This window comes from Myxocyprinus asiaticus, chromosome 25 (genome assembly GCF_019703515.2).
Source record: "Myxocyprinus asiaticus isolate MX2 ecotype Aquarium Trade chromosome 25, UBuf_Myxa_2, whole genome shotgun sequence".
Classification (NCBI taxonomy): Eukaryota; Metazoa; Chordata; class Actinopteri; order Cypriniformes; family Catostomidae; genus Myxocyprinus; species Myxocyprinus asiaticus.
In genome coordinates, this window is record NC_059368.1 from 34,788,479 (window position 1) to 34,860,567 (window position 72,089).

At 40.4% G+C, this 72,089-nt stretch overlaps 1 protein-coding gene and 1 long non-coding RNA gene across 2 annotated transcripts; both read left to right on the top strand.

The window, feature by feature from the left end:
* The first annotated feature begins 3,835 nt into the window (after window positions 1–3,835).
* Window positions 3,836–57,545, top strand: LOC127416265 (uncharacterized protein C14orf132-like). The gene is made up of 2 exons (XM_051655516.1): window positions 3,836–4,084; window positions 56,749–57,545. The coding sequence occupies exons 1-2, from the start codon at window positions 4,058–4,060 to the stop codon at window positions 56,977–56,979; spliced, it is 258 nt and encodes an 85-aa protein (XP_051511476.1). The 5' UTR covers window positions 3,836–4,057; the 3' UTR covers window positions 56,980–57,545.
* Window positions 46,956–49,340, top strand: LOC127416270 (uncharacterized). Its single transcript, XR_007893083.1, has 3 exons — window positions 46,956–47,053; window positions 47,436–47,532; window positions 49,139–49,340. It is a non-coding gene; the product is annotated as an uncharacterized LOC127416270 (long non-coding RNA).
* Window positions 57,546–72,089: the final 14,544 nt, after the last annotated feature.

A 72,089-nucleotide genomic window follows, 5' to 3' on the forward strand; every position in this document is an offset into this window, starting at 1 on the left:
GCTGGGAGCAGGGTTGGGAGCATGCTGACAAAGCCCACGCTGAGATTGATTGTGAGTGCATGAAAACTTCAAACGCTTCACTTTCGTTTTCAATTTGAATAAACAACTACACTCCGCTGCATCCATAGTAACAGCTCACTCATCTGCCATCACCTCGATACATGTCCTCTATGCTATGGTGGTTTGTTAGAGCACATGCTCATTAGCTGACACAGCAACACACATAAAAGTACCAATATAGGAATGTAATACATTTTAAAATGCATTCTACTTAATTAATATTATTGTTTTAGCAATAAAACTGTAATCCAAGTCAATTTAATTTTATTCATGTCAGTAACTGTAATCAGATTACTTAATTTTGTTAAGTAAGGCATTACATTACTGCGTTACCACAAAATGTAATCAGATTAGGTCTGTACCAGTCCTTTGTGAGACTTGAGAGAGAATGTCTGTGAGAGGTGAGTATTTGTAGCATCCTTGATTAACTGTGTGATTGTGTGCAGGTGTTCGTGATCAGAAGTCCAGAGAGCCCGGCGTGGGCGTGACAGAAGGCCCTGAGCCCCCAATGCCGTGAACGACCTCATCCACGCTGCGCTGGACAATCGGGATGTTCCGCATGGAAGTTGGTAAGCAGGGCTGGGTCCAGGATCCCTCCAGCGCCGGGAGTCCAGGATGTCCCATATAGAGTACACATGACCGTCCTCCAGGAGCAGTGGCAGAGGGGGATCACAACCCTCACCAGACTCTGGGGGAAGAGAGGGAGAAGGATGGTAAGGTTTTAGAAGAGAAATATGAAATGAGGGTACAATACGGTAATGAGGGGGTAGTTGTAGACGATATTTGACAGCATTTATCTGTTCTAAGATGGTGAAGGGACCAGTGTAGCAGGGACTTAACTTGCAGCATGGCAGCCGGAGTTCAGTGTCTCGGGCGGAGAGCCAGACATTCTGCCCGTGCTGGTACTGGGGTGTTGCTGAGCGCTGAGCATCAGCCTGGCTCTTCTGTTGATGGACGGCCCGTTGAAGATGGATGTCACCACTGTCCCAGACCCTCTCACTCTCCCTGAACCAATGGTCTACTGCTGGGACGTCCGAAGGTTCACCCGACCAAGGGAAGAGAGGTGGTTGGAAACCGAGTATGCACTGGAATGGAGTGATGCTGGAGGCTGGTTGGCGAAGGGAATTCTGAGTGTATTCATCCCAAGGAAGGTAGCGACTCCATTGGTACAGATGGCAATGGCTGTAAGTTCGTAGGGAACGGCCTATTTCTTGAATCTTCCTCTCTGTTTGCCCATTTGACTGCCGGTGGTAGCCGGAGGAGAGGCTGATGGACATGAAGCGTGCCTTCCAAACCTTTGAGATGAATTGAGGACCACGGACAGACACTATGTCTTCGGGGAAGCCATAATTTCGGAAGACATGATAGAACAGTGTTTCCGTGGTCTCGAGGGCAGTGGGCAGGCCCTTTAATGGAACCACCCGACAGACATTGGAGAAGCGATCTACTATGAGCAGCACGCAAATGTAACCATTGTAGGAAGGTAAGTCTGTAATGAAGTCCACTCCTAGGTGTGACCAGGGTCGGCGAGGAACGGGCAACGGGAAGAGATGCTGGTTGGTAGGTGATGAGGAACTTTAGATATGGCACAGTCTGGGCAAGCTTTGATGAAGTGCTGGATGTCGCTGGACATACTGGCCACCAAAAGCGGTTCTGAAGGAACGAGAAGGTCTGTGCTGTGGCAGGATGTCCAGAGCCCAAAGATGAATGAAGGGTGTTGACCAGTTGGTTTCTCAGCCCCGCTGGAATGTAGGTGCGATTAGGTGGACATCCAGTGGGAGCTGGGTCGGTGTTACTAGCTTAAGTGATGTGCTCATCCAGGGTCTATTGGATGGGGTTGATGATGATGGTTGGAGGGAGAATAGGTTCAGGAGTTGAGATGACTGGCTCGGAGGAGTGAATTCAAGAGAGAGCATCGGCTTATCTTGGACCCTGGATGACAGGTGACAGTGAAGGTATTCCTGGTTCTGATGATCTGTGATGACCTGGAACGGGTGACGGTAACCCTCAAGCCAGTGGCACCACTCCTCAAGCGCCAGCTTGATGGCCAGTAGCTCCCGGTTGCCAATCTGCTGCTGAGGGTTTTCGGGAGAAGAAAGCACATGGGAATAGTTTGGGAGGAGTACCTTGCCACAGAGAAAGCACCGCCCCTTCGCCAGTGGTTGAGGCGTCAACTTCTACCATGAAGAAGAGCTCGGGATTTGGATGGCGGAGAATGGGTGCCGAGGTGAACATTTCCTTAAAGGTTTGGAATGCCATGGAAGCTTTCAGAGACCATGGAAGAGTTCTAGGTTTATGTCGGAGGAGGGAAGTTAACGGAGCAACGAAGGAGATTAAATTTCTGATAAAGTGCCTATAGAAATTTGCAAATCCCAGGAAGCATTGGAGCTTCTTCATTGTGGTGGGTTGTGACTAAGAGAGAATGGCTTGCACCTTCCATGGATCCATCTGCACACCAGTGGGGCTGATGGTGTAATCCAAGAACTGTATGGAGGACTGATGGAAGGAACACTTCTCCACTATGAGCAACAACGGATGGTTACGGAGACGTTGAAGAACAAGTTTTACGTGTTGACTGTGAGTTGCCAGACTGGTGGAGTAGATGAGTATATCATCAGTGTAGATGATGACAAACTGGTGGAGATACTCTCGGAAGATCTCATTCATGAAGCCATAGAAGACTGAACGGGCGTTGGCCAGCCCATACGGTAATGTACTCCTCCATGGCTTTCTGCTTTGGAAGAGTATGACTATGTGCAGGTGTTAATGATCAGAAGTCTGGAGAGAGAGAGAGAGAGAGAGAGAGAGAGAGAGAGAGCGGAAAGTGTAAGGAGAGAGAGAGCCCGGTGTTAAAAAAAGTTAAAAAAATAAATAAACTAATAATAAATTATATATATACTGTATATATACATAAATATATATATACAGCTCTGGAAAAAATTAAGAGACCACTACAAATTTATCAGTTTCTCTGGATTTACTGTTTATAGGTATGTGTTTGAGTAATATTTTATTTTATTCTATAAAGTGCTGATAACATTTCTCCCAAATTCCAAACAACAATATTGTCATTTAGAGCATTTATTTGCAGAAAATTACAACTGGTCAAAATAACAAAAAAGATGCAGTGTTTTCAGACCTCGAATAATGCAAAGAAAACAAGTTCATATCTATTTTTAAACAACACAATACTAATGTTTTAACTTATTAAGAGTTCAGAAATCAATATTTGGTGGAATTAATTTGAGTGTGAAAAACTGCAGCCTAAAAATGCCACAGAGTTGAAGAGGTTAATGCTACAAATTGGTAACTCATAACAGCCACACAGCATCTCACCCTTGCTGATTATTTCAGACCCTTCTGCATGCATTAAGACATTTTCTTTTTATAGTGTTGTTAATCATAACACAGCAATGGATCCACATACATTAAATATTTGACACGCTCCTCCAACCTCATTTATCATAAAGTATTTAGTTGCATTTGGCTTCATATTGCATTCTCTTTTTTTATACACTGCATATCGCGACCACTATTTTGACCTCATAATCTCACGTGCAGCCTTGACAAAGCTTTTTCTAAAAGTAAATCTCTCTTAGACGGTTCTGTCACGATTATTAAACAAAAAAAAAAAAAAAAAAAAAAAAAAAATATATATATATATATATATATATATATATATATATATATATATATATATATATATATATATATAAGAAATGTCTCAATTGCCCACCCTCTCTCTCTCTCCCGCCCCCTTTCTTCTTGTTTTCCTCTCCTCCGGTTTGTCTCACAACTCCCGTCTCGCTGTTGATCCTTCTGTAAAATGACCGCGCGCGCACATATGATCGTAAGGATGCATGTGGAGGATGGAGCTGAACTCGACGATATCATTCGGATGTAAATAGGTTAACCTCGTGGACAGATCAGATACAGAAATTTAGCATCCTGACCTTTCTGACGCTTTACTTATTGTTATTCTAAAAAGCAAACCATCATGGATCTGTCATTTATGGCTGCGCAGGTAGGATTTTTCACTCTTTTGTCTTGCTAGCAAAAAAAAAAAAAAAAAAAAAACAGTCGTAGGCTACATTAAACTTGGAACTTCAAATGGAACTCATAGTTGTGGGTTGGGGTTAGCATTTCGAAACTTGATGTTACATATCAGGATCTTGTATGGTTGGCAGCAAACGTAATTTCTTTGCAAAAATAATGTACTGTAGCCTATGCATATTTAATTTATAGACTGAGACCAGATTGCACATCTGAGATTTAAAATGCCATTTATACCTGGAAATAATTTAAAAACAAGACAAGTTATGATGTAAAATGAAGAAGAAACATGCAAGACTCTGTTCTACTCTATCTACTAATTAAACTCTACTTCTAGGTCACTGCATGTTAACTCCTTTGAACAAAAAGTCAGATTTGTTTTTTGTTTTTGTTTTTTTGCTTCCATTAAAACACACAAGATGCATTTTATGTCATTAACAAATCGTGCTGGATAATATGATCATCAGGTTTCGCGCAAACCTGTGGAGTATATGCCAGCCTTAGTGCATACGCATGTCATTAATGCAATACAGGGACATACGCAGTACTAAGAAATTCATCATTCCATTTTTCAACTCAACTTTTCAATCACACTGTTATGCTGATAATAACATATGAAAAGGATTTGCTACAAAAAAAAAAAAAAAAAAAAAAAAAACTATTACTGTAAATTAGAAAATAATAGCAAATACAATACATTTTCACTAGTGGCCTTATGTACAGACTACATAGGCTACAGACCATACTGTACATAAAAAAAGTAAAGCATTAAACCTCTTGCTCATTTTGTTTTTAATCTTCTTTCAGATGCCATAAAAAAAAAAAAAAAAAAAAAAAATACTGTATTACTTTAATAGTCATATGCCAACTTCTACAATATTATAGCCTACTACTTTAAGAACCACAGTGTCAGGCTATTGTCAATGTAGCTGTCAATCAATCGGCAAGCAAACTGTTTGTGTTCCCATTATTGTTAGGATTTTTATTCCAAAAGGAAAAACAGGTTGCAAGGCCAAGCAATACACTAAACTTGAACTGCAGTCGTTGTGTTCTTACCGTTCCACAGAGACCTGACAGAAGAAAGATAAATAAATAGAAAAGACAGACAGACGGACATATAGACAGACAGACAGATAGATAGACAGATAGATAGATAGATAGATAGATAGATAGATTTCCTCACGTTTCATTAACTTCTCAAGGCAATAGAATGACAGGTTTTCACACTACTGTAGTATCATTAGAGTTAGATAATACATATAATGTGTGTGTGTGTATATAAATATATATATGCACACAGTTGAAATCAGAAGTTTACATACACCTTAGCTACATACATTTAAACTCAGTTTTTCACAGTTCTTGACATTTAATCGTACAAAACATTCCGTCTTAGGTCAGTAAGGAACACTACTTTATTTTAAGAATGTGAAATGTCAGATTAATAGTAGAGAGAATGATTTATTTCAGCTTTTATTTCTTTGATCACATTCCCAGTGGGTTAGAAGTTTACATACACTTTGTTAGTATTTGGTAGCATTGCCTTTAAATTGTTTAACTTGGGTCAAACATTTTGTGTAGCCTTCCACAAGCTTCTCACAATAAGTTGCTGAAATTTTGGCCCATTCCTCCAGACAGAACAGGTGTAACTCAGTCAGGTGTGTAGGCCTCCTTGCTCGCACACACTTTTTCAGTTCTGCCCACAAATTTTCTATCGGATTGAGGTCAGGGCTTTATGATGGCCACTCCAATACCTTGAGTTTGTTGTCCTTAAGCCATTTTTCCACAACTTTGGAGGTACGCTTGGGGTCATTGTCCATTTGGAAGATCCATTTGTGACTGAGCTTTAACTTCCTGGCTGATGTCTTGAGGTGTTTCTTCATGATGTGAAGTGTACCAGTCCCTCCTGCAGCAAAGCACCCAAACAACATGATGCTGCCATCCCCATGCTTCACAGTTGGGATGGTGTTCTTCGGCTTGCAAGCCTCACCCTTTTTCCTCCAAACATAATGTTCATGATATTCATTATGGCCAAACAGTTCAATTTTTGTTTCATCAGATCAGAGGATATTTCTCCTAAAAGTAAGATCTTTGTCCCCATGTGCACTTGCAAACTGTCAGAATCCTTGCTGAGCAGCCTTTCAGGTTATGTCGATATAGGACTCGTTTTACTATAGATACTTGTCTACCTGTTTCCTCCAGCATCTTCACAAGGTCCTTTGCTGTTGTTCTGGGATTGATTTGCACTTTTTGCACCAAACTACATTCATCCCTTGGAGACAGAGTGCGTCTCCTTCCTGAGCAGTATGATGGCTGCGTGGTCCCATGGTGTTTATACTTGCGTACTGTTGTTTGTACAGATGAACGTTGTACCTTCAGGTATTTGGAAATTGCTCCCAAGGATGAACCAGATTTGTGGAGGTCCACAATTATTTTTCTGAGGTCTTGGCTGAGTTTGAAGGTAGGACTTAAAATACATCCACAGGTACAGGTCCAATTCAGTACACCTCCTATCAGAAGCTAATTGGCTAATTGTCTAGAGGCTTGTGTAACCAGTCCTACTCAACCCACTCCGAGCGGGAATTGAACCGGTGTCTCTGGCATGAGAGGCGGGCGCGCTACAAGGAGGCTAAAGGCTGCAGCCTCTAGCATCAGTCACTAGTGCGCCTCTTGAGGCCAGGGGAGTGAGGTTTACACACTGCACAGCTACCTACCAGCTGGCTACCGTTACACTTGACATAATTTTCTGGAATTTTCCAAGCTGCATAAAGGCAAAGTTAACTTAGTGTATGTAAACTTCTGACCCACTGGAATTGTGATATAGTCAATTAAAAGTGAAACAGTCTGTCTGTATACAGTTGTTGGAAAAATTACTTTTGTAATGCACAAAGTAGTTGTCCTAAACGACTTGCAGAGTAGTTTTGCTTAAAATTACATCAGAAAATTGCACTCACACCGTCATTGCAATTTTTGCAAAAGTAGGCAGCTAAGTGAAGTGAACAGCATCATTGAAACATCAGCCAGTGATAGAATTGAAAACCCTTTTCCCCCTCAGTTGTAATGCTGAATAAGCTATAGAAATGACTTTTAGGTGTGTATCACAGACTAGACCATGCTGTGTCTGCGGATTTGATCTGGGGCCAGACAGAAATAGGTTAAAGGGCATCAGGGAGAGATCTCACCATTTGTTTGTGTCTTCTCTCACTGTAATTTCCCTTGACAGCCAAGAGGCAGTCGCTGTATTATTAATGCCCGAGATTAACTTCAAGCCCTGCCAGTGCCCAAATTAGCCTGGCAGAACAGTGTTATTCCCTAAGAATAGACAATACCCTCATAAAGTCACTTCTGATAGGTAAAATGTTGGTTTGAATGATTTCCGATGCCAAATCTGATCTGTTTCAGCAAGGACCTCTCCAGTAACTGTACAGAGTGGATTGAGGTCTCAGTTTCAATGGGCTTGTGGCTCTAAATGGAGAGTATTTAGACTGGGACAAATCTAAGGCTAAATGATTTTACAGTTCAGTTTCATCCCTCATTTGTGCCTTTGAAGCAAATTAATCTTTGGCTTTATGTGTTTCGACAGGTGTTGAAAATGGCCACTGTTGGTGCAGTCTTTCACAATGGCCCTGATTGCCGGCTAAATTTCCGTTATTGCTCCAACTTCCCTAATTTATCTCGTGGCTCAGATAGTGTTGTGTCCTCTCGCTACCTTTAATTGAATTGCTCCATTTTGCTAAAATGGTGCAGAAAGGTGAATTTAATTTTTTTGTCAACAAGCTAACTTATGTTAATAGGAAGGCGGGAATGATTTTTTTCTCTGCATTATTTGTACAGTATTGGAATTAATAGGTGCACATCTTTAATAAGGAGTTAGGCACCTTTTTAATTCCAATTCTGTAAGAGAAAAAAAAAAATCATTCTTGCCTTCCTATTATGTAAACATTCATTAAGGTTCTCACAAATGGTTTACATTCATCTTTTGGGTCATTCTGTGTCAACTCAAGTAGAGGTTTGTTTTTATGTGACTAAATAAAGGTACAGTTCTGGTTTTAATGGTAACACTTTACAATAAGGTTCCATTTGTGAACTAACAATGAACAATACTTTTGCAGCATTTACTAATCTTAGTTATTGTTAATTTCAACATATAATACATTTTTAAAATCAAAAGTTAAATTTTTTGTCATTAGTTAATATACTATGAACTAACAATGAACAGTTGCATTTTTATTATCTAGCATTAACAAAAAATACACACACATTATATATATATATATATATATATATATATATATATATATATATATATATATATATATATATATATATATATATATAATTGTAGGGCCTTATAATGGAGTCTAAAATGATATTAATATATCTTTAATTTAAAGGGTTAGTTCATCCCAAAATCTAAATTCTCTCATGATTTACTTACCTTTAAGCCATCCCAGATGTGTATGACTTTCCTTCTTCAGCAGAAACAAATTGAAGATTTTTATGAGCCCATTTCAGCTCTGTAGGTCCTTATAATGCAAGTAAACAGGTGCCATCTAAGGCTGGGCGATATGTCTAAACAATTATATTTATATATTTTTCAGCCTATTGACAATATTCGATATATATCTTGATAATTATGTATTTGCTCTAAAATGGCTCAAAAGGTTGTTTTGTTTTTTATAAGAGGAACCATCATTTCATCCAAACAGCCATTGTAGCCAAGTAGATTAAATATTTTAAAGGCATTAAATAAAAATCTAATAATTAATTTTTCATTAAATAAACACAAGGGAGAATGAAATTCAATAATGTTCATTGATATGCACTTTATATTTATATTTCATATACAATGAAACATAGCAGCTTAATAAAAAAGCGTTATTTACCTTCAAATGTTTTTACTAATACATTTTGGTGAATGAACAAGGTGTGCAAAGCTACTTCACTGACTTATTTTGTAAACCCCAGTTAAACATTGCATAATACTAAATTATTACTTTAGGACACATCAGGTTTATTATTATAATAAAATGCTGAATTAGCATTATTATTCTGATTATTAGATTTGCGTTATACAAAAGTAATTTATTTCTGTCCTGTTTACTTCACCTGGGGCTTCTATTTTGACACTGAAAGTGCTGTCGTATTTACTTCAACTTCACAAGGAGCTTTAATTTCGACACAGAAAAGGTAATGTGTATTTGACAGTTTACAATGTTCCTCATTTCCTGAAATGCTGTAATCTTCTCTTTTTTTTATTATGTGCTGCGTTTGTAGATAATAACTTGTAACTAGGGCTGGGAATTTTTAACTAATTAATCGCACAGTTTTCTGTGTCACAGTCTGTCTCCCTCATTCTCTTCAAGGACTCTTATTTTGAAGTTTTACCCCGGACTTCATTTCCCAGAATTCTCTGCCTGATCACTTCCACCTGTTCCTTATTTTCCTCACCTGTATTCCATTCCTTCATTTAGTGCTTTGAGTATAAATACTCTCTAGTTTTGTTAATTCATTTGTCAGTCCTTGAAGTGTTACGTTGAGTTAGTGAAGTGTTATGTTGAGTTAGTGAAGTGTTATGTTAAGATTTAGTATTTGTTCTACTCCAACGATTGCTATTAAAGGATTTAAAGATTCCGCTCCTGCGTCTCCCCTCTTCCACTCCTAGACACCCAATGTTACATTCTGTAATTAATTGTGATTAATCACAATTAAATTATGGTACATGATACATTACAAAAAAATAAAAATAAATGAATCATCCTAAATATTTAATTTATACTTTGTCTTTAAAGAACTTGCAAGAAATTGGTTATTCATCTATTTTAAATAAAAATTTGTATGTTCAAATGTTCAGGTTTTTTTCTTTTTTGTGGATAGGTAATAAGACACAATTTTACAGGTATTAATCTTTGATACAAGTATACGTATACATGCCATAAAATCAATGGACATGCTGACAGCTTTTGGTTATTGTATTACAGTGAGATTGCTCCTCACTGTTAGGAAAGCATAATGCTGTTATTAAAAGTTGAGCAAAATCCTCTGGCATTTTGTGGAATTTGTTTAATAATAGGATCAAATGGGCAGCTTCAATTCATGTCGAGCTTTATTGGCAAGAGAAATGTAAGTGTACTGTGCACTGACAATGCATTATTCTTCATTCTCCGTACAGTTAATCTGCTCCCCTGTTTATTATGCCCGGGACAAGTGTAACTAAACATGCACTGCTCCACACAATTAGTTTTTGTGCTAGGATGTGCAGTTGTGTCGAGTGTGTACCTCCTAAAAATTTATATATGCCAATTAGCCACAGAAAGTGGGGAAAAACATTAGTAAAGTTTCACCCATTGTACAAAGGTGCCGCTGTTTGTTCCAGGCAGGCAGCATGACCCCACCCCCACCCTGTTCCAAACCATATGGAGCCAGTAAGGCTGAGTAGCCTGCCAGGAATAACCTGAGGCACCTGTCTGCCTTCTCGCAAGGGCTCAGGAAGGGGAAAAAACAGATACTGCATTAATTGCGTTAATTTTTTACGCATTGAACAAAAAATATTAATCGCAGAAAGTAACGTGTTAAATTTCCCAACACTACTTGTAACTGTTACTAATGTTTGGAATTGCACGAATGCTTGAACCTGCATTAATTTGATTTCACAATGCACGTGAACTGATCTGAGAGAGCTGCCATGCACATGCACACAGATCAGCGCATCATTGGTTTGTTCTGAATCACACACAGACCATGTTTATCTGTCTTTAAATCACAGCCTTTTGTGGATTAATAATCACATATGACCATTTTGTTTAATTGTGCAGCCCTGAAGGATCGTGAAATTAGTCTACTTTTGCGCTCTTTATAAAAACTTAATGGCCAAATGAAAGCACATTAAAATCATCACGATTTTCACGATATTGGTCAATTTTACATTACAAAATTATTTCGATTATATTGTTAATATTCAATATATCACCCAGCCCTAGTGCCATCAGGCTGCCTGCTGTTTGACAGTCCAAAAGGCATATTTAGGCAGCATAAAAGTAACTCACACGACTCCAGTCGACAAATGAATGTCTTCTGAACCAAATCGATACGTTTGTGTAAAAAATAAATAGATAATTAAAACTTTATTAACTTTTAAAAATCGCTTCCTGCCAACAGTTGACGCATCTTGTTACTGTCATGTGACGTAAGCACAATGGCGCGTTCACGTGAGAAGTCGGAAATGCACGCTTTGTTTACAACAGAGGAATGAACGTCATGTTAGAGTTAGGTCATTTCAAACAGCAATGCCGTGCAGGCTGGAAGCAACGATTTAAAGTTAAACACTTTTTAATTATCGATTTATTTTTTACACAAACCTGTCGATTTGCTTCGGAAGACATTAATTGATTGATTGGAGTCATGTGGATTACTTTTATGATGCCTAAATATGCCTTTTGGACTGTCAAACAGCCAGCAGCCTGATGGCACCCATTTACTTGCATGGTATGGACAAAGAGCTGAAATGGGCTTTTACAATTATTAATTTCGGTTCTGCTGAAGAAGGAAAGTCATACACATCTGGGATGGTTTAAAGGTAAGTAAATCATGAGAGAATTTTCTTTTTTGGGTAAACTAACCCTTAAAAGCAATTATAACTTTGGAAAAACAACACACACACAAAAGTGGGGTTTTTTTCCCCTCATTTTTGGACTCACCCCATTGGCATATAATGCAACAAGTGAAGCTGTAGCCAGTTGAATTTAGTAACAGACCTAACTATTGATGCCACCTTTCTAAGGTTATTTTTTAACTGTAGTTTTGCTCCAAAATCATACGTACAAATTGTAATTTTGTATGTAACAACATACTGGAGCTGCATTGGCAAAAACACTAAGACCATGACTCAGTGGTACACGTTCTAATACCATATTCTTGGTGGGAAATGTTTTCTGTATTCTGTATCATTGCAACGAAACAACATTCCTTTACCCAAGTTGTGCTCAACACTCTCTTTGTGTACAATCAGGAAGCTATACACCTTTTTGGCTGCTTGCAGATTTCAGATTTCTTTTCAAATTTCCAGGTATAGCCAGCTCTGGTTTAAATGTGATACTGTGGTCCTCTTGATGTTTGAGGGATGACTCTTAGATATATGTCTCCTGATGCTGCAATTTGGCACTGTTATGTTGTAGGATCTGCATAAGACAATACTTTTCCAAACCTTCTGTCTAGTCTCAAGTTCTGCTCTGCAACATTGTCTGTTTGTCCTTGAGATGTTAAAGTCATGGGGGTTTGAGGGTGGATGGACTGGAAGAAAGGGGGTGGGTGGTGGGGGGGGGGGGGTGTTAGAGGAGATTGGTTATCCAGCGGCCTTGAGCCTTGAAGATTGATGGTCGATTGAACTTGGTGAATTTAAAGTTTTCACAGGCCCAATAGAGCTCCTTTTTAATACATGTACTTGTATATGTAATATTACGCAATATGAAGGTCTCCACTTCAGAGCTCATCAGGGCTGGACCTGAGATAATGCACCCAAATCCATCAGAAGAGGCACCATCAGACAAACTAGTCTGTCTGTCTGAGCGATACTGTTTAAACTTCATGAAGGTTTTCTGTTTTTCGGCTCAGCGATTAATCAAAATAGAATCGAAAGTGTGATATGAACTAGTGCGATATCAAACTGCAAGGGCTGCAATTTAATTACATAAATAAATAACCTGCACAAACTGCTCGCTGCGCTTACTGTATGAGCACAGCTCGGTTCTCTGTAATGTTTTACACATACTCAATGCATGTGTGAGGCTCACCACACAATGTTTTCAGTGGTTTCAGAGCGGTCTGAGCATGCATGAGGCTCTTGATACTGTTTTCAGAGAAGTTTTGTGCTTGATAAATAAAACTTTCCTTTTGTGCTCAGAGTTAAAAGATGTGCGCTGAATTTGGTTTGGTGTACTGTTGTGCACTTATTAACTTATTATTGGGTTCTAAACATATAATGTTTAAAAGTGGGCTGAAACCCTATCACAAAGTGGACAAAAACACGTACACTTTGGATAGGTACAATAAAGGGCTGGGCGATATATCAAATATTCAAGATATAATCGTAATAATTTGCTGACTGATATTAAGAAATATTGTGAATATCGCAATGACTTTAATGTCCTTTTTATTTGGCCATTAAGTTTGATTAAGAATGCATCAGTAGACTAATTTCATGATCCTTCAGGGCTGCACAATTAATAAAAAAAAAAAAAAAATGGCAATGTGGTCATATGCAATGATAAAACTGCAAAAGACAGCGATAGATTAAAGACAGATAAACTGGGTCTGTGGGCACTTCTGAATAAACCGATTATGCGCTGTTCTATGCATGTTCGGTGCTCATGGGCTCGTGTTTTTAGTGGGTTTAGAGCAGTTCACATGCATTGTGAAAGGAAAGTACAGCATGTTCAAGTATATGCACAATTCCAAACATTAGTAACCACTACAAGTTATTATAGAAACCTACAAAGGCGGCACAGTATAACAGAAAAGGAGGAGATGACAGCGCTTCACCAGATACGGAACAATGTAAACTACACGCTTCAATTTCAGAGTCAAAATAAAAGCTCCAGGTGAAGGTGCAGTAAATAGGTCAGAAATATATTACTTTTAGATCAAATAAAGTGAATCCTCAAAATAATAATGATAATTAGGTATAATATTACAGTTATAAACTTGACTGGGTCCAACAGTAATAATTTAGTATTATGCAATATTCAACTGGCTTCCAAAATATAAATAGTTTTTGCACACCTTGTTCATTCACAAAAAAATAAATGCTTTAAAATGCTTTAATATACTATATATATCATTGTATATGGAATATAAATATAAAAGTGCATATCAAAGAAATGGTTAGATCTCATTATCCCTTGTGTTCATTAAGAGAAAAACAGTGGGGAAACATGCCTTTTTTATTTTTAAATAGATTTTTATTCAGTGCCTTTAAAATATTGAATCTAATTGTCCACAATGGCTGTTTGGATGAAATTATTGTTGCTCCGATAAAAAATAAATACAAAATAAAATAAAAAAAACACTTTTGAGCCATTTTAGATATAAATAGAAATATTGAATATCGTCATTAGGCTGACAAATATCAAGATATAATTGTTGTAGCCATATCACCCAGCCATAGTAGAATATGAATGCAAAATGAATCCCTCTGTGTTTTACTGTATTTTTTAGTTTTTATCTTTTTAATAGGACCTAAGTGTGAGCACAATCTCTTGAACAGTATTTCTGTTGGCAGTAGAGTATATTTTCCCATGACTTTTTGGACAAAATGAATCACTGAATTTTTATTATTTTCAATAAACATTTTGTGCAAATCATTCAGCTCTATGCAGGACCATTCGTTTTCTACCTTGAAAAAGTCTCTGGTTCTGTCAGCTCTGCAATGTTAGGAAGGAATTTTGTGTTGTAATTTACAATGCCCAAGAATCACTTGACCATCACCAACTATCTCGTAAAGTAATGCATGTATTATTTATAAATATTTCTAGCTTTTATTTTATTATATTTTAAAAGCAAATTCTGGCATTTTGATTGTCTTTGGATCTACGTCTTCTATGGTGACATGCCATCCATTCTTTGCAGCACCTCTTTTACTCTTTCATCATGGGCAAAGCAAGATTTAAGAGGTGGCTCATTCTTTTAGCTTAACAATTAATTCTATGTCCTGATAACTTTGTCTGTAAAGTTCTGTGCAGTTTGGCATTGGTGTGGCCATTTGATAAAAATAAAAAAAAAGAATAGTCAAACACAAACACTAGGTGCTGTACTCTTTCACATCATGTGATGTGCCCCATGATTGCATTTTCTCTTGCTCTAATATGTTGCTTTGTTTGGTTTCTTAATACAATTATGGATGCCATGACCAGAATTCTTAACACACTCTACCATGTCACTTTGACATGTTACATCCTGCGGCAAAGTGTGCACTTCTGTGGGATTTTCTACCCTCAGCATTGAGAGAGTGTGCTTGTTGCTTTGCCCACCATCAGCATCCTTTGTTTCCATCATTGTGAGTTGGGAAAATGCATCCGTTTGCTTGTGCACCCTTCATCTGCTTTTTAACCTCACCACATCCATACTGGCCTCTTTTATTTCCCCGCTGGCTGTCTAAACATAGATGGTTGCTTTTTTATTCTTTCACTCAATTTTTTTTTTGTGTGATGGCTTTGCCGAGAGTTAGTGTTGGGTCTAACTGTGGTGTCTCTGACAGTAGTGATGGCTAATGCATGCTTATAGTTTTGAGTAGTTTTTCTTTGGGACAACCTCAAGCAATACTCCATTCCCTATCTGTCACTCACTCAACGTTGTGTCGATGTAGTGACACTAGGGGTCACTCTTGGGAGCCTGAGACACCTCTGGTCTTTGTAAAAGGCCAATGAAAATTGGCGAGTGGTATTTGCATGCCACTCCCCCGGACATACGGGTATAAAAGGAGCTGGTATGCAACCACTCATTCAGATTTTCTCTTCGGAGCCGAACGGTCATGCTCACTGAGCTGAATTCCCATGACTGTTCATTCACCTCTGCTGGATCTGATGGCGCATTTCAGCGGCTTCTCCCTCCTCTGCACTGGTGCACTGCAGAGAATGCCCCTGGGCGCTTCGGCAGAAATAAGAGTATATTTCTCTAAAAGAGCGGCACACATGGAACGTCTTTTTAAAGACGTGTCTTTTTAAAGATGCCTTTGTGTGTTATTCCTGGTTGCGCTCATTATCTCTCACCTTCTGACGGTCACGATCACTGTCTTTCATGTCTGGGCACTGCTCACGTGGAGATAGCGTTCGTGGATGGGTCATGTACTCATTGCAAGAACATGTCCATGGCAACGATGCGGTCGCGGCTTACCTTCATATGAAAGCAAGTCACCCCAGAGGCTCCCCGCCTCGGTCCTTCTACCTACGGGTATGAGGCCAGCGCAGCTAGCACTGGGGGCGATTTGGGGACCCCAATGGGACCGCCTCCGCCGGGTATCCCCCCGCAGACCTCCCATTCTCCAGCACACTCGTCTGCCCTGATCGGGCTTCCGGATGAGTCCCCCGGCTAGTCTCATGGCGAGTTTGACCTCTTATTCGGAGCCTGTGAAAGTGATGAGCTCTTGAGAGCAGCATCGGAGAGCGGGCTCATCCAGTTGGACGCGGTAGCCTCAGCTGGGCTCCTCCCTTCGGGTGCAGTCGCCCAGTCACAGGCTGACGCAGAGATGACAACATGCTTTCCCAGGCAGCCACGAGCATCGGGCTAGAGTGAAACCCTCCACTCTCCCCTGAACCCTCGCGGCTCGATGATTGGTTCCTGGGCTCACGGCACTGCTCAAGCCACGCCCCCCCCCGTTCCTTTCTTCCCGGAAGTGCATGAAGAGCTGACAAGGTCGTGGGAGGCACTTTTTACTACCGGGTCCCGATCTTTCAGCTTCCCTGCCCTCACTACCCTCGATGGTGGGGCGGCCAAGGGCTATTCGGCAATCCCCCCGGTGGATAAAGGCGCTCGCGGTGCACCTATGCCCGCAGAGTGCTGCCACCTGGCATGAGTGCCCAAAGCTCCCATCCAAGGTCTGTAGGTTTACGTCGTCTCTGATGGCCAAGGCCTACGGTGCTGCTGGACAAGCCGCCTCCACCCTGCACGCCATGGCTCTCCTGCAAGTCTGCCAAGGCGCTAAAGGAACTGCACGAGGGTAGTTCCGCCCCAGGCTTTCTCTGTCTGCGGCAAGGAGTTCAGAGTGATCAGTCACATGGAATTTTCGGATCAGGTGATTAGCTCGAAAACATCCTGGTTACTTTCGTAACCTCCGTTCCCTGATGGAGGGAACGAGACGTTGTGTTGATGTAGTGACACTAGGGGTCACTCTTGGGAGCCCCAAACACCTCTGATCTTTGCAAAAAGGCCAATGGGAATTGGTGAGTGGAATTTGCATGCCACTCCCCCAGACATACGGGTATAAAAGGAGCTGGTATGCAACCACTCATTCAGGTTTTGTGCTGAGGAGCCGAGACAAGGTCCCGGCCATTTCAGCAGGTAGTTCAGTGTTGTGGCAAGAGGGACACAACATCTCGTTCCCTCCATCAGGGAACGGAGGTTATGAAAGTAACCAGGACGTTTCCTATCTGTCACTCACTCGACGTTGTGTCGATGTAGTGACACTAGGGGTCCCTATACAAAATGCCACAACTAGCCGAACTGTTATGTGGACTGGCAGTGCGAGACGGGCAGACCGCTGTGTGCCTTGTAGCCAGGGCAACAGGCCATCACGTAATCACCCCCAACGTTCTTATGGGCATCGAACGGTCCTTCAGGAACAAGTCGACTGCCCAAAAAATAGGGACAGGCTAGCCCAGCCATGGCCTCTTTTCCTCTCTTTTCTCCCCAAAAAAAGAGTGGAATTTGTTAACCGACTGGGGGCCCATAAATGTCTACGTCGGGGGAGTGTCACTCCCAAGGGGAAGACACCACGGAGACCACACCCTGCCCGGGGGGGGGGGGGATATTTTGAGTGGAATTACATCACATGGTCTTACCGAGTCTTGTCGGAAGTATGTCATGTGGAGAAGTCCCATGGTAGGTCCTACCTAGAGGGGAGGAACTCTACAAACATGGTGGGGAGGAACCTCTGCCAAAGGAAGACGCGGTTTACCAACAGGGAAATGATTTAGTGGCAAATGTAAATCACATGGGGTCACCTATGGGGAACCAGCATATGTGGAGCACCTACCCCAGTACAGGGCTTAGTTAGCACATGTACTGGGCCGGCAGTGTGCCGGCAGTCTCCGCAAACTCGTCTGTCACAGGGCTAAGGAGGAAAGTCATCAAGGGATCACAACTTGTGAACACTACTGGGAGTCAACAGCATACGTCTTCACCTCAAGGGAGGGAAAGGCGTTATGAGCAAGTGGTACACCTGGCCAGCTGTCCCGGAACTTACCTGTTCATACCTGACAAAACACGGGATGAAACCGGCTCAACCCGGAGATTGTAGAACCTCGCAAAGTTGTTGGGTGTTGCCCAGCCCGCTGCTCTGCAGATGTCTGCTAGAGAGGTGCCATTGGTCAGGGCCCAGGAGGCCGCCACACCCCTGGTAGAATGGGCTCGTAGCCCCACGGGGGACGGCACATGCTGAGTGTGATATGCCATCACGATGGCATCGATGACCCAATGGGTGATACTCTGTTTGGAGACAGTGCTTCCTTTCCGCTGTCCGCCAAAGCAGACAAAGAGCTGCTCGGAGTTTCTAAAGCTCTGCGTGCGATCCAAATAGATGCGTAAAGCGCACACCAGACACAGCAACACAATGGCTGGGTCTGCCTCCTCCTGGGGCAGCGCTTACAGGTTCACCACCTGATCCCTAAATGGGGTCATGGGAACCTTGGGCACATAGCCCGGTCGGGGTCTTAGGATCACGTGAGAGTAGCCCGGGCTGAACTCCAGGCACGTTTTGGTGACAGAGAACACCTGCAGGTCCCCTACCCTCTTGATGGAAGTGAGCGCAGTCATGAGGGCAGTCTTCAGAGAGAGTGCCTTTAGCTCAGATGACACCAACAGCTCGAAGGGAGCTCCCCGTAGTCCCCGAAGGACTACAGAGAGATCCCATGAGGGAATGAGGCACGGTCTGGGGGGGTTCAACCTCCTAGCGCCTCTCAAGAACCTGATGATCAAGTCGTGCTTCCCCAAATACTTACCATCCACTGCATAGTGATGTGCCAAAATGGTGGCTACATACACCTTTAACGGATGCCTGGTGAACTGAATCGCACAGCGGTTCTTCTCGTTCCTGGGTCGCCCGTCTCAGGGACGCTTCGAAGCCATTCTTGGGTTCTTGGTGGCCGGCCGTGAGACGGGTGGCATCTGCTTCCTGCGGTAGGCTCCACGCCGGGGCCGGGCCGTGGGGGCGGGCTGCGGCAGAGCCGGTACTGTTGCTGCAGGAGGTCGCCCTTTGCAACGAGCAGACGGGGTGCGGGGTCTTGAGCCGCGCTGATGCAGGATATGTTGAATGGCCTCCATCTGCTGCTTCACCGCCGAGAACTGCTGGGCAAAGTCCTCGAAGGTGTCGCTGAACAGGCCAATCTGGGAGATGGGGGCATCAAGGAACCGTGCCTTTTCAGCCGCTCTCATCTTGACCAGGTTGATACAAAGGTGGTCCTGGACCACCAGGGTGGACATCGCCTGCCCGAGAGACTGCGCCGTGACCTTCGTCGCCCGGAGAGTAAGGTTGGTCGCCGAGCGCATTTCCTGTATCAATCCCCGGTCAGAACTACCCTCATGCAGTTCTTTCAGTGCCTTGGCTTGGTGTACCTGCAGGAGAGCCATGGCATGCAGGGCGGAGACGGCTTGTCCAGTGGCGCCATAGGCCTTAGCCGTCAGAGATGAAGTGAACCTACAAGCCCTGGACGGGAGCTTCGGGCGCCCGCGCCAGGTGGTAGAACTCTGGTGGTAGCGAGTGTCTTATCCACATGGGGGATCCTCGAATAGCCCCTGGCCGCCCCACCATCGAGGGTAGTGAGGGCGGGGGAGCTGAGAGATCGGAATCGGGTCGTGAAAGGTGCCCTCCACAATCTTGTCAGCATCACGTGCACCTCCGGGAAGAAAGGAACTGGGGCTGGGCACAGCCGTGAGCGGCGCTCCGAGCTGAGGAACCAATCGTCGAGCCGCGAGGGTTCAGGGGAGAGTGGAGGGTTCCACTCTAACCTGACACTCGCGGCTGCCTGGGCAAGCATGTCAGCCAGCTCCACGTCGGTCTGCGACTGGGCGACCATACCCAAGGGAGGAAGCCTAGCCGAAGCCTCCGCGTCAGACTGAACGAGCCCACTCTCCGATGCTGCGCTTGAGAGCTCATCATCTTCCCGGGCTCCGAATAAGAGGTTGAACTCGCCCTGAGATGAGCCGGCGGTCTCATCTGAGAGCCCGACCGGGGTAAGCGAGCGTGCTGAGGAATGGGAGGTCCGTGGGGGGATACCCGTTGGAGGTGCTCCATTGAGGTCCCCAAATCGCCCCCAGTGCTGACCGCCACGGCCTCATACCTCTAGGTAGAAGGACCGAGGTGGGGAGCCGCTGGGGTGGCTTACTTTCTCATGAAGGCAAGCCGCGACCGCAATGTTGCCATGGTCATGTTCTCGCAGTGAGGACAAGACCCATCTACGAACACAGCAATCGTGGACGTCAGAAGACAAGAGATAACATCCGCAACCAGGAATAACACACAAACAGAAAGGCATCTTTAAAAAGATGTTCCGTGTGTGCCGCTCTTTTAGAAGAAAATATACTCTTTTAGAATATACTCTTTTTGTTTTAGTTATTTCTGCTGAAGCGCCCAGGGGCGTTCTCTGCACTGCACCAGTGCAGAGGGGGAGAAGCCGCTGAAATGCGCCATAGAATCCAGCAGAGGAGGTGAATGAGAATCATGGAGAATTCAGCTCAATGAATAGAACTGCTTGGCTCCGAAGAGAAAATCTGAATGAGTGGTTGCATACCAGCTCCTTTTATACCCGTATGTCCAGGGGAGTGGCATGCAAATTCCACTCGCCAATTCCCATTGGCCTTTTTTCAAAGATCAGAGGTGTTTGGGGCTCCCAAGAGTGACCCCTAGTGTCACTACCTCGACACAACGTCGAGTGAGTGACAGTTAGGGAACAAATAGTTTCCATTAGGGATGTGCCTGAAGCCGAATACCTTATTCGGAAAGGAATGTATAATGACTTCAAAACAAATAAGGAATTCATCCGAATAAAATAAAAAATATTTGTTTGACTGATTATCCATGAAGTACAAGGATAAAGTGACATTTTAAATAAATATATCCAAAATTACAACAAATGTATGAGTGTGTGAAGCCAATATTACTAAGGTGTAAACCTTATGAAAGAAAATGTGCACAGTGTGATTTTAAATTGGATTGCCACGGTCTCAACTCCGCTTGCGATCTCCGAATATTGTGCGTGTCTGGAGCTTGTCAAGAGTAACATCAACTTAAGATACTACATAATTAATATTTTCCACTTCTAGAAATGTCTATGTTAATGTATCACACAAATACTACATCATTTACATTTTCCACTTCCTGAAATGTCTATGTTAATGTATCACACGATTCACACATAATGATTGCCATGTATTCATTTATAAACCAACCACATGTTAAATTCCTAACCGAAGTGATGATTTCACAGTGGAGCTCGTCTGTCCTTCTCTTAAAGTTCACCACATTTATATCCACATTGGTGATTAAGGTTAACTGGTTAAGCCTTTTTTTTAAGTCAAATTGCTCCATTAAGGTTTAAATGCTCAACAAAGTGTACATCTATTCAGAATATTCCTGCTGAAGTGATACAAAGAAATTGAAACATGCTTGTTTTTTGTTTTGTTTTTAAACTGTACTACATTGGAGAATGCTAAGTGTCCTTGAGCTCTGGAAAGGCCCTATATAAATGTATTATTATTATTATTATTATTATTACTATTATTATTATTATTATTATTATCCCACTATTCTCTTCTAGAAATACTGTATATAGAGACTCGCTCTTGCCATTTCTCTAATTCTGCACATGTAATTTAACTAAATGATGATGTCCTTCACATTATGTTAAAATACGTGTGCACAAATCAGCCTCGAGTATATAGTAAAAATTCCTGATAGACTTACAAGACTTTCACCTGTTTGTTGGGTATATTGATTTATTTTCATTAATTTATTTTATGTTTGTATTTGTATTAAATATTCACTGCAAAATGTGTGCTTGACATTTAACAATTACTTGACACCTCGTGCCTCCAGAATTATGTTGTTACACATGCACCTACATAAACTTAAATTCTGTTTCAGCAGGAGAAACCACAGTTAGCAGCATATTACACAGTTAATGAAGCGTACATATTCAGCTTCATCTGGTAAAAAACAAAAGAATAATATAATTTAAAAAATAGCATATTATTATTGTTAATAATAATAATAATAATTATTATTATTATTATAGGCCATAATTTTGAATAGGCTTATGCAAGGCATAGTTTATTTATAGAACCTATAAATTTAAAAGAGCAACATCAGAAGCAGTAGGTTGACTTTTCTTTCACTAAAATCTGTCTGCACTTAAAGGGAAAGTAAATTGAAGCCGATGCAAACATGTCTGATAGTAGATGCCGCTTCTTAGTGAGTCTGCATAATGTGGCCAATTCTAGGGAAACGGAAGTATTAGAAACAACATGCCGACCTCCTGTATGATCATGCTGCACATGCATCTGGGGCTGCATGTGCCAGCCAAGCAACTGTCATTGAGATGAATGGGATTTCTAACAGCTTTCTCCAGATATATTATATCTCCTTGGTAGCTGCCATAGAAACAGTCGTAGAAGTAATCAGTGTTGTGTTGGGTTAATATAATTGGGTTGATTAACAATTATTGATTAATCAAATTTTAATAATCACAGTAATCACATTAAGTTACTTTCTAAAACACATTTCACAGAAAATCTTGTGTTTTTGTGCTCAACAAATTCAGAATAATGTCTATATTTCTCCTTGTTCATTGACTTGTTAGGGGGCATACACCCTTCAGTTGTCCCAGAAATGCAAACAGATGTACATATTAGTGTAATTCATGTTTCAAATGTATTCTACATAAATAATATTATTTTGGAAATATGTGTACCCGAGAACTGTACTTAAAAGTAATTAACTTAAAGAAAAGTCAGAAACTGTAATCTGATTACAAGAATTAGAAATGTAGTGTCCCACACTAGATTAGATTACATTACATTAGACTACATTAGATTATAGTAATTAATTTCTTTGGAATTAGATTACACCCAACACTCGTAGTAATCCCTTAATTAAGGTTAATTCAGGTTATTACACAAATTCAGCAGTGACACTAAAAAAAACATATATTGTGAGTCAAAACAAGTTCACAAACAGATTGCTGACAGGGTAGTTCACGTCCCATTTTAGACATCTGAACAAATGCCACATCACCGATCTCAAACCTCCTCCGAGACCCCTGTGTCATTCCATGCTTCCGCCTGCTTGCTGAGGACAGGAATGCCTGGATGGGTAAATGTGTGCCCATAAGGACAGTGCTTGCAGTGGGGAGGGGGGGACTGGAAGCTTGTTCAGCACTGCTGTGAATGTAAATGGCACTTCAGTGTGGATAATGTCGTGGAGTTCACTGCACACTGATTCACTGGCTTTAGCCAGAGGATTCCTTCTCTCAGAGGCACAAGCTGATGGCTCACATAAGGTACTTTTCTCTCAGCTGCCTCTCTTGTGTTTCATAAGCAGTTTTCTGACATGGGATGATACTCTTATGTAAGCCTTCACGCTTATGAATGCATTTCATAGAAGCTCAGATGGAGAAATCTGATGTATGTAACAGGATGTCTGCTGGATGCACAATAATGTATGGAGGTCAAAAAGTAAAAATTTTAACTAAAAATTGGTTATACTGTTACATTTACCATGCTTCTTTTTGTGAATCAGAAACTGAACAAGTTTTTTTTCATGTGTCATACAGGAATGGTTTCATTGTGACATCTGTGCAAGGAACTTTGTTGATGAAAGCTTCTAGCAGGACAGTATCACAAAGTACGGAGGTATTAAAGGGATAGTTCAGCCAAAAATGAAAATTCTGGTAACACTTTACAATAAAGTGCCACTTGTTAACATTAAGTTAACATGAACAAACAATGAACAACACTTTTACAGCATTTATTAATGTTTGTTAATGTTAATTACGACATTAACTAATACATTTTTAAAATCTAAAGTTGTATTTGTTAACATTAGTTAATGCAATATGAACTAACATTAACTAAAAATGAACAATTGTAATTTTATTAGCTAACAGTAACAAAGCCTAATAAATGCTGCAATACATATGTTGTTCATTGTTAGTTAATGATACATAATGCATTAACTAATGTTAACAAATGGCACTTTATTATAAAGTGTTGCCAAAATTCTGTCATTATTTACTCACCGTCATATTGTTCCAAACCCAGATGGCTTTATTTCTTCTGTGGAACACAAAAGGAGATGTTAGGCAAATTGTCCGAGCTCATCTCTTCTGTTCATTGATTGCAGATGGGGACCAAGGGCTGTCAAGCTCCTAAATGGACAAAAAATTATAAAATCCCATAGGGTTCGTACACTGTATTCCAAGTCTTTTGAGGCCGTATTTTGTAATAGCTTTGTGTGAGATGTAAAAGCATTTGTCACTGAAAATCTTACCTTGAAAATTTTAGTTGACTTTATTGGTCACTATTTGTCCCAGGACACCAGGTCCTGCTCCCGACTACTGTATGCATCTGCAATATCAAAACATGACCATGACTATTATATTATGGAACATGACTGTGATAACAGTCTGTCAGTTCATTGGAAAGTGAAAATAAGCTGTTGTTCTTTTTCATATGCACATTGCTTGCACAAATGTTTTGCACAGTGTTTGGCAGCCAATTTTGGAACAACGTTTTACACAATGATGTTCATTAAAAACAACAATTTCTGTATTAGACTGGCAGTGTGATGTATGCAGTGATTCGCTCTGTTCATTATCTGTTACTCATTGATGTATTTTGTTCAGTATTGATAATTTGCAAATCTGTTCCACACAGCCCTTGTTAGTTTGTAAATTCCAAATAACTAAAGCATTTTTCAAAGAGAAAATGAATTCAGTTACATTTAAAACAGCCTTAACATGGTCAAACTTGAAATCAATTGGGAATATTTAAATGAATAAATGTGTGACATTCATCGATGTGTTTTATTAACTTTTATTCTGTTCAATTTTCCACTGATATAAATACATTTATTCATATTTTTTAGTAAATATAAAATATTTTCCACCACCCTGACAGCATATCACAGTGAACTAATAAACAATGACTAATTAAATGTTATTTTGTGAGCCTCACCATTATAAGACAAAAAAAAAAAAAAAAAAAAAAATATATATATATATATATATATATATATATATATATATATATATATATATATATAAATAAAGTTAAAACAAATATGATAATCAAAATAGTGTAGATCACAACCTCTGTAACACTGTAAATAACTGTTACCTAAGGAGCTATTTCTAACTGATCTAACCCATAACATTAGTTTCGCTTAGGGGTGCACTGATAAAAATAATTCTCTACTGATCCGATTCCAATACCTGAAATCTCAGTATCGGCCTATACCGATCCGACAGAGTGTTTCTTAATTAGTGTAGAAAATCTTTACCTTACTGTGTAAAACTGATTGGGGGACTCTTTTATATGAAAAGAAACACAAACCTCTAACTACACATCATTTCAGTATAAAATGTGAAGCCTATTAAGATAAACTTAACTGTTAACTACTCTACTGGACAATGCAGCAGCTAAATTAAGTAATTTATGTGAAAGTATTCAGTAGAAAAGAAGCCAGTTCTCTTTGCACTCTTTCTAACATGTATCTGGACTTAAAAGGATTCAAATGTATTTTTTTCTTCACTTTAGTTGTAATAGGAAATAAGTCAAATTTTCATTAACATTATTATTTTTTTTTTTTTTTTTAACCCAGGAAACTTAAATATTCTTGTTGTTTGTTTTTTTTTTTTTAACTTATAATAAATATAATTTATGCACACAATGCACTAATAAAAAAGAAATATTTACCTACACACACACACACACACACACACACACACATATATATATATATATATATATATATATATATATATATATATATATATATATATATAAAATAAAATAAAATAAAAATTGTAAATGAATAGGGCAAAAACTACATCTTATATTCACCCACATGAATATTATCTATTATTTTCCAGTCAAATGTATTATTATAACATGATACTGAATTCTTCTTATTATTATTTTGAGTATTTGTTTTATACAAAAGTAAAATATTTCTGTCAAATTTCCTTCACCATTACCTGGAGCTTTTATTTTGATGGAGCAATGACAGTGCACTGCAGTGTCAAACTGTTTTTGACTTGTTACAATGACCATGTTTACATGCACTTAAGAAAATGTTTTATTCCAGGGTTTTTGCAGAAATCGGCGTTCTGTAAAGACATGTAAATGAGAATGCTGATTTCCTTATGCCGTTTAAGGTATTACGAGAAGGCAATTTAACACACCTAGGTTTCTCCCGATGAACGCGGCTTATTGTGGTCATGTAAACGCATAAGTACGCATTCTGTCTGGCTTTTGAGGAGAGCGCATGTGTGCAAACAGACCGGATAACAAACTTCATGGGATGAAGTCGACACAGTGGAAAGAATTAAACATTTCTGGAAGTACAGTGGGAAAATCACATAACTTATGCCCATTTATACACACCAATGTAAAATACAGACTGTCCCTCAGGTTTGTGTATATGCGCTTGTACATTGGGAGAATCCTGGAGTTTTACATAATAGGGAAACCCCACTACTGAAGCGCATTTCTGCAGCAGGTTGCGATAGAAAGTGAAGGAAACAAACACAGCAACAATTCTGGAATATCTGGAAATAAAGCGATGAAACAAAGAATGAAATTGCGAAGTCTTCCTCGGATGCCACGTTTGTTATGCGTCACGGGGAAATTACATTGCTGTGGAGAAAGCTGCTTACTGACCAAGCCGCATGTGTACGGGAGTAAAGAGAAAGCCGCGAACACAGCTCATGTAAACCCATACACCGATTTCGAGCCTTAAGCAGCTTTCTCATAATAAACGGCTTTCTGGTGTCCATATAAATGTAGTCAATGTTCCTTATTAAAAGTCTGGTGAAACGCTGTTACCTCCTACATTTTTATGATACTGTGTCACGTTTCAGATTTGTACAATGACTTTAAGCGGCATCAGATGTTTGGAATTGTGCGATTGGGTGCTCCTGCAGCACTTTGCCTTCACAATGCATGTGAACCACAGCATATCTTTGTGTGAACACAGAAAAAGCATCACCCGTCACCCCTTAAACATATTGCTCAGCTTTCCGACCTGCTCCCCCACACACGCAATTGCGTGGTGGTTAACATCACTACTGATGTCTTTCTATAAAGTAGCATTCCAAAGTTTTCTCTAGTGCTGCACAAAACTTTTTTGTCTACCCAGCTTCTGTCATTTCTTGTCTTCTTGTAGTGTGTAACAGAAAGTTGTGGCAACTGCCTTTATCTCTTTGCAGCATAGGAGCTATCAGACTCCTGTGTAGACACCAAACCGAAAAGGTTTAATTTCATCGCAGAAACTCATTAGTCAGCATCAATGCCTGGCTTTCATGGCAGAATTAAATGACTAGTGTTATTTGGCCTTTGTTTCTTGATCTAATTTAAATTTATTAATTACTCAGAACAAAAAATGCATTTTGTTCATTCCTCAAATATTATAAGGGATTCTTATTTCCCCCATTTAGAGTGCCAAGTGCTTCCATGGATATTCTGTCTGGGTTTAATAATGTTATTTTGTCCACTTTTAAAACACTATTGAGTCAAAATTTTCTCCTTTTCTCTATACACTGCTAAGCTGTGCTCTCAACGGTCCTTTCTTCCAAGTGCATCCCTAAAGATGCAGAGCATTCAAAGATTCATTTGCATAATTTGAAAGCTTTCTTTTGTCTCAGGAAAGACTGAATATGAAATCAGTCCAAACTAACATGAAGTCCTTCTGCAGTCCGATCCAACTCTTTCCCATTTTGGCTGTCCTCTCTCTGGAGAATGAGAAGTAATTGTTATTCAGTGGAAAAAGAGTTTTGGTTTGAGAAAGTGGCTTTTGGCTTGGATAGATGAGGGCTGTGTCTAGTCTGTAATCTGCCTGACCACTTTAATGTAAAACAGCTTTTAGCATATGCCACTACAGTAACATAAGGCTGAATTAAAGTCCGTCTCATATGATTTATAGGCTAGAAAAGGGAGTAACGGGAAAGGCAACAAACTCATTCCTGAGACAGAATACAAATGTTAAATCGATACACACAATTTCCATTCCAACATCTCAAAAGCTGATTTTATGAGAAATAATAAAGCTAATCATGCCAGACTAGCTATGATGAATATCACACACTGCATGCACTGTAAAGCCAAACCTCACAAAATGATTAAAATACACACTCCATCTGAGCATATGCAGCATCTTTAATAAAGTTGTTCAGGAGAGCTGATTTATCATAAATCTCACAAAGTACACTACCAGTCAAACAAATGGACACACTTGACTGAATTTATACCTTTTATCTAAAGGCTCATGCCTAAATGCATATAATTAGTTTGGCAGAAAAATATAAATTGTGGTTAAGGTTACATTAATTTAAAATGACAGCACAGTTTCATGACTTATAAAAATTTGTACGAGATGGTGAGATTGCAAGAGGTCCTACAACTTGGCTTGTATGAAAAAGGTATGACATTTATTCCAATACAGACCAACCAATGCAAACAGAATTTTAAATCGGTATAAAACAGGCATACAATTTTAGCTAGCCTCATATCCAACACTCATATCCAAAAAAAGAAAACATCTGAAAACAAATGTGTTTACCCATTCCATATTTATTTATACAATACACATAAATAGTGACATGTAAATTGCCTGTAATATGCTTCCCTCATCTTGTTCCAAAGCCCAAAAAGTTTATTTTTGTGGTACACAAAAGTGTTTCCTATTAAAATCATGGTTAGGTTTAGGATTTGGTAAGGGGTTAGACTTTGTGATCAGGTTTGGGGTTTTAGGAACATTTTACATCAGCGTTTCAGCGTTCAGCACTGCTGTTCTGCGTGGATGAGCCGGAGTCATAACATGTTGATATTATATTATTCGATGAAACCAAGATATTACTTGCTTTAAAGAAGTTATACAACACTTTCATTTAAGTATTTCAGTGACTATTCAACTGTTTTATCCACCACACATTAAAGGTGCACCAAGTAAGATTTTAGCTGGCTCTTACTCGTCCCATTGGCCCCAGTAGTACATGTGGTTTTGGACTCTATACTGATACCTGTCGTCCTGGATACTGGAAGTTTGTTTTCTAAACTGCCGCTTTACACCGAAGCTGTTTGTTTGTCTTCTATTTTGTTACTTTTAGTCTGTGTTTTTATCCATCTCTACACACATCACTGTTATGGACATTCTTGGATTTAATACAAATGAATGTTCGCACATTGTTATGTGCTAGACTATGAAACTAAAAACAAAAAAAGAGGATTCAATAATGATGGGGATGATATGCAGAAATATGCAATATAACAATTATAAAAGTAAACCGTTCCTTTAATCCTTTAATTTGGCAGCAAAGATATAATAGAGATATGTAGTCTGATCTCATGAAATGTACGTGACCATGACAACATTTTAATTTTTTTTATTTGCGTGCTGTATAACACGTTTGGCTGCAGTTTCCCAGTGAAATGTCCAGCTGTGGATGCCAAAAGCAATTTAAATGATGATGCAATCAGATGAGGTTTTAAGGTTAATTTTAGAAGGATGTTTTAATGATTAAAACTAGAGCTGCACGATTAATCGTTAAAAGATCACGATCTCGATTCAGACATCCACTCGACCTTATTTCTAAATGACAACGATTCTGCAATGTATATTAATGTTCCCATGGCATGCATTTGTAAGGCAGTAAAATAGTTATTCAAAATTTACTTCGACGTGTTTTTAAATGTTGATCTTTTAAACTTTATATGGCATCTACAAAACACAGCGCTCCTGCATGAGATGCTGAATAAACCAAAAAAAAGATGTTTGTCCAGCACAGCGGTTTACAAACTGCTGGGTGCAGCCACGATTAGCCAGGAGTGTGACAGAATCTCTGCTCAGTTCAATATTTTAATAGCCACCGATGCTAAAAATTATCGGCATTACCAAGATCTGACTAAATTCGCTACCTGTGCGCTGTTTGATTACAGCCGGCTGCTCTCAAACGCTCACATGCATGTCTGCCTGTGCGCTTGTGTCTCGTGATGAATGCAGCGCTCATGCTGTTGTTTTTAATCAAAATACCCCTCTTTAGGTGATATTAATGTAAACACAGCTGTTAATTAATTACGAGAGTGTAAACAGACAGGATTAAATCTGTGCTGTCTTGATGAGATGTTAGAGCAGATGGGACAAATTCTTAAAATGTTAGATTTGTGCGATGTCTAAATGTATATAAGCTGCATGCTGTCTGTTATAGGCGTTCAGGCATTCTTACTGCATCAGATTAATATTAATGCATATCTAATAATCACAGAGTAAAGAGTGTCAAATATTTAAGTAGTTTCATTTTGCATTAAATAATTTTTTTATGTTTTTATATTATATTTTTTTAAATGTTTAATTGCTGAAATACTTAAAGAACTGTTTACTCTGTTCTCTATTTAATTACTGGCTCTTGAATAATTCCTTTAAAAGCTTGAAGCAATTTTTACAAGAGAAACACTGAAGGCCTCATTGTTTTAATTTAAATTGTTAGAGCACCTATTATGGTTTTTCAAATATTACCTTTCATGTAGTGTGTTATATAGCCGTTTGTGAATGTAAAAAAGTCTGCAAATTTTCAAAAATCAAAGTGCACGACAAATGGAGTTTTTGACTCCAAAAGAAAGAACCGATTCTGAACACCTGAAACAGGTCATTAGTAATTCCAGACTTACTTCCTGTACTAACCTACGTAATTTGGTAACAAAAAACCCGCCTCTGGTCTTCACTGGCTGCTCTCGAACAGCTTTGACCTGCCCTCAAACACTGGTCTACCGCTTAGTGTAATCACAACAGACTGGGACATCTGACCAATCAGAGCAGAGTAGGCTCTCTGAAAGGAGGAGTTTAGAATGAATCCTTTAGAACGGATCATTGAACGAGTCATTTTTGACACTGGGAAAAAAAGGTCATGCTGCAATTTAAATTATGAGCAAATTAAAGTGTTTTTTTGACCTTCGATGCATGTAAATCTATTGTATGAGACCTTTAAAACAAAAGTAGGCATATTTAAAAACCATAATAGGTGCTTTTAGTATATATATATATATTATACACTACCGTTCAAAAGTTTTGAAACACACTAAAATGTTTCTCATGATCTTAAGAATCTTTTGATCTGAAGGTGTATGCTTAAATGTTTGAAATTAGTTTTGTAGACAAAAATATAATTGTGCCACCATATTAATTTATTTCATTATAAAACTAAAATTTAATTAAACAAAAAAAAAAGTTTCTGAAATTGATGACTTGGACCAAAATAATAAAGAAAAGCAGCCAATAAGTGCCCAACATAAATGGGAACTCCTTCAGTACTGTTTAAAAAGCATCCCAGGGTGATACCTCAAGAAGTTGGTTGAGAAAATGTCAAGAGTACATGTCTGCAAATTCTAGGCAAAGGGTGACTACTTTGAAGATGCTAAAATATAACAAAGTTTTGATTTATTTTGGATTTTGTTTAGTCACAACATAATTCCAATAGTTCCATTTATGTTATTCCAAAATGTGAAAAAAAAAAAAAAATTATAATAAAGAATGAGTGTTTCAAAACTTTTGACCAGTAGTATATATATATAAACTTTTGTCAAATAACAGTGTTTGTTTACAAGTGCAATACCAAGTTAAATAGAACTGTTAATGAAGCTCTTTTCCACTCATTTAGCTTTTCACTTAGCATATGAGACTTGGGGGTCTGCTGGGCCCCATGTTTGTTCTGGGCCCTTTGAATCATCCTAACATTCCCCCATTACGGCACCCCTGCAACCAATGCCTAAACCTAACCAATACTGTTTTAAAATGCAGAAGCAAAATGAAAAGCAATTTTTTTTTAAGCAACCATGTAATTTCATGTCGGTTCTATGACACTGTCATGCCATATATCTGCTTGCATTCTTGACTTGTCTTGAACCACGGTCCTCCGAGTCCAGAGACCAACACTCTATGATGTGAGCTCCCATGCAAGCTAATCAGATTGGAATAAGTGTATATATATAGGTGGGTCTGTAATACAAGCGTTAAAATTTATTTTTCAAATGATGCATTAGTTAAATTGTGTCAAAATCATATCATAGCAGGGTCTGAGAAATAGAGATGTGTTTATAAAGTCATAATCAGCCATTTAAGTCGTGATTTGAGTGAAAGGAAATAAAACACTCGCGACACAGTAGCCGACCCTACTTTTCTGAGCATACAGACATGACATCAACTAGCAAGGACAAATGATATACACTTACAAAAAACCGTAATAATATTGTTTGTTGGTTTCTTAATTTTTCTCTATGGGGAGTAAATGTCAACTCATGATTTCTTACAATTTCGCCATCACGTACTATTATTACGACTTGTCATTAGAAAGGTTGTAAATTTATAATGATTTTTTTTTTATAATAGTGAAGGAAAAGCAGTTCCCTATCTGTCACTCACTCGACGTTGGTGTCAAAGTAGTGACACTAGGGGTCACTCTTGGAAGCCCGAGACACCTCTGGTCTTTGATAAAAGGCCAATGAAAATTGGTGAGTGGTATTTGCATACCACTCCCCCGAACATACGGGTATAAAAGGAGCTGGTATGCAACCACTCATTCAGATTTTCTCTTCGGAGCCGAACGGTCGATGCTCACTGAGCTGAATTCCCACGGCTGCTCATTCACCTCTGCTGGATCTGACGGCGCATTTCAGTGGCTTCAACCCCCTCTGCACTGGTGCACTGCAGATACGCCCCTGGGCGCTTCGGCAGAAATAAAAGAGTATATTAAAAAAAAGAGTATATTTCTCTAAAAGAGCGGCACACACGGAACATCTTTTTAAAGACGCGTCTTTTTAAAGATACCTTTCAGTTTGTGTGTTATTCCTGGTTGCGGTCATTATCTCTCACCTTCTGATGGTCATGATCGCTGTCTTTCGTTTCTGGGCGCTGCCCACACAGAGATAGTGTTCGTGGATGGGTCATGTACTCATTGTGAGAACATGTCCATGGCAAAGGTGCGGTCATGGCTTGCCTTCGTAAGAAAGCAAGGCACCCCAGCGGCTCCCCGCCCCGGTCCTTCTTCCTACGGGTATGAGGCCAGTGCGGCTAGCACTGGGGGCGATTTGGGGACACCAATGGGACCACCACGGACCTTCCATTCCCCAGCACGCTCGTCTGCCCCGATCGGGCTTCCGGATGAGTCCGCCGGCTCGTCTCACAGCGAGTTCGACCTCTTGTTCGGAGCCCACGAAGGTGATGAGCTCTCGAGCGCAGCATCGGAGAGCGGGCTCATCCAGTCGGACGCAGAAGCCTCAGCTGGGCTCCCCCCTCGGGTACGTTCACCCAGTCACAGGCTGACAGACATGCTTTCCCGAGCAGCCGCGAGTGTCAGGCTAGAGTGGATCCCTCCGCTCTTCCCTGAACCCTCGCGGCTCGATGATTGGTTCCTGGGCTCGCGGCGCCGCTCACAGCCACGCCCCACCCCAGTTCCTTTCTTCCCAGAAGTGCACAAGGAGCTGACAAGGTCGTGGGAGGCACCTTTTACTCTTGATAGTGGGGCAGCCAAGGACTATTCGGCGAACCCCTGGTGGATAAGGCGCTCACGGTGCACCTATGCCCGCAGAGTGCTGCCACCTGACGTGGGCACCCAAAGCTCCCTTCCAAGGCCTGTAGGTTTATGATGTCCCTGACGGCCAAAGCCGCCTCCACCGTGCACACCATGGCTCTCCTGCAAGTTCACCAAGCCAAGGAGCTAAAGGAACTGCATGAGGGTAGTTCCGCACTGGGATTGATGCAGGAGCTGCGCTCGGTGACCGACCTCGCTCTCCGGGCGACGAAGGTCATGGCACGGTCTCTCGGGCGGGCGATGTCCACCTTGGTGGTCCAGGAGCGCCACCTTTGGCTCAATCTGGTCAAGATGGGAGAGGCCGACAAGGCGTTTCCTTGGCGCCCCCATTTCCCAGGTTGGCCTGTTCGGCGACACCATCGAGGACTTTGCCCAGCAGTTCTCGGTGGTGAAGCAGCAGACGGAGGCAATCCAGCACATCCTGCCCCGGCTCAAGATCCCGCACCCCAAGGCCGTCCCCCTGCGGTGACTGCACCAGCTCCGCCGCAGCCCGCCCCTGCGGCCCGGCCCCGGCGTGGAGCCCACCGCAGGAAGCAGACGCCACCCATCTCACGGCCGGCTGCCAAGAACCCGAGAAAGGCCCCTGAGACGGCCGACCCAGGGATGACGAAACCCGCTGCTCTGGATCTGGTAAGCAGACCACTCCATCCCCCAGTGGAGGGCCAGGAGGAGAATCTTTTGTTACCTTTTAATATAATTTCGCCGCATGCCGAAGTGGCTGTGGTACCCAAGAGTTCGGCAAAAGAGTTTGGGGCTCTAGCGGCGGTCTCCCCGCCCCTGCGTGCCCAGCTGTGGCTCAAATCTGCCCCCGATGTGACGGTCTCAACGGGTCACGAGGACAGGCCTCTTCCTCCCCCGTCCCAGGCTGTTCCGGGGGTGGTCACAAGGAGCCAGGTAAGTGCTTCGATGTCCCTGAACTCAGCACGGCCACGACACGACGTGGCACCTCAGGCTCCGCCCCACCACGAGTCCCCACCCGCCTGTACGTCCGACGAGATTGTCCCCTTGGTCCCCCTCGCCCGGAGCTTGGATGCGTGGCTTGCACTTTCCAACCCATCGCGATGGCTGGTCCGGATCATCCGACACGGCTACGCGATTCAGTTTGCCAGGGGACCGCCCAGGTTCAGCGGCGTCCTCTTCACCTCGGTGAAGGGCGAGAACGCCGCTACCTTGCGCGTGGAAATCGCTACCCTCCTACGGAAGGGTGCGATAGAGCCTGTCCCTCTGGCCGAGATGAAGAAGCGGTTCTCCAGCCCCTATTTCATTGTACCAAAGAAAGGCGGTGGGTTGCAGCCAATCTTGGACCTGCGAGTACTGAACCGGGCTTTGCACAGACTCCTGTTCAAGATGCTGATGCAAAAACGCATTCTAGCGAGCATCCGGCATCAAGATTGGTTCGCAGCGGTAGACCTGAAGGACGCGTACTTCCACGTCTGAGATTCTACCTCGACACAGACCCTTCCTGCGGCTTGCATTCAAGGGTCAGGCATATCAGTACAAGGTCCTCCCTTTTGGCCTGTCCTTGTCCCCTCGTGTCTTCATGAAGATCGCGGAGGCAGCCCTTGTCCCATTAAGGGAAGTGGGCATTCACATCCTCAACTATCTCAATGATTGGCTAATCCGCTCAGGTTGATGCATATGAGACCACTTTAGCACTGGCTCCAGACTCGAGTCCCGAGATGGGCATGGCGTCGCAGGACACATCGCGTGGCCATCATGCCGGTCTGTCACTGCCTCTTCAGCCCTTGGATCGACCTCACATTTCTATGGGCAGGCGTTCCCCTAGAGCAGGTCTCCAGGCATGTCGTGGTTACGACAGACGCCTCCAAAACGGGCTGGGGCGCTGTATGCAATGGTCACGCAGCCGCTGGCTCCTGGATGGGCCCGCGGCTGCGTTAGCACATCAACTGCCTTGAGTTGTTGGCAGTTCTGCTCGCCCTGCAGAGGTTTCAGCTGTTGATCCAGGGCAAGCATGTGTTAGTTCGGACAGACAACACGGCAACGATGGCATACATCAACCGTCAAGGTGGTTTACACTCCCGTTGTATGTCACAACTTGCCCGCCGTCTCCTCCTCTGGAGTCAGCACCTCAAGTCGCTGCGAGCCACTCACATCCCGGGCGACCTCAACAGTGCAGTGGACGCGCTGTCATGACAGGTTACCCTCAGGGGAGAGTGGAGACTCCACCCTCAGGGGATCCAGCTGATTTGGAGTCGATTCAGGCAGGCACAGGTAGACTGCTCGTTGCCAAAGAATCCTCCCACTGCCCGCTCTGGTACGCCCTGACCGAGGCACCTCTCGGTATAGATGCGCTGGCACACAGCTGGCCCCCTGGAATACACAAATATGCATTTCCCCCAGTGAGCCTACTTGCACAAACCCTGTGCAAGATCAGGGAGGACGAGGAGCAGGTGGCCCACCCAGATGTGGTTCTCGGACCTCACGCTCCTCGCGACAGCCCCCCCGGTGAATTCCCCTGCGGAAGGACCTTCTTTCTCAGGGGCGGGGCACCACCAGGCACCCACGACCAGACCTCTGGAATCTCCATGTCTGGCCCCTGGATGGGACGTGGAAGACTTAATTGGCATACCACCCATGGTGGTAGACATGATCACTCAGGCTAGGGCCCCCTCTACGAGGCACCTGTATGCCTTGAAGTGCCATCTGTTTGCTAAGTGGTGTTCTTCCCGACGCGAAGACCCCCAGAGATGCGCAGTCAGATCGGTGCTTTCCTTCCTGCAGGAGAGGTTGGAAGGGCAGCTGTCCCCCTCCACCTTGAAGATGTATGTAGCCGCTATAGCAGCACACCACGACACAGTGGACGGTAAGTCCTTAGGGAAGCACAACCTGATCATCAGGTTCCTGAGAGGTGCCAGGAGGTTGAATCCCTTCAGACCGCACCTCATTCCCTTATGGGACCTCTCTGTAGTTCTTCAGGGTCTACAGGGAGCCCCCTTTGAGCCCCTGCAGTCAGCTGAGCTTAAGGCACTCTCTTTGAAGACTGCCCTCCTGACTGCTCTCACTTCCATCAAGAAGGTAGGAGATCTGCAAGCGTTCTCTGTCAGCGAATCATGCCTGGAGTTCTGCCCAGTAGTGTTCACAAACTGTGTTCCCTGGATGACTTCCTCCGAGCCCTGTGGCAGACAAGTTTGCAGAGAAACTCGCTGCCGGCTCAGTACATGTGCTAACTAAGCCCTGTACTGGGGTAGGTGCTCCGCATGTGTTGGTTTCCCATAGGTAACCCCATGCGATGTATATCTTCCGCTAATTCATTTCCCTGTGGGTAAGCTGTGTCTTCCTTGGGCAGAGACCCCTCTGCCCCAGTCACCATGTTTGTAGAAACTCCTCCCCCGTAGGGTAGAAGACCTACCATGGGACTTCTCCACATGACATACTTCTGACAAAGCTCGGCAAGACCATGTGACGTATTTCCACTCAAAATACCCCCCCCCCCGACGTAGACATGGTGGCCCCAGCCGGTTAACAAATTTCATGTCCCTCCTGCCACAATGCTGGACTACCCGCTGAAATGGCCGGGACCTTGTCTTGGCTCCTCAGCACAAAACCTGAATGAGTTGTTGCATACCAGCTCCTTTTATACCCGTATGTTCGGGGGAGTGGTATGCAAATACCACTCACCAATTTCAATTGGCCTTTTTTCAAAGACCAGAGGTGTTTCAGGCTCCCAAGAGTGACCCCTAGTGTCACTACATCGACATAACGTCTCATTCCCTCCATCAGGGAACGGAGGTTACGCAAGTAACCAGGATGCTATCAAGTGTCCAGCATAAACAGGGAATCTTATGATAATGTTTTAAAAGCAACCCATAAAGTTGGTTGAGAGAATGGTCACAGTGTATGGGAAGTGGCTTTCCAGTTCCCATACTTCCATTTATGTTATTTTATAGTTTTTTGATGACTTTACTATTATACTAAAATGTATAAAATAATGATATTAAAGAATGAGTAAGTGTTTCCAAACTTTTAACTAGCAGTTTCATAAACACCTGTAACTAGTAACTTTAAGTCAGGGATTGTGTATGCAATATTTTAAGTTTAATTGAAAGGAGATGAGTTGCCTGCACTGCAGATGACTTTGGTCATTGACTTGCATTGCAATGACTTTTGGTGGAAGATATTCCACCCTTCTGATCATGAGCTAAATTGAATCATCCTTTTATGATTCATCCATCAAGGTGCTTCATCATTCAAAACTTTCATTTAAAGTTTGAATGCATATCTGCAGCAGTAAATCACTCTCGCAATCAGTCACTGGTTGTGATGGATTATCGCTCTTAATCAAATCTTAAACTGCCAGAAGTTGAACAGGTGCCATTTGGAATTGAACTAGATGGAGACTGGCAGCCAAAAGCACTGCAGAATATATATTACCTCTTTGAGTGCATGTAAAACCAGGACACACAGAAATAAAAAATCTGGCAATGTCTTTTCCTTGCGCTTTGGCTCCTGAGATTTATAAGGTCAATTTTTTTCTCAAACCCTGCAGGTGAGCTAGCACTATTCTCTTTCCCTTTCTTTTGATTTTTTGGTGCCCTTAAGGCCAATGTGCCAGGAGACCCCTGACTTCACCTTAACCAATAATGAACCATTCATAAAGAAGTTGCTAGAGGAAGTTTTCTAAGACTTGAAACAAGTACAAAGGGCTGTGATTGTGAACAGAAAAGAGGATTTTGCCTCAGAATTGTGAGATTTGAATGGAGAGAAGGTGAAAAATAGCTTTGAGCTGTGCTGTACAGGGAGCGCTTTGTCTTCAGCACAGAGATAACACACGTCTGGATGGTGGAGAGAAATGAGGCTTCATCATACTGCCAACAATCCATTCTCAGTAATAAAGCTCAGTCAGTAGAGAGGTGTATATGGGTTGGTTGTCATATCCAAAATTCCTCAAAAACGGAGGAAATTGCAGGAAATTGAAATGGTTATGCTATCCAGTTATAGATAACAAATATTCTTCTCCTCCTACAAAAACTGTGTGATTGATGTTCTATAACTAACCATACCGGATGAAAATGTTCATGGTAGAGGAAACTTAATAGAGATTCATAATATCAGAGCAGGAGTATTGGGAAGTAACTAACTAAATCAATTCCCTGCACATTTTAAGTCTCCTTTTTTATAGCGAAATATTTAGTTATTTTGGCTTGACAAAGCCAACATACTGTTATTCTACAGATTTTAGGGTGTTATAAAATGCCTAAACCAAGTCCTCCTAGAGCTGTCAAGCTACATCACCAAACTTGGCACAAACCTACAGACTGTTCTGACTCGGGTTGCTATGACTTTTCTAACTGATTGGAATTACGGTTTTTGCACAGCGGATGATCAAATCACCAATAGACTTACATTGACTGAATGTCCAAATGAGTTTATCCATCTGTAACTATTAGTCGCACTCTATCCATCCAACACTCCATCAGTCATACTCTTTTTTTTTTAACTGACATTCCAACCCAATCTCATGAGAAGTTATACGAATTCGTATGAGATGGCTAATTCGTATGAAATCGTACGAGTTTGTTCTTATGAATTAGTACGATTTGTAGACGTGCAAATATGTAATGCAGAAGTGAAATTTCTGCATTTCAGACATTGTGTACATGCTTCTTAATGTTATGCCCTTACCCAAACCCCATATCTAGAGTCCCAAAACATGATTTGATATGGAAAGAGTATGTCGGAAGAAAGCCGTGTTTTTGAAGGAGACGAGGGAGACTCACCTGTTTGGCTGTAGTAAAACCCAACTTAACGATTTCACACGATTTAGCCAACTCATATGAATCCGTACGATTTCTCCGTGAGAGTTTGTTTGACATTCCCTAGCACGCTAGCAACCAGATGGAACACCCTAGCAACCGTAAAGCAATACTCATATCACAGTCTGTTTGACTATCTATCTGATGGTCTGTCCGAATGTCTATCTAGCTTGCTAGCTGGCTATAACCATCAGACCTCAAACTTTTAAAGCAATTTTTAGACAAGGCAAGACAACATTAAAGTTTACTTATCTAGTCAAATGCTGCTGTTTATCAATATGTTTTTGACTTGGTTATATAAATTAGAGTGAACTTTTTTTATTATTTTTATTTTTTATTTAGTGTAGTTTATCTCTTTAAATTTTATGCATTCACCCTAATGGAGATTCAGATAAATACAGCTCCGATTCCAGTGTTTCCCCTAGGATTTTTTCCAGCAACAGTGCTGCTGTGCGCGCGTCCACTAGCCTGCAAGGCCGGACCCATATTTACGCACGTCGGTGGAATAATAGCTTAAAATGACCGTAGAATCATTATAGATGGGTTATTCATGTTTGCCTTGTCATGAGTGTGTTTATTATTTACTGGGAGCTTTTGACACTTGAAGCACTCAGAAAATCACTACCACTATTTTTATTAAACATAAACACCAATAGAAAATATAAACCTATCTAACAGAACATACATGTCACCACAGGTGTCCTTAATAAAAAAAAAAAAAAAATAGTGACATTATTATATATTTTATATTATTTTGCGCTGAAATGCACATTAGATAGTATAGCATTGATTTCGACTTGATGCAACAGTAACATCTGTAAAAAAGTTTTTATCTATATATATATATATATATATATATATATATATATATATATATATATTCATACAGGCCTATCTAATTTATATAGGGCTAAATTGAAATCTGCGTGCGATCCTACTGATTAAGTACAGTCATCTCTTTGAATTTCTGAAGGCAAACAAAGCCAACTACTTTTTCCTACTATCAAAGAGCAGATTCTAGAACAGATTTTACACTGAATAGAAACTAATAACTTGGTCCATAATAATTATGAAAAGTATAGTTCCTCCATTAGTGTCCATAGTTTTAAGTGATATTTGTAACTAGATCGCAGGCAGTCACTGGTAAAACCAAGCATAGCTCTTTGCTATGATAGTAAGTAACTTCAGTAAAACTATGGCATTTTTGTTATAAAATGACAGAAACTATACATTTAGAAGCTATAAAAACAAAACAGAAACTTTTTGAAACTGACATAATTGTAACAGAAATTAATTATTTAATAGGACTATATAAATATTATACAAATATTTAGTATGATATAACACATTGCACATCTGCCAAAATACCATTGTTAACACAGTAAGTGTTACTATAGTAAATCCAAGGTACAGTTTTTTTAGGATGGTGATGGTAGTGTGGAATGTACAGCCTTATAATTTATGTTTTCTGGTCAGTGTTGTTTATAATGGTGTGCTTTTGGCAAACTCTGTAGTCACACTGGTGTGACCTCTTAAAAAAAACGTATTGCAAGATGTGCCCATTTAGTCTGGAGCCCTGTATTTCTACTACCTTTGCCAAAGAAGTTATCAGAGTAAAAGTCAGAGGTATCATGGGGGCCTGGGTAGCTCAGTGAGTATTGACTCTGACTACCAACCCTGGAGTCGTGAGTTTGAATCCAGGGTGTGCTGAGTGACTCCAGCCAGGTCTACTAAGCAACCAAATTGGCCCGGTTGCTAGGGAGGGTAGAGTCACATGGGGTAACCTCCTCGTGGTCACGATAAGTGGTTCTAGCTCTCAGTGGGGCGCATGGTAAGTTGTGCATGGATCACGGAGAGCAGCATGAGCCTCCACATGCTGGGAGTCTCCGCGGTGTCATGCACAACGAGCCACGTGATAAGATGTGCGGATTGACTGTCTCAGAAGCATAGGCAACTGAGACTTGTCCTCCACCTCCCAGATTCAGGTGAGTAACCACGCCACCATGAGGACCTAATAAGTAGTGGGAATTGGGCATTCCAAATTGGGGAGAAAAGGGGATAAAAAAAAGAAAAAAAAAGAAGAGGTATCGTGTGTACACACTCGCGAACAGCCTTTGATGGGCCACTATACGATGATGTCACTGTGAATATGTGCATGTATATGGTGGGGTCCCTATCGCTTCATACAGGTGTCCCATTTGACTGACTGCGTTATGGATATTAATGAACCATGTGAAATGTCAGTAGATAATAGCAGCGCTCATAATTCAGCATATAGGATATAATAATGCATATAGGGGAAACACTGGATTTACTTAAATTATATCATCAAATAGTTAAATATTTAAAAAGATATTGTCCAATGCACCTAACATGATTAAATGTAGATAGCTACTTATAGAGTAGCTTGTTGTCTACTAGCTTGTAGCTAACTAATTTTTCAAAAGGGTAGCTTGACTGTAGTTTACCTTCTGAGAATTATGTGTAGCTTGTAGCTTGGAAAACTACAGTTCCTAAATAGTTTACCAACAGAGGAGGGTTTTGTGATATGAGTGTGTTTGTGCTGTGCAAGTAGGTAGATTGCATGCAAAATCGATCTATAAATAAACTGTGTAAATATGTAAGCATGTGTATGTGTTCATTATCTCTTTGTGCTCACATTTTGCTTTGATAGTCTATAGTCCCTTTTTTGTAGCGAGAGCCTTTGGGCTCTTAGCAGTTATCCATTGAATTCTTCATTTTTTAGCTCAAAACATAGGCAGTAGAAAGCATGGAAATCATTAAGAGTTAATGCAGCTCTCTAAATGTTATTAGGCTCCAGGCAACTCATTTCAGCCACTGTCCCTGCAATGAAAAGATCCTGAATTCATGTGACAGTTGCATTTTATGACAGCCTTCTTCTCTACGAATTAGAGATTGGTGTTCATACCGTATCTTTCCCAGCACATTTCGGTCAGATTTTTTCAAGATGTAAAATCCATCGGCGACTGTCATTAAAAGATGAAATAGGTTAGAGAAGAAAGAGGTTATAATAATATTTTGAACTTTTGAATGTGAATGATTTCATAGAGGAAAAATACAATAATTGGAATGATTCATGTGACAGTAAAGTGCTCTGTTTGATTTAGAATTTGTATTAACCAGTGCTTATAAGTATTACAGAATGTGAATATGAACATTTAGCTCTTAATCACGTTGATATGTTCAGTGGTCATATAGCAAAGAAACATTTTATTGGAGGTTTCTCTCCCAAAGCTCATGAGACTTAATGAAGTTGAATGTTTCATTTAAGTTTCCAGTTGACTTCAGATGCTAAAATGCATTAGGAGAAATAAAAAATAGACATAAATAAGATTTTTTTTTTCAAACTCGTACGATTTCATACGAATTAGCCATCTCGTACAAATTCGTATAACTTCTCAAGATTTATTTTTTTGTATAAATGAGAGTATTGAGCTATAAAATAAATATGAAAAGCATACCTCAGATAACTTGGCCATGGAAGAATTTTATTAGAAACGTTTGAGTTCATATTGAAATGTCTGATTTTATTTATTTATTTATTTATTTATTTTTATGGCAGAATTTGGTATTTTGGCAAACCTAAGCACACTGTAAGTCATTGTTGAAATCACTTCTGAAACTCTTTCTGACAGGGGAGACGTTTTAGGATAAACATCTGAGAAGCAGGAGACAATTTGGTCACAATTTGGTCTGTATTTAATCGCATTAGTGTCTAGGAGAAACAATTGAGAAATAAAATACTTTTTTACTCTCAGTTGAAAATGTCCTTTTCTTCTGGATGTTACTTTTTGAACAACTTTCTTACAGCAGGAATAGTAAAAAATATATTTTAAATTTTCTGACATCCAGTCCAATCCCATCGATAATATTTATGTGTATGAGTGTGTTTTTAATAAAAATGAATAAATAATAATAAAAAAAGAGGTTTTTCTGCTTATCGATTGATGGAGTTGTTCTGCCAGTGATATGCAGCAGGTATAATTCAGTATCGATTGCTGCTCAGTTGGCTCTGTCTTACACAGAATACATAATAAGCCAATCGCACATTTGAGTCGTATGTACAAAACATCTGAAATTAGCTCTAAAAAGTTTTGTTGTTGTTGTATTTAGTGGAAATTGAACTACATAAGTTTAATGCTGTCACCCTAATTGAGGTCATTTATTTAAAAGCCCAATCATTTATTTATTTATTTTTTTTGTGACAGATAAAAAAGTAATTTATAAATCATATCATAAATAGTTATATATTTATACATTTTATTGCCCCTTAATTAGTTTCAATGTAGTTAGCAACTTATACAGTATCTTGTAGTGTAGGTAACTACTTTATCAAAAGAGTAGCTTGACCACCTGCTTTAAATCGCTTTTAGCTTGGCAAACTAAAGTTTTTTATTATTGTTCATTATCTCTTTATGCTCTAATTTTTGTTAGGCATTCTGGAGTGCCTATCTGGTAGTGTGAGTAGCATTTGGTTGGGTCAAATAAGTTCTGAATCTGACGAAAACTCTAGAAAATTCTGTTGAAACCAAGAAAAAATTTTAAAATAATGGGGGAAAAATAATAATACAAAAAATGAAAAGCCTTTCATTCTTCCACTTCACTCTGGTCCCCCGATCTGAATATAAGTCTGGTTGCTGGACCACAATTTAACAGTCCTACAGTGTTGTTACCTTTAGCAATGTGTTTTAAAAAAATGCAATTGGTAAAACTGACAAAGTGCACAGCAGCCTGACATACTAAATTATTAATTGTTCATTCAATTTAAATATACAGTGCCCCCCCCAAAAAAAGTATTTGGACAATTAAGCCACACTTAAAAATTTATGAATGTTTCTGCATTATAAACAAAATATCAAACCAAGTTTCATTTATTAAAAAAAAAAAAAAAAAAACTTTCAAGCAAGTCTTCAAATTATAAAACAATATAATAGATTGGGGAGACCAAATCCATTGCCGTACGGGGAAGTTGTTACAATATCTTAGTATATTTATTTCAAACACCTAGTTCAGAACCCTCTATCTTCCCTGTAAACTAAAATTTAAATGTCATAATATTTGTGCTATAGTTCTTGGGTAAACAAACGAACAGAAACTAACCACACTGACATACATTGAGGGAAGGGCCAACTATACAGTATTATAAAGGGTAATTATAAATGAAAGTTTGAACTATGTTATAAAGGCAAGGGTTGTTTTCATTAATGTCAGGTTGGGGCAAGTTGTGACATTTTAGTGGGGCAGGTTGTCACAGGTGTTTTAAATGTCATACATTTAGACAATTCTTTGTGTAATTTTGGTATGTCACCTTTTTTTCCATTTTTTTTTTTTTTTCATGTGGGGGTGATGGGGGAATGCCCCATTATTGGGGCACATTGTCACAAAAGGTCAACATGTGTTGTTTTTTCTTTTCTTTTTTTTTTTTTTTTCTTTTTTTGCAAAAGCAGTTTGTGCCTCCAGAAAATGCTTTGAATATGTTTTTGAACCCTATTAGTGATTTATAAGGACTCAGTCATGAGTGAAATGACACATTATAAACAATTATAATGAGAGATGGATGATTATGAGTGCTGCGTTCTGATTTGCTGTCTTTGATATTGTTTATAAACTCATGATGGTTCACTGGTAGCCGCTCATGCAGTTAAATTTGTCATCTTTCTTCATTCACAGCACCCCTTCCCCCATCACAACTTGTTCATTTCTGTCACCAGTTGCCATAGTGAAGCAGAACAAGGATTTGTGTGTGTATATGTGTATATCTGTAAGTGTGTGCACTTGTTTGAAAGGTTTTCCACCCCAAATCACAGCACAGGTGTGTATGTCAGGCTGAATAGAGAGCAGAGAGAGAAGAGGCTGTCTCTGGGTTCTTTGTGATATTTTTACTTTGGTGCTGAGGTTCTTTTTGTCAAAGCTCAGTGGAGGCTGTCAGATGCTTTACTGCCTCATGCTGGTTTTGATCAGCCCTGAAACAGCACAGACACATCTCTGGGAAAAGTCAACAGTGTTGTTCACATTCTCTCTCTAATTCTGAACACGCAACATGTCTTACGCACATACTTTTTGTGAAGGTTGTGCAAATTACAGCTTTGATTTGTCAATCCCTGAAAAGGTCCAATTTTGGGACTGCAGGCAATTAGACAGTTTTCTACTGTGAAGTGTGCAGTGAAGTACTTTCAGTGAATGGTCAAATTTGGCTTGTTGGCAGACTATAATATAAACATTTTCAAGTGCAATTGTTTTGTAAGAATTAAAATTTCTTCACAAAAATGAAGAAACCCATTTCTTTTCGTTATCATTGTTTTAGAGAACAGCATCATCAGATTCTAAGTGTGGACTTTATTTGGTTCCACTTTTATGCACAGGGATGAAAGCATGTAATGGATGTTTATTTCCATCTCCTTGTTAATCTTGATATTCATCAGTATTTATTTTGGAGAGTAACAATTTATAAAGCATTAGTATTGTGTAGACATAGCAAGATCTTAAAATTAGTTTTAGTTACTTTTAACTTTTGCCTAAATAAATAAATAATTAGAAAGTGATAAATGGCATAATCTAAACCCTGCTTCTTAAACAGAGTATTGGCAGATGGGTTTTTATAAAGTGACTTACTGTACAGTGCATTCATGGTATACATTTTACCAGTATGTATATTTGCTGGGAATCGAACCCATAATCTTGGTGTTGGTAGCACTATGCTCTATAAATTAAGCTACAAGAACTAAGCAAGTCTGTAAACAGTGTTGGGGAAGCTACTTTGAGACTGTAGCATCCTAAACTACAAGTTACTCACAAGCTACTTAAATAGTTAAACTACATTCAAGCATTTCTGATTGCAGAATTCAATAATATCACCTGTGATAGACTATACTTAATTAAGATGACAATCCCTTACTAAATTTAACCATACACTTAAAAAAATTATTCCTTGCTTCAACAAATATTGCTCATTAAAATAAACAGATTTTACTGAAAACATAATGCTGTCAACTTTCCTTAATTATATGCTATATGTGTGACACAAGATATTGAGATTATGCTGTACTCATAATAATAAAGAAACGTTGCTAATTATTTTGAGTGAAGTGACAATAAGCTGAAGTTTAGTAAACCCAGCCTAATTTTTTAAGATTCCTTGGGAAACCACATGATGCAGAATTTGATCGGATTTTAAGCAAGCATATTTGGGGCTGGCTGCCATTTTGGATGAGGAGAGCTCGTGGTGGACAACACAAAGTTTTTGGCAAAACGTTCAAAGGTAAATTACTTTAAACAGTGTGAAATCAGTACAGTTTTCTTTTTTTCTTTTTTCTTTTACTTTTTTGTTATCAGTTTTCTGTGTATTCAAGTTTCTATTTGCTTAAAGAAGTTATGTTAACTTACGTTATGTTTAGTTTGCAAATCTACAATATATTAAACGTTTGTCTGCATGAGGCTAATTAGATGTGTACATTTTCACAGTCTATCAAACACAAAGGAGCCCATGCATTTATTCACCAGGCAGATACTTTTCATCTTTAACTGCTACTCAGGGCCTTCAGCTCCTCACTCGCATCGCAGAAACTCAGCAAACATGTACTTCCAGTAAGTTAATTGCATTTCTACAACAATTTAAAATGTTTAATGTAATCTTCAAATTGTACATCTTGAAATCAGCTAACATTTTCTGAGTGTTGGTTTATATTCAGTTTCATCAATTGCATCTACAGTTTTAATGCTAAATGTTAGCATGCTTTATGAACCGTCCGAGCGTTCAGGTTATGCTTTTAAATTGTGCCTCAGTTAGTGTTTGAGACGACATGAATAAATACATATATCAATATCATGTGAAGCATAAATTTCAGTCTCTGTAATGAGTTTCACTGTTGTTCACAGGTTGTCCATGACAATAATTCATATTCTGTATGTGGTGCTTACACCATACTTTTCTCATGGGAAAATACTATGCTTTCTCATTGTCGGGCAGTGGTGAAGAATTCTCACGGATTTTTCACCAGAGAGACAGTTAATCTTCAACTGCTGCTCAGGCGTCACTCACGCTGCAGAAACTAAGCAGGCAACAGGTAACTCCAACAAGTAAATCGCTTTTCTACATGTTTCAATGCAAATGTCTCATTGAACCCCTTCGTCTTAAAGGGAAACCAGCTTACATTAGCTGAGTGTTGGTTTATCTTCACTTTTCAGCTTAATCAAATGATTTTAGTAGTTCACCCAAAAATGATATTGTGGCAGCGGGGGCGTGGTCAAGTCCGTCCGGAGAGAGAGAAAGCGGTAAGGGCGCTTGCCCTTAGAGCAAAACTCCACACTCTGGGGCAACTAACACAGGAGAATTTGCTCCAAGCTCAAGAACGACAGAGCCGACTGTATGATGGGAACTCGGCTGCGGGAATTTGCACCAGGAGATAAGTACTCGTATTACTTCCAACATCGAGCTCCAAATTACTCGCCAAGTGGCAAGGACCCTTTGAGGTCACACGATGAGTGGTGGATCTCGATTATGAGGTAAAGCGAACTGATAGGGGGGCGCATGTCAAATATATCACCTCAAATTGTGGAGGGAGGTGGTCCCTGTGACGTTGGCTATGGTAGTCCCAGAGAGGGCGGAGCTCGGGCCAGAGGTGAATACAAAAGACAATCATTTCCCCCCGTTCACTTGCGGAGACCACCTCTCACCGTATCAACTCGCAGATGTTGCCGAGTTGCAAAAGGAGTTTGTGGACGTTTTCCCCTCTACCGGGTCGTACGAACCTCATACAGCACCACATCGAGACAGAGCCGAGGGTGGTGGTACGTAGCCATCCCTACCGATTGCCCGAGCACAAAAAGAAAATTGTCTGGGAAGAATTGGATGCAATGCTTTATATGGGGGTAATAGAGGAATCCCACAGTGACTAGCCCAGCCCAGTTGTTCTAGTTCCTAAGAGCGACGGGTCTGTACGGTTCTGTGTGGATTATAGAAAAGTCAATGCGGTGTCTAAATTTGACGCATACCCAATGCCTCGCGTTGTTGAGTTGCTCGATCGGTTGGGCAATGCTTGATTTTATTCGACACTGTATTTGACAAAGGGTTATTGGCAGATCCCCTTGATACCAATTTCCCATGAAAAAACAGCCTTCTCCATGCCATTTGGATTACACCAATTTGTGACGCTTCCGTTCGGTTTGTTTGGAGCCCCGGCTACATTTCAGCGTCTCATGGACCGAATCCTCAGACCGCATTCGGCTTTTGCCATCATCATTTACATCAATGATTGGCAGCGGCACATGCAGCATCTGAGGGCGGTTCTGAGATCGCTGAGATGAGCGGGACTCACAGCAAACCCCAAGAAGTGTGCGATTGGGCGGGTGGAGATACGGTATCTGGGGTTCCACTTGGGCCACAGGCAAGTGCGTCCCCAAATTGACAAGACTACGGTGATTGCGACCTGTCCGAGGCCCAAGACCAAAAAGGGGGCGAGACAGTTCCTGGGGCTGGCTGGCTATTATAGGATATTTGTGCCTAATTATTCAAATGTCACCAGCCCGCTGACTGATCTCACTAAAAATGGAGCTCCAGACCCGGTCCAGTGGACGGAGCAGTGTCAACCAGTGTTCATGCAGGTTAAAGCCGCACTTTGCGGCGGGCCGCTTTTACATTCACCCAATTTCTCTCTCCCTTTTGTCTTGCAGACGGATGCTTCAGACAGAGGGCTTGGGGCAGTACTTTTGCAGATGGTGGAGGGGGAGGAGTGCCCGGTGCTGTACATTAGCCGCAAGCTCTCGCTGAGGGAGATTAAGTACAGCACCGTAGAGAAGGAGTGTCTCGCCATCAAGTGGGCGGTCCTCACTCTCCAGTACTACATGTTGGGGCGGGCCTTCACCCTCTGCTCGGATCACGCTCCACTCCAATGGCTCCACCGCATGAAGGATACCAATGCGTGGATCACCCGTTGGTATCTGGCTCTTCAGCCATTTAAGTTCAAGGTGGTCCAGACACCGGGAGCGCAGATGACTGTCGCCAACTTCCTTTCCAGAAATGGGGGGTGGGAGTGGTAGACAGGCCGTATGTCTCCCCAGCCTGAGTCAGGCGGTGGGGATATGTGGCAGCAGGGGCGTGGTCAAGCGTCCGTCCGGAGAGAAAGCAGTAAGGGCACTTGCACCTGAACTAGTTTACAGGTGCATCTCAATAAATTAGAATGTCGTGGAAAAGTTCATTTATTTCAGTAATTCAACTCAAATTGTGAAACTCGTGTATTAAATAAAATTCAGTGCACACAGACTGAAGTAGTTTAAGTCTTTGGTTCTTTTAATTGTGATGATTTTGGCTCACATTATAACAAAAACCCACCAATTCACTATCTAGTAAGTGACAGTTCAGAATTCAGATGAGGGCTCCCTCTGGTGGACGGGAGACCGCTCAGATGTTACAGGTTGAATAGCTGTGTGCTTCAAATGAAAATTCTCTCATCGTTTACTCACCCTCATGCCATCCCAGATGTGTATGACTTTCTTTCTTCTGCTGAACACACAAATATTTTTTTAAAATATCTCAGCTCTGTAGGTCCATATAATGCAAGTGAATGGTGACCAGAACTTTGAAAGTACAAAAGCACATAAAGGTAGCATTAAAGATATGAATACGACTCCAGTGGTTTAATCCATGTCTTCATAAGTGAAATTATAGGTGTGGGTGAGAAACAGATCAATATTTAAGTCATTTTTAATATGTATTTTCCTCCCTGCCCAGTAGGTGGTGAAATGCACAAAGAATGTGAATCCCCAAAAACAAGAGAAGACAAATATGAAAGTGAAAGTGGAGATTGATAGTAAAAAAAGTACTTAAATATTGATCTGTTTCTCAACCACACTTATCATATCACTTCTGAAGACATGGATTCAACCACTGGAGTCTTATGGATTACTTTATGCCACCTTAATGTGCTTTTTGACCACCATTCACTTGCATTGAATGTATCAACAGAGCTGAGATATTCTTCTAAAAATCTTTGTTTGTGTTCAACAGAAGAAAGTCATACACATCTGGAATGGCATGGTGGTGAGTAAATGAGATAATTTTTATTTTTGGGTGAACTATCCTTTTAAGCATCACTTTTCTTTTTACTCTGTAATTATTGATTTTGAGGATAGTTAATTGTGCAAATAAATACAATGGAAACTGTTAATATACATTTTGACAAAGATTATTTCTATGCATTTAGGAAGAGGAGCTTTACCAAGCACAGAAAGGAGCAAATGTCATCAATGCTTTGGAGCAAGAAGAGTGAAAGTTGCCTTTCATCCCACTGGATGTATTGATTGTCCTTGAAAATGAGCTGGGGACATTTGTCAAAACTTGGGTCAGTGCACTGACTTTTTGGGCTACTTCATGCCCTTCACATCAGCTATCCAAAGAAGCTGACACTTTTTCTTTCTATTTTGAGGTCATACAGTAAATGGTGTTGCATCTTGATGATGGCAATGTCCAAGTTGAAAAGATCTTTTGAATGAATAGTTTCATTTATAAATACAAACTGTTTCTGGTGTTTTTGTTACAGTATTAGTTCAGAGAGTTTTCTCCTACCTGCATATATTTCTGTAGTGTGCAGTCTGTTAAAATTTATTTTAAATTGTTTATTTAGATTTACTGAAATTCTTTAAGTCATTGCATAGCCCACTTGTTTTTATGTTTTTTTGTTTATCGTCATGATTTTGTTACTATGTTTGTATTTGAGAAGTATTTTGGTTCTAGTAGAGCATGAATATCTAAGTTAGATTGTAAATTTGTAAACAACAATAAAAAGGTTTGACATTCACCAGTTGTCTTTTATTTCTTCAGGTCATTTTATTTTAAAGTTAATTGAAAGTAAATGAACAGAACCTAGAATTTGAAGCTGCTAATAGCACTTACAATTGAGCTAAATTAGCTTTAAATGCATTGTTGGGTAAACAAAGACTCTTAGGGTTAAATGTAGTAACTGGCATGGCACAGTATTTTAAGTAAACATTTTTGAATGGAAGCTCATTAATTTGGCCATAGCCAGCTACGGCTTTTTAGGTGACATTGCTTAAAATTCCTAGTGGAGTTTGCTTAAAAAGTGGGATGCAAAAATGATGCACAATATTTTTAAGCAAATCCAGCACATTATTTTTTTAAGTGTAGATTTACAACATTAACCAGAGTTTAACCATGGTGTTTCTAATAAAACCATAGTAACCACAAAATTAGCCATGGCTACTTCAGTCGTGGTTACTACAATATTAACAGGTTTTGAAATTAACTTTTCGGCTCACCGGCTACTGTGGCTAGGAATTTCCAGCATTTTCACTAGCCAAAATCCCCCACATTACAAAAAGCACTAAACTTAACTGGATACTGTAACTGCATTTGTTTGGACTTTTTATTTGAGCAAGAATGATAGTTTAGCAGGACACAGGCCTTTTACATCATCTTACATCATCATTAAGAATTATGATGTGTATTTGTCTCATCTTTACCCCATCAGTGGTGTTGATAATGTAGGGGCTGCCTATCCATTTGAGAGTTTTGACTTTCTCAAGAGATTTATACTAGAATGTTCTCAGTAGAATTCAGATGGGTCACAGAAGTTTTGTGCTCTCCGCCAGCCACCGCGATATTGAGTAAAGTCTGACTAAATCACGCAAGTTTTCGTTCTGCGCTGTCTGAGCTCTGGCGATCTTATCTCTGGAGCACGCGGATGTGCTCTGCAGCGGTCACACAAAAGCACGCTTCATATGCCCAGCACAGATGTGCTTGAAAGTAATGATAGGCATAAATACCATTGAATTTGCTTTGGCAGCGAGGCTCCAAGTCACCCGAATTGCATAGAAATTTCAGTGTAGGAAAAACCCTGAAAACGTCACCTGCTATAGTGACTAGTAAGAGTGATGGAGTTACCCGCCACTGCCTATTTTTACCTGCATTTGGTGGGTTGGTGGTTGTTAATTTCAAACCCTGAATATTAACCCTCATGGACATGTCAGTCTACCACAACACACACATTATGGCCAAGTGGCCCAGGCCCACACTGGCCCACTTGTGGCTGCGCCCATGCAACCAATCGCATATGCTTCCCTTGTCTCTTTGTAAACCCCAGTATTTAATTTCTTCCTTGCTACACAAAACATATTTTGATGCAAATCCAAACTGAATAATAACACCTTCCGCAGACCCTAAACATAACCATTACTGTAAAAAGCCTACGGAAGGAAATGAAACATTTAGGTTGCCTTTCAATTCAGTTCACTTCGACATTGCTATGGGGATGATGGCATTTCTATCGCAGCCTCAGGTGAGTGGTCCATGGAGGAAGTCGCCACTCCTTCCCCCGCCGAGGGTGAGGAGCGTGCACACGCCACCGATAAGGACCTTCTTTGCTTCCTCGCAAAGGTGTTCAGAGAGCTCGGTCTAGAGTGGTCCCCTCCTGAAAAACCAGAGAAATCTTGCTTGGATGAATGGTTCTTGCAGACCGGCCACCGTCAGCAGACGGCCCAAAGACACGCTCCATTCTTTCTGGAAGTTCATAAAGAGCTCACAAAAACCTGGTGTGCACCCTACTCTTCACACACACAGGTCGGAGGGATGGCCGTTCTCACCTCAAAGGAGAAGGGTTACTTGAAGCTTCCCCCTGTGGAAGAGATGGTTGCAGCCCAACTCTGCCCGAACTCTGTGATGGGATGGAAATCTCACCCCACACATCCCTCCAAACCGTGTCGACTGACGTCCGCACTGTCTGGAATGGCGTACACAGCAGTGGGTCAGCATGGCAGTGCTCCAGGTTTTCCAAGCCAAACTCCTCAAAAATATGGATGAGCAGGGCCCCGATAAAGAAGCGTTTAAGGAGCTTCACACCGCGACAGACTTGGCGCTGCATGCTACAGAACAAAGGCTACTGCACAAGCCATCAGGAAGGTGATGGGCAATTTGGTAGTACTGGATCACCACATATGGCTCACGCTCACAGAAATGTGTGAAGCAGAAAAGGCCACCCTCCTCGACACTCCAGTGCCACCTGAGAGCCTCTTCAGCAATGCCGCAGAGGGCTTCTTTGAGCGATTCATGGCTGCTCAGAAGCAGGCTATGAGGCTTTTTTTGCAGAAAACAAATAGCGCTGCCTCTCACTCAACCCACTCACACTCTACCTCCAGTCAGCGGCCGTCAAAGAATACCACTTTCGCTGCCCAAGCACCACTAAAAGCTGCCGCAGAGCCAGCAGTAAAGCCATGTAAGCTGTGGCCCAAGTGAAGGCACCCGCCATTCCAGCGCGAGCCACATGGCTAAACAAAAAAAGCCCCAGGACAGCAGAAGCATTGAGGAGCCCAGAGCCTGCCATTCTTCTCAGCCCGAAACCAAAAAAGGCTCTAGTCGAGACACAAAGTGTTTCTTCCCTCCTCCCCACCATAGTTCGTCAGGATTGGGATTTTGTTCTAAATGCTGCTTATGTGTGTACTGCTCAAATAAAGAATGTTCTTGCAAAAAAGAAAAAAGCACCCATTGTAAAAACACAGGATGTTCACATATTCTCAATAAAGGGCATTTTCCTCTTCATATTCCTCACACACACACTATGATCACACTATGATGGCGAGCCCTCACAGGCATATCAAATTGGGTGTTGAACACTATAGAGCACGGTTACACGATTCAGTATGTACGCCGACCACCTTGCTTCAACACGTTCTGCAATCTGTGGACCCACCTCAAGATGTGCCGGTATTGTGTGCAGAAATTCACAATCTCCTCACAAAAAAACACGATAGAGACTGTTCCGAGCTGTGACCCGCACACTGGTGTTTACAGCCACTATTTTCTTGATCCAAAGAAGGGGGGCTGGCTTCGACCAATTCTAGATCTAAGATGCTTGAATTGTACGCTTGCAAAGCGCCCATTGACGATGTTAACTCAGATCTTATTGCACATCCGTCCAGGGGACTAGTTTGTGTCAGCAGACCTGAAGGACGCGTACTTTCATGTACCAATCGTGCCACATCACAGGTGGTTTTTGTGATTCGCGTTCGAGGGAACTGTATATCAATTTAAAGTTCTTCCTTTCGGTCTGTCTCTGGCTCCCCGCACGTTCACGAAATGTATCGATGTGGCACTCACCCCATTGAAAATGTGCGGTGTGCATGAATTGATTTACCTTGACGATTGGCTTTTACTAGCCCAATCAGAGACTCTGCTGAGCGAACACACAGACTTGTTGCTTTGCCATCTGAAAAGCCTGGGCCTGAATGTCAACTGGGCGAAAAGTACACTTTCCCCCAGCCAACAAATCTCCTTTTTAGGGGTTCAGCTAAACTCTGTGAGCATGTGTACGCACCTCATGAGCAAGTGAGCAGTGGAAATACCACTGAGGAGGGACCTCCTTTCTCAGGCCCAAGGCACGATTTGGCATCCCCAGCCAGAGCTGTGGAACCTTCACATGAACGGAGCACTTCAAACCTGCTAGAATTGACTTGTGTTAAACACAATTTTACAGGCTAGAGGCCTGTCCACAAGATGTCTCTATGTACTAAAATGGCAGGTGTTTGCAAACTAGTGTTCATCACATAGCGAAGACCCAGTCAATTACTCCATAGCTGAAATCCTTACATTCCTTCAAGAGTGGTTAGATGCTGGTCTTACCCCATCAGTGCTTAAGTTCTAAGTAGTGACTATCTCTGCGTTTCATGCCCCGGAGGTGGGTTCCTCTATAGGCAGACATGATCTGATCATAAAATTCCTCAGTGGAGCGAGGCAGTTGAACCCCCCCTCGTCCAGCTATGGTGCCGACTTGGGACCTAAATTTAGTGCTGAAAGCACTCACAAGCTCCCCGCTGGAACCACTGGAAACTGTTGAGTTGCATATCCTTTAATTAAAGATCACACTTCTGTTAGCCCTGGCCTCATTTAAATAGGTGGGTGACTTGCAGGCGCTGCTAACTGACAGCTCACGTCTGGAGTTCGGACCTGAACTTCAAAAGCCATGATTAAACCAAGAAAAGGCTACGTGCCTAAGGTTTTATCAACGTCCCTCAGGGCTTAGGTGGTCCGTTTGCAAGCCTTCTATCCCCCACCATTTAATTCAGATGAGAAATGGTCTATGCATTTGTTATGCCCTGTGCGGGCATTATACACATACGTTGAAAGTTTTTGGCTGTTGGATTAGCTCTTTATTTGCTATGGAGGTCGCACAAAAGGCAAGTCCATCTCCAAACAAAGGCTCTCACACTGGATTGTAGATGCGATCGCCCTCACATATGAATCGCAAGGTGTAAACTGCCATATCGGGGTCAAAGCCCATTCAGCTAGAGGCATGGCATCCTCATGGGCATGGACAAATGGCATATCCCTGCCATATGTTTGGCAGCAGGATGGTCCTCACATAATACGTTTGCAAGGTTTTACAACCTGAATGTGACTTCCATTTCTGTTCAAGTGTTTTTTATATCCAATAAGTTAAGCCAGGAACCCTCTGTTATGGGTAGGCTGTCACTTGTAATTATCACAGTTTCTAATATGTAAGCTGTGGTTATAAGGCCCCCTCTAAAAAGTCACAAGCCACTCCTTATAAGCATAAAATCTACTTTCCAACCGTGGTTGAGAAAGGGTTAAAATTAAACTAAGTAATATCTTTATAAGATCCCCAAATTATATTTATACCCATCTGGTATTCCCACGTGGGCTAGTTATTCATATATACACATACAGTATATACATATATGTACGTATATATACTGTATTTATACACATAAAGCATCCAAATGCATGCCAAGGGGGCAGAGCTCAAACGCCATTGCCAATCAGAAAGATTGGCAGTATTGTACAAGGGTTTCAACTAGGTTGTCGAGGACAGTATTTCCCCATAGCAATGTTTCCTTCATCTCAGGTAAGTGAGTGTAACTGGAGATGTTTTGAAAGCAGGTTTGTGATATTTTCCCAATTTTAACCCCTAACCCAAACTCCATACCTAAACCTAACCATGAAGCTGAACGCCTTACCATGATTTTAATTGAAACATACATTTTGTGTACCATGGAAAAAGGAAATATTAGGGTTTAGAAGGAGACGAGGATGTGATTGGTTTGTCTAAAAGTCAATACGATGTCATACGATTTCGCCATTTCGTACAAATTAGTACTAATTGTCATAAAACTATGTTGCATATAACATGCTTCATGTCCACAAAACCATATCATGATAGAGATCACAGTGTTGCCAATACAGTAACATTGAATAATTTGGTTATGTGGCTATTTGTGCTCTTAACTGACCTTTTTCTCCACTTCTTCATCATCAGATCCCTGTGATGACAGGAGCTTTCATGGACTCGTCGCCTCATGATGACTACAGCGCAGATCACTCTCTCTTCAACTCCTCTGCTAGTGTCCATGCCGCTGCTCTGGCAGCTCACAACCAACAGGAGGAGCAGCAGCCCATGTCCCGGGATGCCATCTGGCTGTGGATCGCCATCACCGCCACCATCGGAAATATCATAGTGGTGGGCGTGGTCTATGCCTTCACGTTCTGACCTCTTGAACAGACTAACTGAGATTTAGAGACATTCTGCTTTGAGTCCCCCAAGTATAGGGCCCCCTGGGCCCACATAAGATTAACAAAGTGTGCTGTCTTTCAAGAAAACAAATGTATAAGGTGTTAGATGTTTATTTATTTTTTTTACGCAGAATGGTAACTAGAAGCTCCTGAAATTATTTTTGATTCTTTGCAATTTTCACATAAAAAAAAAAAACAACTTTTAATTAGATTGTTTAATGATAGACAGTGTAATGAGAGAAAAAATCAGAAATACTGATTTAATTTTTGCTGAGTGACCAATACTACCAGACTTTTGCCAAATATTTTGTAAATGGTTTTGCTTTTAGTATGTAATGACAGATGCTGTAATTAAGCTTTAACCCTCCTATTATCTTTGGGGTCAGTTTGACCCCATTCAATGTTTAACATCTCTAAATACATGATTGACATGATTATTTATTTATTTTTTTATTTTATTTTTTTGTTGCTTCTTATTTAATGACTTTTAATTTAATTTAATGGGGACAACTGGGTAAAAATAAAATTAACATGATAATATGTTTTCAATGTCCTGTACACATTTTGTAGTGTCAGTGTTCTTTGGGGTCAATTTGACCCCAGGCTGTTTTAGCTGTATAAAACCTATAAGAAATATCAAAATTTTACATACATTTGTTTTGCTTGTTTTGGATGATATTGAGGTCACTATAACATGCAATTTTACAATCTTCAAAAAACTTCCCTCTGCTTTAGGGCCCTAACCTTACATAACTGTAGTATTGCGAGAACCACTGATAGTTCACATGACATGGAGGAGGGAAAAACATAATTCCCACGAGAACTTTGATATTTCCCGCACTGTGGGGGAGGGGAAAACATAATTCTCGTGAGGACATTGATAGTTCACCCAACATAGGGGAGGAGAAAACATATAAAAGCTTGCACAGCAGCCTTCTAAACCATTTTTCTTGGTGCTCTCTGGGTTCTCTCTTTATGCTCTCTCTCAATTGAAAATGACCTCTAAGCAAAGGTTTTATGTCAATGAGGTTTTGTCACAGTTCCTTGACAGTGAAAGTGACATTGAGGAGAATATGTCTGAGACAGAGGATAATGTTTAGGAGGACCCTGATTATTAGGCATCCTCCTCTGATGAGAATGAAACTCTTAGTGTTGACCCTCCTGCTGTCTCTCAACCACCAGCAGACACATTACATTCCAAAAAATGGAAAGTTATTATGGTCCCTCTCCCCACTTGAATGACAGGGTAGACTTAGTGCTGCTAATGTCATCAGAATGGTTCCAGGCCCCACCAGATACACTGTCAGCCATGTCCAAGACATAAAATCAGCATTTGAGCTCTTTGTAACACCAATCGAAAAGCATATACTTGAGATGACAAACTTAGAGGGGAGGCACGGGTATGGGGACAGTTGGAAAGACTTGGATGTGACCCAGTTGCAAGCCTACACTGGGTTGCTCATTTTTGTAGGAGTGTACAGGTCAAAAGGAGAAGCAACAGCAAGCCTTTGGAATGCTGACACTGGAAGGGCAATATTTCCAGCCACCATGTCTCTAAAGACATTCCATGTTTTCTCCCGTGTCATACGCTCAAGATGGACTCAAGATGGCGCCGAGTATGGCTGCTGCGTTGTTTCAAGAATTTCACACACCATTGCACTTGTGTATATGGCTGTGTGACAATAAAGTGATTTGATTTGATTTGATTGATACGCTTTGATGATAGAGAAACAAGGCAGGGTCAATGAGAGCATGACACTCGCAGCAATACGGGATGTTTGGGACAAGTGGGTCCAGCGATTACCTTTCTTTACAATCCAGGCCCCCACGTAACTGGGATGAATGTCTGGTTGCATTTAGTAGGCGCTGTCCCTTCAGACAATACATACCAAGCAAACTGGCCAAATACAGTATAAAAATATGGGCAGCATGTGATACACACTCCAGCTATGCCTGGAATATGCAGGTGTAGACTGGTAAATCCCCTGGGGAAGTACCTGAAAAAAATCAGGGCATGAGGGTGCTACTAGACATGGCTGAAGGACTGAATGGTCATAATTGTGATAATTTTTTCACATCATACGCCCTGGGTGAGGAACTGCTGAAAAGGAAGGTTACCATGTTGGGGACAGTGAAAAAAATAATAAGCCAGAGCTTCCCTTTGAGCTTCTTGCGATGAAGAACAGGAAGGTAACATCTTCAATGTTTGCCTTCACTGGCAGAGCCACTGTCATCTCCTATTGCCCCAAGAAAGGGAAAAATATCCTGCTGATGAGCATCATGCACAAAGATGCTGTCCTGAGCAACAGAGAAGACAGAAAACCATGAATGGTCTTGGACTACAATGAGACAAATGGAAGGATTGATAATCTGGACAAGGTCACAGCCACCTACAGCTGCCGACGCATGACTGCCCATTGGCCCCTTGTCATTTTCTTCAACATCATTGATGTGAGTGCCTTTGTATTATGGAGCGAAATAAACAAGGATTGGAACAGCGGAAAAATGAGTCGAAGGAGGATTTTCCTGGAGCAGCTGGGTTATGCGCTAGTGAAACCTCATATCGAGAGAAGACAGTGCCTTCCAAGAGCATCAACATCTGCTGCAACTGTTATGAAGGACATCCAAATGGAGACACACACCCCAGTGGTTCAAACTGCAGGCAGGTAACGTGGCAGGTTCCAGGTCTGTCCCAACAGAAATGACTCCAAGACCAGTTACACCTGTGTTAAATGCAAGAAATACATCTGCACGGAGCATGCACACACTCTCTGCACATCATGTTCACAGTAGTGCAGACAAAAGGCTGGACTGTACCTTCTGGTTGGCTGTAGGAAAAATAATATGCTGTTCATATTCTGTCTATGCTGTTCGTATTCTGTCAAACTCATTTTGGTGACTACGTAACTTTGTTTTTTACTATCTCACACATACATATTCGCATACATAGCACTTACAGTAGCATAGAACAATCCTTGACACAATGCTCAAATTTACTTTTTATAGATTTTTTTGTAAATAAAGAACTGTTATGTGTTCCTTACTGATGTTCTGATGATGATGATGATGTTGATGATGATCTGTTTTGCAAATAAAATCCTTCTAAATGTTTGAAATTGTGAATGGTGTCAAATTGACCCAGAACATGTGCCATATCCTTGATAACAGCAATTGTTATTCTTTCCAAATGTTATAAATAAAAATATGTACTTAGAAATAATATAAAGCCATTAAAACACCAAAAAGATCTTTCTTTCCAATTTTAGGTCATTCAGTGAGATTTTATGGTGATTTGCATATTTTTCCATAGTCGTGCAATAGGTATTCTGGATGTATACCTACACAATTTCTAAATTGCTGGGATTTTAAAAGATGTTAGGATAAAAGATGTTAGTAAATTTGAGGATAACAGGAGGGTTAAATGTTTAGAGGGCAAACACTACTCTCAGAAAATCATCCAACTACATTTTTTAGAGCCATGATCAAAAAGGTTGAAATGAATCCCATATTCCAATTTAACAAATTATATTAAATAATTTGGGAAAATATGCTAAAGCAGGCACTGCAGTATGTATATGTCCAGAACAGGAAACTAAAGCTTTATATAAAGTATTTTAAACTTGTGTAGTAACCTGCAAATGGTCAACAGGGATTTCTATTTTTAGGTAAACAGTTTCAAACTTTTAAACTGTTTTTAAGTTCATATCATCATATTATAATAGCACTTATAATTTAAGTATTTAAAACAGTTTTTATTTATTCATGGGTTTTTTTGTAGACATTGGTGAATTTTATTGTATTATTATAATTATTTTTATTTTATTTTGACCCCAGGACACATCTGTTTGGAGACAATCTCTTAACTTAACCCTCCACATTATAAAAACAGCAAATTCAGCTTATAAAATGTTCACTCTAACATATAAGAAATACATCCCACTATGATTTTTATTAGAAGTCTGCATACCAATAAATTATTTCAAACTGGTAAATCATTCCATCCCCATAGTTGTGGATGACATGTGCAGCTTGTATTTGGTAGAGGTCAAAGCTTTGCTTTTAATGAGCTCAGCATAAAATGTGGAGGTTGCTATGGCAACTGTTCCATCTGGTATAAAGAGGCCATAGTTTCTTATCCCACCATCACACACCTGCTTCATCTCTCTACTGCCCGCTGGCACAAAGCAGCCAACCAAACAAACACACATAGTAATACACTTATCTCATACACAACTACCTACAGACTGATCACACAGGAAAATCAGCACCATGATGTTGAATATTTGGTCTGCTAAAATCAGTCTACGCTTTCAGAATTTCCGACCTGCCCCCAGTGACCGAAGCTGGAACTACAGTTGTGTGCATGCGCACCTTTGCAATTACGTTCGTTTATTTACTTATTTTTGGAGGTGACGTGACAAGCATAGCATGCTCAATTGTTAGCAACATTTGAGTTGTTATTACATCAATGTACTCCCGACCCCAAACCCACACCCTAGACCTAATCCTAACCATAACAGTACTGAGCAAAATGGCACTATTTAATTTACTTTGGTGCGAATATAGTATCACACGACCCAGAGATGAAAACTGGATTTGACGTCAAAGGCTCAGCCTGGCCGTTTTTTTCAGGGCATGAACATTTACCACGTATCTGGAATTGAGCATAAAGGTCTGAATTTGGCTGATTGGCTGAACACTCAAACTGCCTGTGTGATCATGTTGTAACCAAATATCTGGTAATGCTTTATTATTATTATTATTATTATTATTATTATTAATAATAATAATGCCTTAATCTATAAATGTAAAAGTATTTGATGGACCGACAATCCCAAGGCCAACTTTCTGGAGAATCTGGTTGACTAATGAAATCTTGCTGGTTAAGCTTAGAACCTTTTACTGTATTCAATCCTAAACAATTCTATGATTTGAATTCTAGTCACCTTTTGGAAACTGTTTCCCGAACTCTCAATTGTTTTTAACAGACTGAATCTTCAAATATCCACACAAATCTCTACTAAAAAAGAGGGTTTAAAACACTTCATACCATTCAAGGTTTTAAAACTGTTCATTTTCTGCATCTTCAGTGTAAAGCTGGGAGGACAAACCACTAGGATACTAATTGAGTCATTATATTCGTGACTGGACAGTGTTGAGGCTGTGACGGTCACTGTATTGATCTGCTCAATGGAGTCTCAATCCACCTTGGACCTTATTTATTAGGTTTACCTATTTGAACAGTTTTTAGCTATGGCTCAATTGGACTGGGACCAAGCCACATAATTCATCTATCTTGATCTCTGCAAAGGATTGCACTAGACTAGGAGGTGGAGTTGAATATATGCTGAACTGGGAAATGGCCTTGACTTTATCACTGATTTATATTTATGGACTAAGAGTTGTTACTTTACATGTCAGAGTGTAGATCTACTTTACAGATTCAACTGCCACAATGAAGTTTAATGAAGAAATGACTGTTAATTATGGCATATATTCTGATCTAATTGTATAAGCAATTCAGATGTCCTTCAAAAGCCATTCTAGTAATGGAGTAAACAACAATTTATTGGTACCATTGCCATTTCTATAGAGGAGCCAATATTATTTAGACAAGCTCAAACCACAATCACCAAAACACTCTAAACCTCCTTTTAGAAGTATACTGCAACGCAAATAAACAAATTCCAAAGTATACTGCTCAGCAAACAATGTAGATATGAATATTCTTAGTACAAGTCCTGTATGTTGAAAGGTCTTATATAGAGGCCTGATTTCTAAAATCTGCTTCACCTGCACTGCAACATGTTTCTTATTGTATAGACAATTTCCTGTTGAATTAAATGACTCATTGAGCACCAGATGTCATATACTAATGATAACAAATCTGCACATCTGTTGTGAGGGTGACATTGAACAATGCAAAACAGTAACTTTTATCAAAGATTCACAGTTACAGGCTGTGATCTTGTCTTGTCTTGTTGTCTGCCAGTTCTAAAAAGAAGAAATAGGGGGTTGTTAATAAGTTGTTAAGTAAGTGTTGCAATGCATTTCACATGAGAGGTTAGCCAATCATAACTTAGGCTGTTTATGTATTTTGTAAAACACACAAAGTTTTTAGTTTTGTTTGTGTCCTTGATTTTAGAATGTCTTTATTAAGAACTTGGATTTCAACAAATATTTTACAGGCTTTTTTTAAATAAATTATATATATATATATAATTTTTATATATGCAGTTTTGAGCAGCACTGTATTTTAATCAGTTTTCAACTCTAAAAGTCATTTTTAAAAAGTCAATGTTTTTTGTGCTGGCATTGATTCCCCAGGAAAATTAAATGAGAAATGATTGCATATAATTTTAATTCCCTCAGCTTAAACTGTGATAATGAGGACTTTTTGTGTAATAAGTCCCGATAAACACCCATCAACCAGTCAGGAATTAGAGCTGAATTCATAAGCACAAGCATTGTGCCATATACACAGAATAATTTTAAACTTATCTCAAGATATCCAACGCTTTGTAGAGCTACAAATTATTCTAGAGACCAAACATATGGAGCTCGCTCGCTCTCGTCTCTCTCTCTCTCTCTCTCTCTCTCTCTCTCTCTCTCTCTCTCTCTCTCTCTCTCTCTCTCTCTCTCTCTCTCTCTCTCTCTCTCCCTTCCTTCTGTTTCTCTAGAGCAGGGGTCGGCAACCTATGGCACGCGGAGGGGTAATCACTGGCACACAAGCAACAGTGAGAGAGGAGGAGACTATTTTATTAATATAAATTCTGCACCTGCATTCCAGTTTGCATCTTGATGTAATCCCTCCTCATGATCACGCAGCGTGTTTTTATGAGCTGAATGGGAGGCTAAACAAAAAGTTTAAATGTGACGAGACTGCAGTATACCCAACAGACTCGTGCAGCGCTGACTGCTTCAGTCAGACTGCGCGGATGACAGCCTTCATTCTGTGTTTCATTTGTTTCTTTTTGCTTTCAGAACAACACGTGATGCAATAAGTAAAACACCACTATTAATCCTTGAGATTTCCAACCCAGCATACAGGTACACCCTCCACCATGGTCACACTCAAAATTACATGAAACAATTAAAAGAGAAAACATAAACCCACATGGTGGGGTTCAAAAATCTGAGTCTATTCAAAATATAAATTAAACCTGGAGATAAAGTTTTAGGATTTTGCAGGTGCGATTAACTGAAAAGGGCTAAATAGTTGGTCACTTGTGATGCGTGAATGGCTTGCACACGCAGCGCGAGTCTCATCACACTTTAAAAGTGTTTAGTCTCCCATTCATCTAATGAAAACATGCTGCGTGATCATGAGGAAGGATTACATCAAGATGTAGATTGGAATGCAGGTGCGAAAATCTTCATATAAATAAAATAGCCTGCTCCTCTCTCGCTGCTGCAGCTGCTTGCGTGCTAGTGATTAAATGATTACAGTGACATAATATAAGAAATATTTAAGATTCCACACAATTTCATGATCAGTCATCAAATAAGCAAATTTGTGACATTAACTTTGTTAACTCATAACACAAAAGGACAGGTTTTCTTTCATTAAAGCACTTTAGATGCTCTGTGAAAATTCACATGCAGGATCATGAACATTTTCACTCAAACTGTTTAATATAATTTGAAATGAAAAATAAACAATTAAATTAGAAAAATGCAAAACAGAAACATTTTCACAAGGGGAAAATCACATACATTTGCATGTGTCAGCACAGCCATTGAACAGGAAAATAAAAAAATGGCACTCCATGTAAAAAATGTTGCCGACCCCTGCTCTAGAGAAAGCCGCTGTGAGACGAAATCCCAGCATCCAACCTGTTCCATTTGATTTGCTACATATTCATATTCATAGTCTCTCAGCCTTCAGCTTTGTTGACTTGGACTGAGACAGGCTCCCAAGAGCGATTCAGAGCTTGTGCTTTGCAGACAGCTCAAAGTTGCCCTGAGTGACACTTAACACAACTCTCACGTGGCTCCCCTTCAGTTCTGATTTTCAGCCAACCCAAATATGACTACCTATGAGCTTCCACTCACTGTCTGTCTTTTTAACATTCTTTTTATGTCTCAACCTCTTTGTCTCGCCATCTCTTTATTACAATTCCTCAGTCATTTGAAATGTGAGCGACTCCTGTTATAAGCTTATGTCCAATTATCATAGTTCAGAAACTAAGCAGAGCACAGGGCAAAAATGCCACCAGAATGTAAAAATGTAAGAGAATCTGTATATTTATGTATTAATAAAGATTTCATAATATTATATTCTAAGCTGATCTTTCATTTTTTACAGCTTTTGTATATGATGTTGATTAGATTTTGTTTAGATTGAGAATTTATTTCAATCAACTGATTAAATTGTAGGATTTGACATAAATGCATAAAATGCTGTTTGTTTTTACGCATTTTGAAAACAAATGCTTAAACTGACACTAAGTGGTGCAGCATCATGCAAAAACAGTTATTGATGTTATTGTAAAAATGTGCCATTTACAGTCAGCCATGATTAATTTATTCTGCGAGTGAAAGCGTCCTCTTACAGGGAGTTGTCAAGATAAAATGAGTAACATTCGGCTGGTCTTATGATCTCAGCATAGTGGCACTCAAGAATGTGTGTCCAGCACCATATGTAGAATAAAGCAGCATTTTCGCAAAGACTGATATGACTAGTGACATGAGAGTAGTTAGGGGCATAGATTCCAGGGGGGATGGGGGGGGTAACCCCCCTAATAATCAAAACAAGTAAGTACAACCCCCCCTGAAAATGTCTCTAGAAAAATAGTATTTTTATTTTTTAGCAGCAGGGGATTTAAATTTTATTTATTATTATTATTATTATTATTATTATTATTATTATTATTTTAATACTATTCTACAATGACTTTTCATCTGTTAAAAAGTTTAGCAGTGAGAAGTAAAAATAATGAGTATTTTTGGTAGTTAATATCAGTAAAGAGCACAACAGTCTGGTTCCGGAAATAAAAATAATTTTTATTATTATTATTTATTTATTTATTTATTTATTTATTGCATATAGGTGAATCCTTTTTTAATGATAACTTCTAAATCTTTAAAGACAGTCCAACCATGAGCTCAGAGGTTGTTAATCAATGGTATAAGCTTCAGTTGAAGCTTTCAGCCTGTGTTATTTCAAATTCAATTTTATAGTAATAATGTTTAATAGTGAAATTTCTTTTGAAAAATGAAGGAGTGGGCGGAGTCACAGGAGGAATAGTCTCTGTGGGAGCGGGCGGAGTCTACCCATGATCCTGAAGAGAAACAATCCAATCAGAGAACTGCGGCCAACAAAGCACGCCAAACAAGCTGCGGCGACTGCCCAATCGCATGAGGTACTGTGAATGACGCAACTGTGTCGGTCACCCGACACTCTCAAACTTTTTATATAATTGTAAACATTTTAATATTTTGCAATAAAAAATATATTGTTTCTATATTTATAATCAACTAATTTAAATCAATAATTTTATATTTTCCTGTTGGTTTAATTTGATTACGTCATTCACAATGCTTCATGGGATTGTTGTTCATGCCCTCACGAAGGACGGTAAGTACACAATCTTTTTAAAATCGTCCGATTTCTAATACTTTTTTTCTTTAAATCAAAGTTTGCAATACTGTGATTCATCTCAGAGCTGATCAGTTTTGTTTATGGCTTAGAACTTTTTTATGAAGGATTTAATAACATTTCTCAGGAAGAAATTAATGGGAAAAATACTTCCGGAACCAAGATGGCTGAAAAAGTGGGTGGGCACTTTCACATCATTATGTTGGTTTGACAAAGCCAACCTACTGTTCTAACTTATTCTAAAGATGTTGTTTAGGGTTTTTGTGTTTGATTATTTGTTTGTTTTTATTCTTAAAGGAATATTCAGGGTTAAAGGAATAGTTCACCCAAAAATGAAAATTCTCTCATTATTCACTTACCCTAATGCCATCCCAGATGTGTATGACTGTCTTTCTTCAGCAGAACACAAATAAAAGCATAAAAGTAATCCACACAACTCCAGTTGATAAATTAATGTCTTCTGAAGCCAATCGATAGGTTGGTGTAACAAACAAATCTATAACTAAAACTGTATTAACTTTAAAAAATCGCTTTCTGCCAGCAGTCGACACATCAATGACCATGTTTACCTGCACTATAGAAAACAGCTTATTCCAGTGTTTTAGCAGAAAGCGGTGTTCTGAAACATCATGTAAACAAGAATGCTGATTTCCTTACGCAATTTAAGGGATTAAGAGAAAGTGGTTTAACAAACCTAGGGTTCTTTCTGAGAATGCGGCTTAATGTGCTCATGTAAACACATAAGTGGCGTTCTGATGTGTTTTTGAAGAGTACGCATACGTGGGTCAGACCGGAATAACAAACGTCATAGGATGGAGCCCAACAACATGTCAATACAGCAGAGAAAATTCAACATTTCTGGGAGTACAGTGGGAAAATCACATATACTATAAACTATACCCATTTATACACACAAATGTAAAATATCGACTGTCCCTGACGTCCGAATATATGTGCTCGTAAATTGGGGGAATCCAGAGTTTTATGTCAGAGGGAAACCCCCAATACTACATGGCATTTCAGCTGCAAGTCGTGATAGTAAGTTAAGGAAACAGTGAAGTCTTCCTCGGATGCCATGTGTGATATTTACACAAGTGTCGCGGGAAAATTATGTTGCTGTGAAGAAAGCTGCTTAATAATGGAGCCACATGTATACAGGAGAAAAATAGTTTTACAGGGCATGTAAATGGGAACGCTGTTTTCTCACAATAACCCGCTTTCTCGCAATAAGCCACTTTCTGTTGTCCAGGTAATTGTAGTCAGTGATGTATGTGATAGGCACGTTCACACGAGAAGTTGGAAGCGCCTGCTTTGTATATGAGAGTTAGTTCATTTCAAATAGTGATACAGTGCTGGGCAGAAGCAACAATGTAAAGTTAAAAACATTTTAATTATCGATTTGTTTCTTACACCAACCTATTGATTTGCTTCAGAAGACATTAATTGATCGACTGGAGTCATGTGGATTACTTTTAAGCTGCCTAAATATGCCTTTTGGACTGTCAAAATGCCAGCAGCCAAATGGCACCCGTTTGTAGTGGAAACTTTTTACCAGCACTATAGGGATTAAAACACTCAGTAAGAACCTTGGACAGCAGAAAGTATGACAGGATGTATATCCTCACCTTTCAGCACAATTACTTCCAGTACTTAAATGATAAGTATGTTTTTAACTATCTTGTTTTTTTGTTTTATTTCACATGACGGACTGGTAAAAGAAGGCCACTGGAATCAGTTTAGACATGGCAGACTCCCAGCGTGTGATGTGTGAGTATTGTCACATATTCCCTGTTTTTTGTCTTGACTTTTATGTTGAAATTCTGGTTTAGTTCCCTGTTCCTGTTTCCTGTTAGTTTTGTAGTCCTTTGTAGTTTTTTTCATGATCGGGTTTCCCCTGATTGTTTCGCCATGTGTTTCTCCTTCCCTTGTTTTCCCTTGTGTATTTAAGCCCTTGTTTTCCGCTGGTTTCTTTGTCATACTTCATCTGTATTATGCTGTGCTATGTTTCCTGTGTTTTGTTTCATTATGTTCTGAGTTACCTGGTTTATCTTTATTTTGTTAAAAAGGCTGCATTTAGATCCCCATTCCTCTCCTGTCTCATCACAAGTATGGTGTGTGTGTGTAACTCAACTTACCCTTCTTTCCCCAGCCTGTAAGGTAGATGGAATGCCCCTACTCCAAGGTAACAACACATGCTTAGTATGAACTGTTATTTTAGTTTATTAATTCTTGTTTTACTCTCTTAAAATTGTATAAAAAATTAATAAAATACAATTTTAATTAAAAATAGAAAGATACAGCAATTGTATAAAACACATAGTTCCTTTGAGAATAGTCCAGAAGTGAAGATTAATAAAGCATGAATCTATTATCTCACAGTTTCCAAGAACAATTCAAGTTCAGTGTCAATCAATGAACAATGAATTATCAATTTGCAATGTTCAATATGTATCACAAACCAATCTGAGAAAATCTTTTGACACTTGACAGCATACCTGGGTTTGGCACACAAAGAAAAACGTGACTTCATCACCGGAAGGATCCGGTACGGCAGAGTAATCTATTCTCATGGACAGTGACCTGTATAAAGTTAGAGTCTTTTTAACCAAAGTAAAAAAAAAAAACACAAAGCAGTCCGTATTAAAACAAACAAAAAAGTTTCAATAGGAGGCTTCCAGATGAGAAAGAAAATCCTTATCACAACCACAGCACTGTGAGAAGAGTCAATAAAATAAAAATAAAAAATGAAAAAACTCACTTTAATCCCAGTGAAAGTCTTCCTTTGTGTGAAAACAAGTCCCGATCACAGTGCAATGTTTTTAATCTGGAATCACTTATAGGTGAGTGTGAAAAAAGTATCATGCGCACACACACACACACACACACACACACACACAGAAAAAAAAAAAACACTGTGACTTCTCCACACATTGCTATTCATTCCCACAAGCACAGTCCCAAAACAGTTTTAAAAAAAAAAATGCTCACTTGTTTGGAATAAACCAGGAACAGTGACAATATCGGTCCAGAAAAGTTCCTTTCAAAGTGATTGGTGCTCAAAAAAATATCGTCCAAATCACTTTCTTGTATTGCTGCTAAAGGATATCTTACGATGACCCAGCAACACGACGCGAACACCTAGATTGGTCTTCAGGTAGCAAAGCGGATTGTGATCAGTAATGACTATGAACTTTGCAAACATCAAGTTCTCCTTAAATTTGTCTGTTACTGCCCGCTTAAGTGGTAGTAACTCTAACTTGAATGCACTATAGTTCCTGTAATTCTTCTCAGATTCCCCTCAAGCCTCTGCTTGCATAGGCGATGACTCATTCTACACCCCCTGCATTTTGCTAAGTACATCCCTGAGTCCATTGAGACTACCGTCCATTGTGAGAATGAAAGGACAGTGGAAATCAGGGTAGGTGAGAATCAGAGGCGATGTCAAGCACCGCTTCAGCTCATTAAATGCTACCTGGCACTACTCACTCCAGATATGTAAGCGCAGCATAGTTCTAGCTGGAAGACTAGCAGCTGTACATCATCGCACCATTAGCTAGGTAACTCCTGGCCAATCACATGTAAGCTATTTCTTTATAAGTCTGCTCACAATCTATCACATTGCTGTTTCGGTGTGCTAACACGGCAACATCATTCTATAGCACTGTCTGACGTCGAGTCCAAGTCGCTCTCCGACTAGCTAACATCCAGCTATGGACACAGACTTATATAAATTATTCCTTATCCAGAATCAGCAGTCCTCACGCAAACACACGTCTGCAAATTTCCGGATTCTCAGTGGGATCGCGCCCTCTCGGAATCATAATAGACATGTTCCGACCTCTCCAGGCCACAGGAGAACCAGTGCACAGAACACCTCTGGAAGCCCGCCTTCCCTTTCCAATGACGCCGTTTCTTCATCTCAACTTCTGCCCGCATCAAACCCATGGGGAGTAATCAATAGGCAAACCCGGATCTTCATTCATATCTCATTCACTTAGGAGATCTCCCTCAATCGAGCCACCGCATCCTCAATCGGAATGCACGACCCGGCGCAGAAGGAGCACACTCCTCGCCAAGTCTGTCAAAATCATCAGCTCAGGCAGCAGCTGTTTTCCATCAGAAATAAGTGAAGAAATGAATTCAGATTTAGTCATGGGTCTAGGCCTTCTGTTGCCTATGCTGTCTGTTCATCATAACACATCTGCATCAATATCAAAAAGCAATTTTTCATGTCAACAGCGCATTCGCTCTCATAGTAACGGCAGGCAACCACGCGTTCACAGCGTGATCACATGAGGGTAACTTGGTCAAGGTTCACTCGCATGTCATTCACCGTGTTGCATGCCCGAGTGTTCCCCATCGGGGAATTAAGATCATTATTCAGGATATACAGTGCTCATTGTACAGGGTCCCATCACTCCATTCAGTAAGATAGCTGTTTTTTTGGTCGCCTTCACTCTAAATCACATAGTGGGCAGAGCTCATGATGTGGGCACTCTGAAGGGAGCATGGGATCACAGTTAAATGTAGCCTTCACTAAGGTCTTGTGAAAGGGTACTTAGTGAAATAATTAACCTATCTCATTTGGTTCAACATTTCGAGCGCTGTTCCCTACCCGAGTGCCTTCAAGGGCGCATTAATGCTGCTTCGGAAAATGCAGTGTTTTCTTACTCTATACATACTTCCATGTTCTCATCGGAAGCACCACTGTTGCAGCGCGCCTCTGACACCTAGCGGTAGGCTCCGCACTGCATTCCCTTACTCATCAGATAATTTCATTACCAGCGTAATGCATATCGCCTATTTGATCAGGTCATACAGGGGGTAATTCCTATTTCACGGCATATTTACGTTCTATTACTCATTCAGGCATCATTAAAGTGCAGAAATTCACATTGTATGTCTTCATAAATCATTCACTTTCACCTTTGTTCGGACTATGTTTCAATCTATGGGGATCTTCAAGCATTGGGGCTTTATCAGTGTTCATTTCAAAGCTCATGAGTTTAACAGTCATGTCAGCCTAACTACATTACTTTTAATTTAAGTATCAACGCATTTCAGAATGATGCCGTTCACTTTTAATGTGTGTGGTCGGGGACACTACATTTAGTAGCAGGTAAGTAGGTTTGGCAATCATTGGATAAAACCTGTGCCGAATCGAGCTCATTAATTTCATCTTGCTACTGTTAATTTCTGTTCCTGCTGGTAAGTCATAGCTCCCTCCTAATGTTCTTGTTATTTCTTCAACTATGATGCCAAATGCCTTATTGATTTTAAAGTTATCAATGTTTTCGTTTTTGCTCCACTCAATGTATGTATATATTTATAAAAAATAAAATAAAATAGAAGACAGATCAAAGATGCTTTGAAAATCACCCCACCGACTGGCCCCTCTCCGGTGTCACCCGGCAGTAAAATTTTACTCTGCTGTCCGACTCATTTTTGGGTGCAGAAGTAGCCCTCACATTTTAATTCTCTATCGG

What these genes read in the sequence shown, in the direction of transcription:
- LOC127416265 (XM_051655516.1), top strand. Translation starts at nt 4,058, where the DNA reads ATGGATCTGTCATTTATGGCTGCGCAG. An exon ending in TGTCATTTATGGCTGCGCAG is followed by an intron (nt 4,085 to 56,748) that starts GTAGGATTTTTC and finishes CTTCATCATCAG; the next exon opens with ATCCCTGTGATGACAGGAGC.